Source organism: Artemia sp. Qi Xiang Cuo, chromosome 11, assembly GCF_049724085.1.
Source record: "Artemia sp. Qi Xiang Cuo chromosome 11, ASM4972408v1, whole genome shotgun sequence".
Taxonomy (NCBI): Eukaryota; Metazoa; Arthropoda; class Branchiopoda; order Anostraca; family Artemiidae; genus Artemia; species Artemia sp. Qi Xiang Cuo.
In genome coordinates this window covers 10,488,265-10,560,353 of record NC_142804.1, presented here as the reverse complement: position 1 = coordinate 10,560,353, position 72,089 = coordinate 10,488,265, and the positions used below count along the sequence as shown (strand labels likewise).

The 72,089-nt window shown below is 34.4% G+C and overlaps 2 protein-coding genes and 1 pseudogene across 2 annotated transcripts; all 3 read right to left on the bottom strand.

Moving 5' to 3' along the window:
* Positions 1 to 1,788: 1,788 nt before the first annotated feature.
* On the bottom strand, positions 1,789 to 2,447 carry LOC148946628 (putative inhibitor of apoptosis). Its single transcript, XM_089096373.1, has 2 exons — positions 2,222 to 2,447; positions 1,789 to 2,156 (listed from the first exon to the last, which is right to left on the bottom strand). Exons 1-2 carry the CDS (start codon positions 2,445 to 2,447, stop codon positions 1,789 to 1,791), a joined length of 594 nt encoding a protein of 197 aa, XP_088952499.1.
* Positions 2,448 to 38,719: 36,272 nt separating this feature from the next.
* On the bottom strand, positions 38,720 to 39,482 carry LOC148946627 (6-phosphogluconate dehydrogenase, decarboxylating pseudogene; annotated as a pseudogene).
* A 13,853-nt stretch (positions 39,483 to 53,335) lies between these two features.
* On the bottom strand, positions 53,336 to 68,402 carry LOC148946626 (AMP deaminase 2-like). The gene is made up of 4 exons (XM_089096372.1): positions 68,343 to 68,402; positions 67,359 to 67,407; positions 60,596 to 61,374; positions 53,336 to 53,440 (listed from the first exon to the last, which is right to left on the bottom strand). The coding sequence occupies exons 1-4, from the start codon at positions 68,400 to 68,402 to the stop codon at positions 53,336 to 53,338; spliced, it is 993 nt and encodes a 330-aa protein (XP_088952498.1).
* Positions 68,403 to 72,089: the final 3,687 nt, after the last annotated feature.

Below are 72,089 nucleotides of genomic sequence, written 5' to 3'. Positions count from 1 at the left end.
TGTTAGGAGAAATGGTGGGCGTGGAATGGATGTTAGATGCCTTCCAATCAGTTTCGACTATTAAAAAGGGCATAAACCACTCTAATTTCTAATCGAATGAGCCCTTTTCGTAGTTTCTACGACAACTCCTTCGATACGAAATGCCCTCTTCAAAAGAAGAAAAAATACATTGTGCCAACATCATCGTTCTATGATTTAATAAAAAAACGAATTTTAAAAGCTGTAATTTATTAGAGTAAATCTCAAACTCTTTATAAAAACGAGGTTTTACAATTCGCAAGCTAAAATGCAAACGAAGCTTTAAAATATATGTAAACGATGCCGTAGCGAGAAACCAATGTAAATTATAGCACGGTTGTCCGCTTTTAAACGGAATCGAATTTAGCTTCAGCAGCCGGACTTCCCATCACCTGTTGAACATTGTACTTCGAACGAAAAAGACTAGTTTCTCAAAAAATAACATAGTTTTTAAACAAATAGGCTATAAACAACATATGATATTCATAGCGAAGTAGCGTTCTAGACATCCCAAAATAAGATAATGAGCTTTCCGAAAGAGCACTTTTTAAGCAAATTTGTACTTTTTGGAGACTCACGGAGAGTAAAGAGAGTGATATTCAGTAAGAGAGTAAAATTTCCGTCTTCTGCAATAACACAACTTAAATGAAGGTAAAATAGGAACAGATAGAAAAAAAAACATTGCACTTCGAACGAAAAAGACTAGTTTCTAAAACAAACAATTAAGCTTGGCAGATATTCATATATGGCAGAATAAGCTTGGCTGACATGTTAATTGCAAATTGTTAAACTAGTAATATTTTATCAATCGATCCAAAATTTAAGGCTTGTTCCAGATTCATGTAATAATCGTGCTCGAAGTAGTTTGCAATTTTGTTTACTGGGCGGTTAACATGAATAGCATATAATCCTATAAGTTTATCCTTTTGATTTTGCATCTCTTTTGCTTGTACAACAATGTCTCACACTTTCCCCTGTATTTCTCCAATCCATGGCTGATGAATCATTAAACGGGAATTTCAACATGCGATTCGATGGCCAGGAGTATTCGCAGCTACAGTAAGGCTCGGAGTGCTCAAAGGTTCTCCGTAACATATTGTGTCGAGTAGAAGCTACAGTCAAAACTATATTAATTTTCATCTGCAACCACCAAGCTATACCTCCCAACCTTTACTGTTACAAGAAGAACGTACTGCTCTTAAGCAAGAGGATATTAGACTCAGAACGTTTAATGGAAGGTGGTCAAAGGATTTCATCAATACCAGAGAACTTGCAAAAGCTGGGTTTTTCTTTATTGGCCACAGTGACCAGGTTAAGTGTGCTTTTTGTGCAGGTGTGCTTGAAAACTGGGAAGAGGGTGATGTGCCAATGGAAGAACATAGAAGACTTTTTGAACTGGGAAGAGATTACCCTCTTCCCAGTTTTCAAGCACACCTGCACAAAAAGCACACTGAACCTGGTCACTGTGGCCAACAAAGAAAGACCCAGCTTTTGCAAGTTCTCTGGTATCGATGAAATCCTTTGACCACCTTCCATTAAACGTTCTGAGTTTAATATCCTCTCGCTTAAGAGCAGTACGTTCTTCTTGTAACAGTAAAGGTTGGGAGGTATAGCTTGGTGGTTGCAGATGAAAATTAATATAGTTTTGACTGTCCACGTTTGAGTTCCACCAGATATACTAGGAGGTAAACTTATAAATGGGACTTCCAAGCCTTTTGTAGGTTCAACAGAAATTTTTCCAACATCACATCCCCGCACAAAGGGGCATATTTAAAAAAGTCTTCTATGTTCTTCCATTGGCACATCACCCTCTTCCCAGTTTTCAAGCACACCTGCACAAAAAGCACACTTAACCTGGTCACTGTGGCCAACAAAGAAAAACCCAGCTTTTGCAAGTTCTCTGGTATCGATGAAATCCTTTGACCACCTTCCATTAAACGTTCTGAGTCTAATATCCTCTCGCTTAAGAGCAGTACGTTCTTCTTGTAATAGAAAAGGTTGGGAGGTATAGCTTGGTGGTTGCAGATGAAAATTAATATAGTTTTGACTGTAGCTTCTACATCCCTTGTATCGCTCAAAAATGTCATAGCCTCCAGTTAAAGTAGAAGGTTTCACTGGAATGTTTCCCACATTACCTCCTTGGACAAAAGGACATGTTTGAAAGTGCTTCCTATGTTCATTTATAGGCACTTCACCCTCTTACCAGTTTTCAAGCACACCTGCACAAAAAGCACATTGTACCTGGTCACTGGGGCCAAAAAAATTCCAGCTTTTGCAAGCTCTCTGGTATCGATAAAATTCTTTGACCACCTTCCATTAAATGTCCTTAGTCTGACATCCTCTCGTTTAAGAGCACTGCATTTTTCCTGGCAAAGATTCTTAGGATGATGAAACTTACATATTCTGTATTTATGATGAACCATATCCATCATTTAGGTAATAATTTTCTTATTGAGTTAAGTTCATCTAACCTTTCGTGTTTATCTACCGTATCAAGCATAAAAAAACCTAAAAAAAAAATTAAATTAATTTTTAAATTTTCAGGTATGATTCCAGCATAAATTGCAAAATTTAAATTATGTCTCAGATACCATAAATATTTTCGCAGTTTATAACTTTATCAATTAAGAGCTAAACTAAAATAAAATAAACATTAATTTTTTTCAATTTTAACGTAATATCATAAAAATGTAAAAATTTTGTTTTTTACAGTTTTGGTTACTATTAAGACGAGTCACTCTTACTATACAGTTCTTTAACACGAACTGTTTGATAATAAACCTGATTACAAACAGGAAAAATAGTACGGTTTTTTCTTATTTTGAATAGTATGAGACAAACCTCAAGGAATCAGTCAGCTAACTAAGTCCAATATATGCCATGGTTTGGTATTCTAATGATCGTCTTTTAATATATCTAATCAAGAATGAGAGAATTTTCAGTTTTGACTTTCCTTATATACTAATTATGACGTCAAGGCGTATGACGTCATGGCGCATTGGTATTATTTCATGACGTCTTCAGAAACAACAATATAATTTCGTGTTTTTCTATTCACGTCATAGCTCTAATATAAAACTATGATGACGATCATTATTTATCTAATAGGGTTTCAGACAAGGTATTTCTAATGATGTACTTTTGTTTTGATGTGACTCTATTTTTAGGAGTTTTGGGTTTTTATATTTCTTAGCATTGGACTGATCGTCTCTTAGTAGGTTGCTAGCTACTGCTGCAACCCAAATTCACATATATATTTATTTATGAGAGGCAGTCTGGCCGAGTGGTCTAAGGCACTGGCGTTAGCCACCAGTCTCTTCGGAGGCGTGGGTTCAAATCTTACCGCTGGTATACGATTATGTTTGAAAGACTGCAGTGTGAAAAGACATCAAAAATGGAGTTTTTGGTGGAAAAATTTATTGTCTTTTAGAAATAATTTATTTTAGTTACTATAGATTTTTAACCCAATTAATTTCCTTTAAAATGAGCCATTGAACAACTCTCTACAAAGTTCCAGTGCCAAGCTATCTCTGGATACAAAAGAAAAAAAAAGAAAAAAATATCCCGTTTAGGCAGAATGTTGTGGTAGCTGCCACTTTTCTTGATTTTCAAGCCAATATATTTCCCTTGCTGTTCAAGCCAAGTGACAGAAAGTTTCCTATACAGGGGTTTCGGACAAGGCGGTTCTAATGGTGTACTTTTTGTTTTGATCTGACTCCTCTGTTAGGAACTATGGGTTTTTATATTTCTTAACATTGGACGTGATCGTCTCTTACTAGGTTGCTAGCTACCGCTACAACCCGGATAACTGGTATACGATTATGTTTGAAAGACTGCAGTTTGAAAAGACATCAAAAATGCAGTTTTTGGTGGAAAAATTTATTCTCTTTTAGAAAAAAATTTATTTTAATTACTATAGATTTTTAACCCAATTAATTTCCTTTAAAATGAGCTATTGAACAACCCTCTACGATGTTCCAGTGCCAAGCTATCTGTGGAAAAGAAAAAAAAGAAAAAAATATCCCGTTTGGGGAGAATAACGTGGTTAAAGTCAATTTTCTTGATTTTCAAGCCAATATATTTCCCTTGCTGTTCAAGCCAAGGGACAGAAAGTTTCCTATACAGGGGTTTCGGACAAGGCGATTCTAATGGTGTACTTTTTGTTTTGATCTGACTCCTTTGTTAGGAACTATTGGTTTTTATATTTCTTAACATTGGACGTGATCGTCTCTTACTAGGTTGCTAGCTACCGCTGCAACCCGGATTATATGCAAACCGGAAAGCTAGCTACCGCTGCAACCCAGATTATGAACTGTTTGATTACAAACAGGAAAAAGCCTACGGCTTTTTCTTCTTTTGAGTAGTAAGAGACGATCCTCAAAGAATCAGGCCGCTAATTAAGTCCAATATATGCAATGGTTAGCTCTTTTAATGATCATCTTTTGATACAAGCATAATGAAATTACAGATTCTGTAATGAGAATATTAGAATTGATCGTCTCTTGATAGGCTGCTAGCTACCACTGCACCCAGGATAAATGAAAGCTATTTAACAATATCAGTCATCACTACTAACAATAGTTCGTCCTTTAATGTACTTTGAAAAGACTGCAGTATGAAAAGACATCAAAATTGCAGTTTTTAGTGGAAAAATTTATTCTCTCCTAGAAATAATTTATTTTAGTTACAAAAGTTTTTAGCCCATTTAACGTCCTTTAAAATGAGCCATTGAACAACTTTCTACGATGTTCCAGTGCCAAGCTATCTGTGGAAAAGAAGAAAAAAAGAAAAAATATGCCGTTTGTGGAGAATAACGTGGTTAAAGTCAATTTTCTTGATTTTCAAGCCAATATATTTCCCTTGTTGTTCAAGCCAAATAACAGAAAGTTTCCTATACAGGGGTTTCGGACAAGGCGGTTCTAATGGTGTATGTTTTGTTTATTATCTGACGCCCTTTTTAGGAGCTATGAGTTTTTATATTTCTTAACATTGGACGTACTCGTCTCTTACTAGGTTGCTAGCTACCGCTGCAACCCGGATTTCAGCTATATCCGATGAAACTTACATATTCCCCATTTATAATGAACTGTATGTAATAATTGACAAATAATATTTATGATGAACTATATCGGTCCTTTATATAACTTTAAATTGAGCCATTAAACAACTCTCTATGACGTACCATTGCCAAGCTATCTGTGGAATTACTAACCTATACTATAATTAAGTGGCGTATAAAATTTAGTATAGGCAAGAGGTCGTTCTTTATTATATCACTGTGTTGTCGAACATTTTCCATTGCATCTATAAACTGTTCCGCAGTTGCCAATCCATACCTTGGAAGCTTTTCGTTAAACTGACAACATTTCTTTTGGATATTACTATGAAGCTTTGCCAAAGCATTTCTAGCCGACTTTTCAACAGCATCCCCTCTTTCAAAGAGAATTTTAATCTGTAATTTTGAATACTTTTCGTAATCCCGATAAAACATGCGTAAAATGTTCTCAATTTACAAAGATCAGCCTACATTTTTGCCATCTTCTTGTATTTCTGAATGTAATTTTTCCCTCTGTCCTTATGCATTCTTCGGTACAACCTCGCAGAGAATTTAATTTTTTCATTATAGCTTTTGTCACCCCAGTATCTACCCATTATTCTGGTAGCAACTTTTTTCTTATATTTGTTTCGGTAGTCTGTATCGTTATCATACCGTTCCTTGCTCTTTTTGTTTGGCTGTCTCAATTTTCGCATGTCTATAAACTACATCATTATAATAACGCTGTTTGTCACTATCAATTTTCGCATCTCGATAAGCCTGATCCGTTGAATACCTTTGCTTTTCTCTTTTCAAGATGCTATCTCTGTTTTTTTTGTAGTGCTCTTTTTTTAACTTGCGTGTAGCTTGCTTGATTGAAACCATTATGTAACCATTAGTTGAAATTTTATGTCCCGTATCAAGTATAAAGAACCTAACAAAAAATTAAACTAATTTTTAAGTTTTCAGGTATTTTTCTAGTCTAAATCAAAAGATTAAAACTATTGTTCAGACACTATAAATATTTTTGCAGTTTATAACTTTAGCGATTCTGAACTAAAAAAGAAAATAAAATAAAAATTAATTTTTTCAATTTTTACGTCACGTCACTCATTAAGTCATATATGGTTATTAGTACACAATAGGTTTTAGATATTACGTCATATCACTTATTACGTCATATATGGTTATTAGTAGATAATCGGTAAAATATTCGTTCTTTATTATAAGAAACTCAAACAATCAAGTAGCTAACTAAGTCCAATCTACGGAATGGTTTGTTATTTCAGTGCTCGTCTTTTAATGTATAAATATAAATACTGTAATCTTAACTATAGTGAAGTTGCGATTGCAAGTTAGTATAGGGAAGAGTTCGATCTTTATTATAAGCTCCAACCCAGATAATGTTATTTCAATGATCGTCCTTTAATGTAATCCCGTTTAGTATACTGGAAACAAAGAAAAGAGAAAAAAAATACCCCGTTTAGGCAGAATGTTGTAGTAGCTGCCACTTTTCTTGATTTTTTAGTACTGATTTTTTAACTTGTGTGTAGCTTGCTTTGATCTAACCATTATGTATTCATGAATGAGACCATTTACAGTTTTGACGTTTCTCATATAGTAATTATGACGTCACTGCATTAAAAATACAGTTTTTATTGGAAAAATTTATTCTCTTTTAGAAATAATTTATTTTAGTTACTATAGATTTTTAACCCAATTAATTTCCTTTAAAATGAGCTATTGAACAACCCTCTACGATGTTCCAGTGCCAAGCTATCTCTGGATACAAAAAAGAAAAAAAAAAAAAAATATCCCGTTTGGGGAGAATAACGTGGTTAAAGTCAATTTTCTCGATTTTCAAGCCAATATATTTCCCTTGCTGTTCAAGCCAAGGGACAGAAAGTTTTCTATACAGGGGTTTCGGACAAGGCGGTTCTAATGGTGTACTTTTTGTTTTGATCTGACTCCTGCTTTAGGAGCTATGGGTTTTTATATTTCTTAACATTGGACGTGATCGTCTCTTACTAGGTTGCTAGCTACCGCTGCAACCCGGATTGCTAGCTACCGCTGCAACCCGGATACAAACCAAAAAAAGTTTGGTTCCAGGATACAATAATAACTTTGAACTGAGAAGAAAAAACATTTTCTTCCAGGAGACAAAAAGTAAAACAAATTATAAAATTTTCATGTATTTTTGTTGTTTAAATTAAGAAATTACTATTACTGATTAGGCATCATAGATATTTTTGCAGTTTACATAATAATTTTAGCGATTAAGCCAAAAAAAGAAAATTTTGGTTCCAGGAGTTTCGGTTACTAATGAGACAAGTAGCTATTATTACTATAGAGTTCATTACCATGAACTGTTTGATTGCTTCAAAATTGCTCTACGATGTTCCAGTGCCAAGCTATTTGTGAATTTACTAACCTATACTATAATTAAGTGGCGTATAAAATTTAGTATAGGCAAGAGGTCTTTCTTTACTATAAATGAAAAAGAAAAAAAAGAAAAGAGAAAAAAAATATCCCGTTTGGGGAGAATAACGTGGTTAAAGTCAATTTTCTTGATTTTCAAGCCAATATATTTCCCTTGCTGTTCAGGCCAAGGGACAGAAAGTTTACTATACAGGGGTTTCGGACAAGGCGGTTCTAATGGTGTACTTTTTGTTTTGATCTGACTCCTTTGTTCGGAACTATGGGTTTTTATATTTCTTAACATTGGACGTGATCATCTCTTACTAGGTTGCTAGCTACCGCTGCAACCCAGACTAACAGGCTCGTTTTCGCCATAATTGAAAAACAATGCTTTTCCGTCGCTGTTGATAGGTATGCTTGTATCTATATTTTTATTGCTGCTACATAAACTGCAATTGCTCCTTCCAAAATTAATATACGAATTTTCTAAGAAGTACGCCTCCGTATATTCACTGCGTTGTCGAACATTTTCCCTTGCATCTATAAACTGTTCCGCAGTTGCCAATCCATACCTTGAAAGCTTTTCGTTAAACTGACAACATTTCTTTTGGATATTACTATGAAGCTTTGCTAAAGCATTTCTAGCCGACTTTTCAACAGCATCCGCTCTTTCAAAGAGAATTTTAATCTGTAATTTTGAATACTTTTCGTAATCCCGATAAAACATGCGCAAAATGTTCTCAATTTACAAAGATCAGCCTACATTTTTGCCATCTTCTTGTATTTCTGAATGTAATTTTTCCCTCTGTCCTTATGCATTCTTCGGTACAACCTCGCAGAGAATTTAATTTTTTCATTATAGCTTTTGTCACCCCAGTATCTACCCATTATTCTGGTAGCAACTTTTTTCTTATGTTTGTTTCGGTAGTCTGTATCGTTATCCTACCGTTCCTTGCTCTTTTGTTTGGCTGTCTCAATTTTCGCATGTCTATAAACTACATCATTATAATAACGCTGTTTGTCACTATCAGTTTTCGCATCTCGATAAGCCTGGTCGGTTGAATACCTTTGCTTTTCTCTTTTCAAGATGCTATCTCTGTTTTTTTTTGTAGTGCTCTTTTTTTAAGCTACACTTGCGTGCAAGCAAGCTACACTTGCGTGTAGCTTGCTTGATTGAAACCATTATGTAACCATTAGTTGAAATTTTATGTCCCGTATCAAGTATAAAGAACCTAACAAAAAATTAAACTAATTTTTAAATTTTCAGGTATTTTTCTAGTCTAAATCAAAAGATTAAAACTATTGTTCAGACACTATAAATATTTTTGCAGTTTATAGCTTTAGCGATTCTGAACTAAAAAAGAAAATAAAATAAAAATTAATTTTTTCAATTTTTACGTCACGTCACTCATTAAGTCATATATGGTTATTAGTACACAATAGGTTTTAGATATTACGTCATATCACTTATTACGTCATATATGGTTATTAGTAGATAATCGGTAAAATATTCGTTCTTTATTATAATTACTGTAATCAGTTACCACTTGGGTTTTCTTTTATGCAATATCATTACAAACAGGAAAAAGCCTACGGCTTTTTCTTTTTTTAAATAGTAAGAGACGAACCTCAAGTGTACTACCACTGGAACCACCATTTATATGTTACTATGGATGAGAGATCGTTCTTTACTGTAGCAACCCGGATAACCTATACTATAATTAAGTGGCTTATAATATTTAGCATAGGTAAGAGGTCGTTCTTTATTATAAAAACTAACAAATAAACACGCACCCGTGATCTTTCTTTTGGAAAAAAATACAAAATTCCACATTTTGCAGATAGGAGCTTGAAACCTCTGCAGTAAGGTTTTTTGATACGCAGAACCTAAACATGTGATTTTCATTAGGATTCTATAACTTTTAGGGGATGTTTACCTTTTTTCGAAAACAAGGCAAATTTCCTCAGGCTTGTAACTTTTGACGGGTAAACCTAAACTTGATGAGACCTATATATTTAAAATTAGCATAGACATCCAATTCATTTGATGTATCTAAGGGCATCCAAATTCCGTTTTTTAGAGTTTCGGTTACTATTGAAACGAGTCGATCTTACTATACAGTTCGTTACCGCGAACTGTTTGATACTACATCACCCTCACCGGCTTGACTAATAATACCGCTGCATAATCCTAATAATCCATGATACCAATGAAATTTACATAGACCCTATTCATAATTAACCAGACCGATTCCTTATATAAAATACCGCTGCAACCCGGATTATGATGAACTCTATCGACGCTTTATGTGAACTTTACTAACCTATATTATAGTCAAGTGGCCAATAAAATATAGCATAGGCAAGAGGTCGTTCTTTATTATAATGCTGCAACCCAGATTCACATATATATTATTTATGAGAGGCAGCCTGGCCGAGTGGTCCAAGGCACTGGTGTTAGCCACCAGTCTCTTCGGAGGCGTGGGTTCAAATCTTACCGCTGGTATAATGTTTGAAATACTGCAGTGTGAAAGATATTCTCTTTTAGAAATAATTTATTTTAATTACTATAGATTTTTAACCCAATTAATTTCCTTTAAAATGAGCCATTGAACAACTTTCTACGATGTTCCAGTGCCAAGCTATCTCTGGAAAAGAAGAAAAAAAAATATCCCGTTTAGGCAGAATGTTGTAATAGCTGCCACTTTTCTTGATATTCAAGCCAATATATTTCCCTTGCTGTTTCAAGCCAAGGGACAGAAAGTTTCCTATACAGGGGTTTCGGACAAGGCGGTTCTAATGGTGTACTTTTGAATTTGATCTGACTCTTTTGTTAGGAACTATGGGTTTTTATATTTCTTTACATTGGAGGTGATCGTCTCTTACTAGGTTGCTAGCTACCGCTGCAACCCGGATTATTGTAAAACTACTTTAAAAAGTATTTTATTTTTAATTACAAAAGTGACTAGATGTTGCAATTTCCTTTAAAATGAGCTATTATACAGCTCTCTATGATTTTCCAGTGCCCAGCTAGCCGAGGAGGAAAATCAAACGGAAAGAAAACAATATCCCGTTTGTGGAGAATAACGTGGTTAAAGTCAATTTTCTTGATTTTCAAGCCAATATAGTTTCTTTGTTATTCAAGCCAAAGGGCGGTAAGTTTCCTTTATAAGGGTTTCGGACAAGGCGGTTCTAATGGTGTACTTTTTGTTTTGATCTGACTTTTTTTTTAGGAGTTGGGGGGTTTTATATTTCTTAACATTGGAGGTGATCGTCTCTTACTAGGTTGCTAGCTACCGCTGCAACCCAGATCATGTAAAACTAGCAAAACATTTTTTAAGTCTGATGAAGATTTAACTAATGTGTCAAAAGTAAGGTTGCAAGTCGACGATTTTGTTTTGGCCTTATTATAATTGGTATGGTCAAATAATAATATGCATATGGCTCTTAAATCATACTTCTTTATGGTTCCATATGGTCTAGTGGCTATAATAGTTAAATTTCACTTAACAGGCTCGGGTTCGATTCCCGGTGTGGGAAAATTTTTAACTCTATAATTTTCGAACATTTGAACCTTTTATAATTTATAATGATGTATAATATAAATAGTGTAATCTTAACTATAGTGAAGTTGCGTATGCAAGTTAGTATAGGGAAGAGTTCGATCCTTATTATATTATACATTTGAGCAGGACACTCACCCCACAGTCTTCAGGGCAAAGATTTTAAGTTATGACCTGGGGACATATAAGTTTTATTGAAGTCTTTGTCGTAGAAACTTGAAAAAGGGCTCATTCAAATGGAAATTCAAAGGTCTAGTGCCCTTTTAAATATTCAAAAGTGATTTGAGGGCAACTAATCCCCCTCTCACGCCCACCTTTTCCCCAAACACATCCAATCAAAATTTTTAGATAGCCATTTTGTTCAGCTTAGTTGATTTCCAGATAAAAATTATGTTTTTGAGGAGGAAACTCCCCCACAGCCCTCGTGGCAAGGGTTATAAGTTATGCCTTGGGGGCATATTAGGTTTTAATAGAAAGCGTTGTTGTAGAAACTTCAAATAAGGCTCATTCGATTGGAAATTCAAAGGTCTAGTGCTCTGTTTAACTGTTGAAAGTGATTGGAGGGCAACTAACCCCCTCTCACCCCAACCTTTTCCCCCAACACATCCAATCAAAATTTTAAGATAGCCATTTTTTTCAACGTAGTTGAAAGTTCTGGAAATTAGGTCTTTGAGGATGACAACCTCCCCCCCCACAGCCCTCAGGGCAAGGGTTGTAAGTTATGCCCTTGGGGCATATAAGATTTATATAGAACGCTTTGTCGTAGAAACTTCAAAAATGTCTCATTCGATTGGAAATTGAAATGGCTAGTGTCATTTTTAATAGTTAAAAATGATTTGAAGGCTACTAACACCCCTTCCACGCCCATCATTTTCCCATAAACATCCAATCAAAATTTTGAGACAGCCATTTTGTTCCACGCAGTTTAAAGCTCAGGAAATTATAATATTGGTTAGAAAACTCCCCCCACAGTCTTCATGGCAAGGGTTATACGTTAAGCCCTGGGGGCATATAAGTTTTTATTGAAATCTTTGTCGTAGAAATTTGAAAAGGGCTCATTCGATTGGAAATTCAAATGGCTACTGCCCTTTTTAACAGTCTCGAAAGTGACTTGAGGGCAACTAGCCCCCCTCTCACGCCCACCTTTTCCCCAAACACATTCAATCAAAATTTTTAGATAGCCATTTCATTCAACGTAGTTGAAAGTTCTAGAAATTATGTATTTAAGGAAGGGTTGTAAGTTATGCCCTGGGGGCATATAAGGTTTTTGTTGGTAAGCGCTGTCTTAGAAACTTCAAAAGGGCTCATTTGATTGGAAATTGAAAGGGCTAGTACCTTTCTTAACAGTTGAAAGTGATGGAAGAGCGACTAACTCCCCTCTCACGCCCACCATTTTCTCAAACACATCCAATTAAAATTTTTATATAGCAATTTTGTTTAACGTAGTTGAAAGTTCTGGAAATTAGGTCTTAGAGGATGACAACCACCCTAACAGCCCTTAGAGTAAGGTTTGTAAATTATGCCCTGGGGGCATAAGGTGTTTATAGAAAGCGTTGTGGTAGAAACTCAAAAAGGGCTCATTCGATTGGAATCGAAAGATCTAGTGCCCTGTTTAATAGTCGAAAGTGATTGGAAGGCTTGACATTTTCATAGTAAAGATCGATGTGGGTATAATATATTATTTTGTTGTTGTTGTTATTGTTTAGACCAAGGCACTTCGTATCGAAGGAGTTGTTGTAGGAACTTCGAAAAGGGCTCATTCAATTGAAAATAGGAAAGGCTGATGCCCTTTTTGATAGTCGAAAGTGACTGGAGGGCAACTAACCCCCTCTCACCCCAACCTTTTCCCCAAACACAACCAATCAAAATTTTAATATAGCAATTTTGTTCAACGTAGTTGAAAGTTCTGGAACTTAGGTCGTTGAGGATGACAACCTCCCCCCCCACAGCCCTCAGGGCACGGGTTGTAAGTTATGGCCTTAGGGCATATAAGGTTTTTATAGAACGCTTTGTCGTAGACACTTCAAAAAGGGCTCATTCGATTGGAAATTGAAATGGTTAGTGCCCTTTTTAATAGTCAAAAGTGATTGGAAGGCAATTAACACCTCTGCCACGCCCATCATTTTCCCAAAAACATCCAATCGAAATTTTGAGACAGCCATTTTGTTCCACGCAGTTTAAAGTTCAGGAAATTATAATATTGGTTAGAACACTCCCCCCACAGTCTTCAGGGCAAGGGTTATAAGTTAAGCCCTGGGGGCATATAATTTTTTATTGAAATCTTTGTCGTAGAAATTTGAAAAGGGCTCATTCGATTGGAAATTCAAATGGCTACTGCCCTTTTTAACAGTCTCGAAAGTGACTTGAGGGCAACTAGCCCCCCTCTCACGCCCACCTTGTACCCACACACATTCAATTAAAATTTTTAGATAGTCATTTCATTAAACATAGTTAAAAGTTCCAGAAATTATGTATTTAAGGAAGGGTTTTAAGTTATGCCCTGGGGGCATATAAGGTTTTTGTTGGAAAGCGCTGTCGTAGAAACTTCAAAAGGGCTCATTTGATTGGAAATTGAAAGGTCTAGTGCCTTTATTAATAGTTGAAAGTGATTGGAGAGCGACTAACGCCCCTCTCACGCCCACCATTTTCCCAAACACATCCAATCAAAATTTTTAGATAGCAATTGTGTTTAACGTAGTTGAAAGTTCTGGAAATTAGGTCTTAGAGGATGACAACCACCCTTACAGCCCTTAGAGTAAGGGTTGTAAATTATGCCCTGGGGGCATAAGGTGTTTATAGAAAGCGTTGTCCTGGTTTATAGACCAGGGCATTTCGTATCGAAGGAGTTGTTGTAGGAACTTTGAGAAGGGCTCATTCGATTTAAAATAGGAAGGGCTGATGCCCTTTTTAATAGTGGAAAGTGATTCGAGGGAAACTAATCCCCCTACCCCGCCCCCCCTGCCAATTGGCTTTATGTTTAAAAACTAAATTTTGCCTTAAGATTAAATCAAAATGCACTGTGTTAATTCTAATTCCCAATAAGGCATCTCAGCAGTATCCCAAGAACGACTAAGAGTATTATGTTCAAACTTTCGGGGCTACTTCTGCTCTTAAAATTTAACCAAATCAAAGTAGCGCATCCAAGCTATCAAAGAAAGTAAACAGATTTTTTTGCGAAGGGTATCAAGTTTTCCATTTCAGGTCAACTAGAGGAGGTATGAAACTAAATTAAACACTATTATTTGTGTCCAGATTTTTAAAAGAAAATTTCTGAAAACTTTTCTCCAGCATACAAATAGCAAGCCAAACTATAAATTCTTAAAAAAACGAAAAGACTTGAAGTATTATTTTCTTTTTCCCTGAAAAGACTATGGCAATATAAAACAAACAGAAATGAATTAAAAATACATTTTTCCTCAAAATATGTTTTTCAACCAAAAGTAAAGAACTCTATTATACAAAAAATGAGAAAAAAAAAATCAAATAATCTACCAAGCGTGAAACTATTACAAATCAGCATCGATAAATAAATGAAACCCAAAACAACAGAAATTACAATAAAAAACCCAGTCAAACTCAAAACGAGCGGAAATTAACATAAGTTGGGCTCAAAACCCCTATGCCTTCCCAAGGCCAGAACAAAACTTGCACTTTGCTGAAAAAAATACAAATGAATGTGTATTGTCAGTTTAATATACATATACTGATATTTGGTAATCAAAATGTTAATATTATTTGATTTATTACAGTTATAAAAGTAAAAAAATTTATATTTTTTTCAGTTAAGTGCAAATTATGTTCTGGCCTTGGGAAGGCATAGGGGGTTTTGATCCCAACTTATGTTAATTTCTGCTCGTTTTTAGTTTGACTCGGTTATTTATTGTAATTTTAGCTCGTTTTGGATTCCCTTTATTTATCGATGCTGATTTGTGGTAGTTTCATGCTTGATAGATTATTTTATCTTATTTATGCTAATTTTTATTTAATGGGGCTCTTTACTTTTCTTTGAAAAACTTATTTTGTGGAAAAAGTTTTTTTTATTAATATAAACAATGAACAAAGTTCATAACTAGCAGCCCTTCGCCCGGGGTCTTTTGGGGGATTAAATCGTCCTCAAAGACATAGCTATTATATTTTTCGACCATGCCGAACAAAATGGCTATCAAAATCAAAATTTTGATCCGGTGACTTTGGGAAAAAAAGTGAGCGTGGGAGGGACCTCCAATTTTTTGGGTCCCTTAAAAAGGGCACTAGAACCTTTAATTTCCGTTCAGATGAGCCCTCTTGTAACATTCTAGGACCACTGGGTCGATACGATCATCCCTGGAAAAAAAACAAAAAAAACAACAAACGCGCATCCGTGATCTTTCTTCGAGCAACAAAAAAAAAAAAATACAACATTCCACATTTTTGCAGATAGGAGTTTGAAACCTCTACAGTTTTGTTCTCTGATACGCTGAATCTGATAGTGTGGCTTTTATTAATACCACGATAACTACTTATAGAGTATCTATTTATAAGGGCTGGGGGTACAGAACTCTATTTATTCTACTCTATATATCTTATACTCTAACCCCCTCCCCCCCGCCTTCCACCTCATATTGTCATATTAGTGATTTTTCTTCTGTAATTTTCAGTATTAAATTTACAAAACTTTTAACCGGACAAATTAACTCGTAATTCCAAAATTAAAATATATTGTAATCTACAATCTTATACACTAAGTCTAAGTTTAAAATATTATATTCTGTTGAGTCCCGTTTGATTTTTATAAACGGATAAACCCACAAACTAATTAATATCAGCTAGGAGTATTCAATCCCTCAATTAGTATATAAAATTATTAACAATGTATTTTTGAAGTCTTGTATTTACTCCATCTTCATTATTTTGATGAAATGCTTCGATGATTAAAAATTCACAATAGACAGGAAACATGAGAAATTTTAGATTTTGCATATTAAAGGTTTTTTTAATACTGTAAAACTAAAAAATAAAAATGACTAATGTAGTTAAACAATAACGTATATACAAACTAGGCAATTACTAATAATCGAAGACAGTTGTCACATTTTCAAGAGATATAAACAATTTTTGAAAGGATTTACTGATTGTAAAGTTGTCGAAGAAACATTACTATCAGCCAACCTGAAAGAAACCATCATCTTTTATCGAGTTATTGTGACATTTCTGTTAATCGCGAGAGGTAGTAAAATTGCGTACATCTTGCTTGTAGGGCTGTGTTGCCACAGTCACAGGTTTCCTGTGAAACTTCACAGGTTTTTGTGCTAAAGATTCCTAATATGACTTAATTTATGCTAACGGTTGAATTTTGTTGAGCTCGCGTTTTTGGAATATTTTTAGTGTTTTTGAAACGACATCTATTAATCATAAATCTAAAGCTTCATTGCAGTTTTTAGGCTCTTTTTGTGAAATTTGGAAGATTTGTTTTCGCGACAAAGAAAATGTAATGTTAAATCTGACGTCACCATTCCTGAATCAGTGTAATTCGAATATTTTTTTGCACCAAATTTTTTTCCAAAGCATGTTTTTCAACTTTTGGTAACTATGGGCCGAGGTTCGCTTTTTACTAGATTCCAGCTACATAGTTAACAATCGTATATGTCTGAGTAGAGAAAGAAAAATCAAAAGAAAGGGCTTAATTCCGTTACAAGAGAATATTAAACTCCCATATAGTCCATTGGCACACAAAATTACAGCCGTTTCTGGCTTGGATATTTTTCACTCACTACGAATTGTTAAAACTTTCCATACTTTATCTAGAAAGTATGGATAAGCACAACAGCCATCTGTTATTGAAATCTTCGGCACTTACTACGATTCGGTCGTACTTCCCATATTTTAGCCATAGAACGAGCCATATATTAATGGTTTGCTACACCATCTATTGATTGGATATTTTGAGTTCTGGACGGTTTCCAGGGCCATCCAAAATGGTCAGTGCAATATCTTCCCGTCAAATTATCTTTGATCTATGCTACTAATCTGCAATTAGGCCGTGTTTAGACGTACTGATTGTTCGTCAATAATTTACTATTCTGCGATAAAAAAGAACGTTTTTTCAAAAAAATGGCCGACTTTCCTCTAAAAAAAGTTCCTAGTCGTTCGTCGATTTTGAAGAAGTCGGCCGATTGGAGAGTAAAAATTTTAAATGTCAGATTACGTAAACAAGATTACTGACTTGATCCCCCTTGTTCAAGGGTACAAACTTCTCTATAACCAAGCAGATATTCATTACGAAAAGAAAAAGAAGAAGGATAAAATTTTGAAACATTTTGCTGTGAATTTCTCACTGCCTCTTCCAAATATTTCATGTTCTCTGCCAAAAGTCGGTCGATTTCTTATGGTCACGTTCGAAAGCGATGGCAATGAAAACGGTCGATTTTTCATGCAAAATCGATCCGTCTAAACACGGCATTACTTCCGTTGACTACCTGTTTTTTCTCAATATATCTCTGACTTTCAAGCTACGATCTCGGCACTTTGAAAGCAGAATAAATTGGCAATGGAATACGTTATCTTTTGCGTGACACATAAATGTTCTTTTGGCCTTCCCTTAAACAGATACTAAAACGATAATATTAGAGTTTGTGCATAGCACATCTGGGGACCCCCAATCTTACTACGTTGATAATTTTGTTCAGACGTGGCTAGACCTTTGGGTACTCGTGTACCCCACAACCTTTTTTAGTGCCTGTTCCTTTTAAGGTTCAATCATGTGACTTACCCTCTCTAATTGTTAAAGAAAATTATTTAACATTTAAAGTTTTATACTGATATTGACCAAAAATCCATCACAATCACTAACCGTCACTTCATCGACAAAAACCGTCATTTTATCGACTAAAAGTGTCATTTCATTGATAAAATCCGTCATTTCATCGACACAAATCAGTCACAACGTCGACAGTCATAACATCGACGCGTCAACTCAGCGACAGTCACAATCAATATCCGTCACAATGTCGACAACTATAACATCGACACGTCATTTCATCTAAAAAAAAACTGTCAATGAAATGACGTGTCGATATTATGGTTGTCGACGATGAGACAGGTAGCGATTGTGACTGCCGATGAACTAAGGTGTCAATGTTATGGCTATTGAAGAGTTGACGTGTCGACGAAAAGATGGATTCTCCTTGTCGACGAAATGACGTTTAGTGCTTGTGACTGTTATACGAAATGGTAACACCTCCATTAGGTTCAGGGGAATAAACCTAGTAGTAAATATGTTTGATAGGCTATGTCTTGCTTAAAGAAAAGGAGGTTTTCAGGTCATATCGGATTCAAATTATAATTAAAATACAAACGAAAATTCAACTAAAATTACGAAGTTAAAATTAGAATTAAACAAATTAGAATAAAAATTAAATGAATTGAAATTCAAATTAAAAAATTTCAGATAAACTTAAAAGAAATGGAGCTTAATATGGTAATTTTAATTTTTATTCGATGTGACCCCAAATTATCGCTAAAAAATTGGAATTAAAATTAATCCAAAGTTAGGTTTCCAAAACACAGAAAAAAGTTTCGTCGCCAAAAACTTTGACATGAAGACGAAGAATCAACCAATAGTTAATGTGGCCTCCAGTCATTTCTAAGGCCACATTTTCCCACATGGTCTTTAAGGAAATTCCTTAATGTAACAAACAGGAAAAAGCCTATGGCTTTTTCTTAATTGAAATAGTAAGAGACGACCTGGCTACATCCTACGATTATGACGTCATTAATCAATATTTAACATGATTGATATTAGATTTTGGTTTTTAGAATTTCGGTTACAATTCAGACGAGTCGCTCTTACTATACATATCTTTAAAATATACGAAAAAACAAGCCCTCTTTCAATAATAATACCACAAAAAATTTTCTTGAATCTTAGAGGTATAATGCATAAAAAAAATCTCGTAAGAGAATACCCCCTCCCCCAATTTAAGCTACTGGTATTCATTGATGCAAGAAGTTTTTTTCAAAGCGCGTATTTCAACTTTTGGTTAATATGGATTATGGTTCGCCTCAGAAGTTGAACAATATACTTCTATGTACTTTTCATCCCCAACAAAAAATTGAGATTTTTTGTAATAAATTTAGGGAACCTGCCGGTGTGAATGCGTGAGGAATGTCTAGACACACCATCAAACCTATAATTACTTCTGTACTATTAAGTGCTGTAGCGCATTGGCTAGTGAGCTCTCCCCTTAACAGGGAAGATAGAAGTTCGAGTGGCTCTACAGTAACAATTGAATCCTGATTATAATTTCTATTAAAGATTGGTTTTTCATTATTGCATATGCTACAAGACAGATATTATTATTTTTTTTGTTTGCTTTGACGCTGAAAGAATTTGGAAAATCGAACTCAAAATTGATTTCTCAATTATCCATTATCTTTTTTTCCATATCCAGTAGATTTTTATCGTAGATAATTTTATCTGGTTTTGATAAAATAGGCTTTCTTCTGGAGTCTTCTGTGATTATACAGAAGATATTTCCTTTATATTTTTGTCCTTTGAATATTTGATTTCCTTTCGTCCTTTGCCTAATAAATTACACAATGCACTAGATGTAGCAATTTCCTTTAAAATTAGCCACTAAACATAAACTGCGCCAATAACCATTAATAATAACCTGGTCACAAACAGAAAAAGCCCACGGCTTTTTCTTCTTTGAAATAGTAAGAGACGAACCTCAAACAATCAAGTGGCTAACTAGTTACAATGTATGCAATGGTTTAATATTTCAATGATCGTCTTTTAATGTAATTGGACGTGATCGTCTCTTACTAGGTTGCTAGCTATCGCTGCAACCCGGAAAAAGAAAAGAGAAAAAAATATCCCGTTTGTGGAGAATAACGTGGTAAAAGTCAATTTGCTTGATTTTCAAGCCAATATATTTTCTTTGTTATTCAAGCCAAAGGACGGTAAGTTTCCTTTATAGAGGTTTCGGACAAGGCGGTTCTAATGGTGTACTTTTTGTTTTGATCTGACTCCTCTGTTAGGAACTATGGGCTTTTATATTTCTTAACATTGGACGTGATCGTCTCTTACTAGGTTGCTAGCTACCGCTGCAACCCGGATAACTAAATCAAATGTATGTAATGGGTTTTTATTCCAATGGTCGTCTTTTAATGGAAAATTTTAATATATTGGCCTTAAATATAACTGTACTAGCCTACACTTTACTTAAGTGGCCTATAAAATTTAGAAGAGGCAAGAAGTCGTTGTTTATTATAAAAACTCAAAGAATCAGGCAGCTAACTAAGTCCAATATAAGCAATTGTTTGTTCTTCTAATGATCATCTTTTAATTTGAAGTTTCTTACTAGGTTGCTAGCTACCACTTAAACTCGGATTGTGTAATAGGTTGCTAACTACCGCTGCAACCTAGATATTCTTATTTCTGCTACTATGGGCTAAGGTTCGTTCTTTCATGTAAAACTAGCAAAACATTTTTTAAGTCTGATGAAGATTTAACTAATGTGTCAAAAGTAAGGTTGCAAGTCGACGATTTTGTTTTGGCCTTATTATATCACCCCAGTATCTACCCATTATTCTGGTAGCAACTTTTTTCTTATGTTTGTTTCGGTAATCTTCATCATTATCATACCGTTCCCTGATCTTTTGTCTAGCCTGCTCAATTCTTGCTTCTCTGTAATGTTCATCATTACCATACCGTTCCTTGATCTTTTGTTTGGCTGTCTCAATTTTTGCATGTCTATCATCTTCATCATTGTGATAACGTTCCCTGCTCTTTTGTCTAGCCTGCTCAATTGTTGCTTCTCTATAAAGTTTATCATTGTGATAACGCTCCTTGATCTGTTGTTTAGCTTGCTCAATTCTTGCTTATCTGTATTGTTCATCATTACCATACCGTTCCTTGATCTTTTGTTTGGCTGTCTCAATTTTTGCATGTCTATAATCTTCATCATTGTGATAACACATCTTGCTGTTTTCTTTTGCTCTCTCAATTATTACTTCTCGATACGCCTGGTCGGTTGAATACCTTTGTTTTTCTCTCTCAATTATTACTTCTCGATACACCTGGTCGGTTGAATACCTTTGCTTTTTTATTTTAAATTTAATATCTCTGTTGTTTTTGTAGTACTATTTCTTCAACTTGCGTATAGCCTGCTTTGATCTAACCATTATTCTAATCAAGAATGAAAGAATTTTCAGTTTTGACTTTCCTTATATACTAATTATGACGTCACTCTATTCACGTCATAGCTCTAATATAAAACTATGATGACGTTCATTATTTATCTAGTAGGGTTTCAGACAAGGTATTTCTAATGATGTACTTTTGTTTTGATCTGACTCTATTTTTAGGAGTTTTGGGTTTTTATATTTCTTAGCATTGGACTGATCGTCTATTACTAGGTTGCTAGCTACTGCTGCAACCCAAATTCACATATATATTTATTTATGAGAGGCAGCCTGGCCGAGTGGTCCAAGGCACTGGTGTTAGCCACCAGTCTCTTCAGAGGCGTGGGTTCAATTCTTACCGCTGGTATACGATTATATTTTAAAGACTGCAGTGTGAAAAGACATCAAAATGCAGTTTTTTCTTGAAAAATTTATTATATTTTATAAATATTTTATTTTTGTTACTATATATTTTTAAACCAATTAATTTCCTTTAAAATGAGCTATTGAACAACCCTCTATAATGTTCCAGTGCCAGCTATCTCTGGATACAAAAAAAGAAAAAAAAAAGAAAAAAAGAAAAAAAATATCCCGTTTAGGCAGAATGTTGTAGTAGCTGCCACATTTCTTGATTTTAAAGCCAATATATTTCACTTGCTGTTCAAGCCAAGGGACAGAAATTTTACTATGCAGGGGTTTCGGACAAGGCGGTTCTAATGGTGTACTTTTTTTTTTGATCTGGCTCTTTTTTTAAGAACTATGGGTTTTTATATTTCTTAACATTGGACGTGATCGTCTCTTACTAGGTTGCTAGCTACCGCTGCAACCCGGAAACAAACACCATTTATGATAAATTATATTGGTCCTTTATGTAATTACTAGGTTGCTAGCTACCGCTGCAACCCGGAATAATTGACAAACACCGTTTATGATGAGCTTCATCGGTCCTTTATGTAATACCGCTGCAACCCTGATAATAAACAGGAAAATATTACAAACAGTAAGCTTACTACTCTTTGGAGTAGTAAGAGACGACTCTCAAAGAATCAGGCAGCTAACTAAGTCCAATGTATGCAATGGTTTGTTCTTCTAATGATTATCTTTTGATGTAAAACATGTACAAAGACGTATTAACCAATTTAATATCATGACTTATATATTATTTTATTATAAGTCTCTGATAGTACAGTGGTCACTATCGCTGTTAGTCATGCGGAAGACCTGGGTTCGATTCCCTGTCAGAATTTTTTTTTAATATATTGAATTTAAAGTAGTATCTCTTAAATTTACAATTTAAAAAAGTAACTCAGTTTCCCTACCTCTTAGCTAAATATAACAATTTTAATATAAATTAATAAAGGCAAGAGGTCGTTCTTTATTATAACCGCAAACCTCCAATCATGAGGCACACTTTCATCCATCGTGCTGTAGTAAGGTATTCATTGATTTGATTCTTCCACAAAACTGTGTATATACTTATAAAGTTGCTCCTTTTTTAGGAGCTATGGGTTTTTATATTTCTTAACATTGGACGTGATCGTCTCTTACTAGGTTGCTAGCTACCGCTGCAACCCGGATTTAGTTACTATGGGTTGGAAGTTTGTTCTTTACTGTAAAAAAAGAGAAAGCCTATTGTTTTTTTTAATTGGAGTAGTAAAAGATAACCTGGCTACAAACTACGAAAATGACATCATTGATCAATCTTTACACGAAATTACAATCTTATTTTAGTTACTATGTGTTGAAAGTTTCTTCTTTGCTGTAACTTTACCAGGTTTCAGCCATCTCTACAGCCTTGATACCAATTTAACTTACGTAATTTCCATCTATATAAATGACTAGACCCATCCTTCAAATTAGTCTAATGGTGTTCTTTGTAGTTCAATTACTAAAGGATATAGTTTTTTCGCTAATATAACTCCTAACTAAATTTAACAGCTTTAGCATGAATTAATATAGGCAAGAGGTCGGTCTTTATTATGAAATTCTCTTAGAAATAATTTATTTTAGTTACTAAATATTTTTAACCCAGTTAATAACCTTTGAAATGAGCCACTGAACAACTCTCTACGATGTTCTAGCGCCAAACTATCTGTGGAAAAGAAAGAAAGAAAAACATGCCGTTTAGGCCGAATATTGTAGTAGCTGCCACTTTTTTTTTATTTCAAGCCAATATATTTCCATTGCTGTTCAACCTAAGGGACAGAAATTTTCCTATACAAGGGTTTTGGTCAAGGTGGTTCTAATGGTGTACTTTTTGTTTTGAGCAGAATTGATAGTATTTAGACGATTAGCCTCATTATATCTGTAAAATATAAAAATTCCGTTTCTTAGAATTTCGGTCACTATTGAGACGAGTCGCTCTTACTATACAAAAAAAAAAATTAAGTACACATAGCGCAAGATCTAGAGATTTACTTTAAAATGAGCCATTTAACAACACTCTACGATGTTCCAGTGCCAAGCAATCTGTGGAAAAGAAAGAAAAAAATATCCCGTTTGGGGAGAATAACGTGGTAAAAGTCTATTTTCTTGATTTTCAAGCCAATATATTTTCTTTGTTATTCAAGCCAAAGGGCGGTAAGTTTCCTTTATGGAGGATTTGGACAAGCCGGTTCTAATGGTGTACTTTTTGTTTTGATCTGACTCTTTTTTTAGGAGCTACGGGTTTTTATATTTCTTAACATTGGAGGTGATCGTCTCTTACTAGGTTGCTAGCTACCGCTGCAACCCGGATTACTGTAATTTTTCAAATGATCGTCTTTTAATGTATACCGCTGCAACCCGGATTTTACTATGGGCTAAGGTTCGTTCTTTACTGTAATCTACGATGTTCCAGTGTCAGGCTATATGTGGAACAACTAACCTATACTATAATTAAGTGGCGTATAAAATTTAGTATAGGCAAGAGGTCGTTCTTTATTATATTTTATTATAAAAAACATTTTTGGATTTTTGGGACTTATGGATTTTTATATTTCTTAACATTGAAAGTGATCGTCTCTTACTAGGTTGCTAGCTACCGCTGCAACCCGGGTTTACTATGGGGCGTGATCGTCTCTTACTACGTTGCTAGCTACCGCTGCAACCCGGATAGTGAAATGTTATTCCAATGATCGTATTTTAATGTAGAATCAAATGTAACCTTTTATGACGTAATATATATACCACAGACCTCTTTTCTTTTTCCCGTTGCATTAGTTACTATGAGATAGACTTCGGTCCTTACTGTAAAAAACTTTAGCGATTCTAAACTGAAAAACTAACTCAGTCCAATATATGCAATGTTGGGCTTTTCTAATGATCGTCCTTTAATATAAATTACTATGGGCTGAAGGTCGTCCCTTACTGTAATATATAAAAAATTAAGTTTTTCGTAAAAAATAATTAATTGAAAAAAAAATTAAGTGCAAAAGTTGCTAGATCTAGAGATTTCCTTTAAAATCAGCCATTGAACAACTCTCTACGATGTTCCAGTGCCAAGCTATCTGTGGAAAAGAAGAAAGAAAAAAATATCCCGTTTAGGCAGAATGTTGTAGTAGCTGCCACTTTTCTTGATTTTCAAGCCAATATATTTCCCTTGCTGTTCAAGCCAAGGGACAGAAAGTTTCCTATACAGGGGTTTCGGACAAGGCGGTTCTAATGGTGTACTTTTTGTTTGGATCTGACTCCTTTTTTAAGGAACTATGGGTTTTTATATTTCTTAACATTGGACGTGATTGTCTCTTACTAGGTTGATAGCTACCGCTGCAACCCGGATAAAACTAGCAACACATTTTTTAAGCCTGATGAAGATTTAACTAATGTGTCAAAAGTAAGGTTGCAAGTCGCCGATTTTGTTTTGGCCTTATTATAATTGGTATGGTGAAAAATAATATGCATATGGCTCTTAAATCATACTTTTTTATGGTTCCATATGGTCTAGTGGCTAGGATAGTTAACTTTCACTTAACAGGCTCGGGTTCGATTCCCGGTGTGGGAAAATTTTAACTCTATAATCTTCGAATATTTGAACCTTTTATAATTTACAATGATGTATAATATAAATACTGTAATCTTAACTATAGATAAGTTGCGTATGCAAGTTAGTATAGGGAAGAGTTCGATCTTTATTATAATCTCTGAAAGAATGGATTTTGTTGAAAAGTCAGCTAGAGATGCTTTCGCAAAACTTCATAGTAATATCCAAAAGAAGTGTTGCATGTTTAGTGAAAAGCTTCCAAGGTATGAACCGGCAACTGTGGAACAGTTTACAGATGTAATGGGAAATTTTATACATCACTGTGAATATATGTAGGCATAATTGTTCTTTACTTAGTTTCAGCTTTAATTCGATGATCCAGACTTTATGTACTAACTACATCCAAAGACTATGACGTCATTGATTAATATTGTATATAAAAAATTAAGTTTTTCGTAAAAAAAAATAATTTTAAAAAAAAATTAAGTACACATAGCGCTAGATCTAGAGATTTCCTTTAAAATGAGCCATTGAACAACTCTCTACGATTTTCCAGTGCCAAGCTATCTGTGGAAAAGAAAGAAAAAAATATCCCGTTTGGGGAGAATAACGTGGTAAAAGTCTATTTTCTTGATTTTCAAGCCAATATATTTTCTTTGTTATTCAAGCCAAAGGGCGGTAAGTTTCCTTTATGGAGGATTTGGACAAGGCGGTTCTAATGGTGTACGTTTTGTTTTGATCTGACTCTTTTTTTAGGAGCTACGGGTTTTTATATTTCTTAACATTTGAGGTGATCGTCTCTTACTAGGTTGCTAGCTACCGCTGCAACCCAGATAACTGGTATACGATTATGTTTGAAAGACTGCAGTGTGAAAAGACATCAAAAATGCAGTTTTTGGTGGAAAAATTTATTCTCTTTTAGAAATAATTTATTTTAGTTACTATAGATTTTTAACCCAATTAATTTCCTTTAAAATGAGCTATTGAACAACCCTCTACGATGTTCCAGTGCCAAGCTATCTGTGGAAAAGAAAAAAAAGAAAAAAATATCCCGTTTGGGGAGAATAACGTGGTTAAAGTCAATTTTCTTGATTTTCAAGCCAATATATTTCCCTTGCTGTTCAAGCCAAGGGATCAGAAAGTTTCCTATGCAGGGGTTTCGGACAAGGCGGTTCTAATGGTGTACTTTTTGTTTTGATCTGACTCCTTTGTTAGGAACTATGGGTTTTTATATTTCTTAACATTGGACGTGATCGTCTCTTACTAGGTTGCTAGCTACCGCTGCAACCCGGATGCTAGCTACCGCTGCAACCCGGATTATGACGTCACGGCGTAATGATTTTATTGACGTCAAGGCGCAATGATATTATTTCATGACGTCATCAGAAACAACAATATAATTTCGTGTTTTTCTATTCACGTCATAGCTCTAATATAAAGCTACGACATTCATTATTTATCTAGTAGGGTTTCAGACAAGGTAGTTCTAATGATGTACTTTTGTTTTGATCTTACTCTATTTTTAGGAGTTTTGTTATATTTCTTAGCATGGGACTGATCGTCTCTTACTAGGTTGCTAGCTACTGCTGCAACCCAAATTCACATATATATTTATTTATGAGAGGCAGCCTGGCCGAGTGGTCCAAGACACTGGTGTTAGCCACCAGTCTCTTCGGAGGCGTGGGTTCAAATCTTACCGCTGGTATACGATTATGTTTGAAAGACTGCAGTGTGAAAAGAAATCAAAAATGCAGTTTTTGGTGGAAAAATTTATTCTCTTTTAGAAATAATTTATTTTAGTTACTATAGATTTTTAACCCAATTAATTTCCTTTAAAATGAGCTATTGAAAAACTCTCTACGATGTTCCAGTGCCAAGCTATCTGTGGAAAAGAAAAAAAAAGAAAAGAGAAAAAAATATCCCGTTTGGGGAGAATAACGTGGTTAAAGTCAATTTTCTTGATTTTAAAGCCAATATATTTCCCTTGCTGTTCAAGCCAAGGGACAGAAAGTTTCCTGTACAGGGGTTTCGAACAAGGCGGTTGTAATGGTGTACTTTTTGTTTTGATCTGACTCCATTGTTAGGATCTATGGGTTTTTATATTTCTTAACATTGGACGTGATCGTCTCTTACTAGGTTGCTAGCTATCGCTGCAACCCGAAAAAAAACACATTGTGCCCACATCGTTCTTTACTCAGGCAGTGCTAGCGCGCTGCCTATGATAATAAACTGATTATACACAGGAAAAAGCCTACGGCTTTTTCATCTTACTCTATTTTAGGAGTTTTGTTATATTTCTTAGCATGGGACTGATCGTCTCTTACTAGGTTGCTAGCTACTGCTGCAACCCAAATTCACATATATATTTATGTATGAGAGGCAGCCTGGTCAAGTGGTCCAAGACACTGGTGTTAGCCACCAGTCTCTTCGGAGGCGTGGGTTCAAATCTTACCGCTGGTATACGATTATGTTTGAAAGACTGCAGTGTGAAAAGACATCAAAAATGTAGTTTTTGGTGGAAAAATTTATTCTCTTTTAGAAATAATTTATTTTAGCTACTATAGATTTTTAACCCAATTAATTTCCTTTAAAATGAACTATTGAACAACCCTCTACGATGTTCCAGTGCCAAGCTATCTGTGGAAAAGAAAAAAAAAAGAAAAGAGAAAAAAATATCCCGTTTGGGGAGAATAACGTGGTTAAAGTCAATTTTCTTGATTTTCAAGCCAATATATTTCCCTTGCTGTTCAAGCCAAGGGACAGAAAGTTTCCTATACAGGGGTTTCGGACAAGGCGGTTCTAATGGTGTACTTTTTGTTTTGATCTGACTCCTTTGTTAGGAACTATGGGTTTTTATATTTCTTAACATTGGACGTGATCGTCTCTTACTAGGTTGCTAGCTATCGCTGCAACCCGAAAAAAAAACACATTGTGCCCACATCGTTCTTTACTCAGACAGTGCTAGCGCGCTGCCTATGATAATAAACTGATTACACACAGGAAAAAGCCTACGGCTTTTTCTTCTTTTAAATAGTAAGAGACGAGTCTCAAATAATCAAGTAGCTAGCTAATTCCAAAGGTATGCAATTTTTGTTATTCCAATGATCGTTTTTTATTGTAACTAGGTTTCAGCCATCTCTACAGCCATGATACTATTGGAAATTACATAATCCCTATTTATGTTTTAGTTAACATGGGCAAGGTGTCGTTCTTTATTGTATATGGTAAAAAAGATCAAGGGTTAACTGAGAGTTAAAGATTTTATGAATATTGATATAAGAACCGTTTCTGCTGTTAATTCTCCTCCGTCACAACCCAATTTCAGGTCTTATCCTAGACCATCTCGTATTAATTAAATGTTTTCTTACCTTCCTACACTAATATCTTTATGGAATTAAGGCAATGGCTAGAATTCCATTTTTAAAAGCAGTTTATGCAACTTCAGTGGGGGAGGGGTAGCATATATAAGATCCTTATTTAGCCTTATGTTTAAAAAAGGTTTTACTTTTGTAGAAAGCGGTAAGCACGTGAGAAGTGAAGTTTCATTAATGTTAATGAAATAAAACAAAATAGGATGAAAATAAAATAAGGTTTAGAAACAAATTTTGGCTATATATTTGCACATCAGGGGGAGGGGGGAAAAGCATAACAAATATTAAATATGTAACCTAACCTAATCCAACTTAGGTAGCTTTAGTTTTCCCCCTTAAAACCTCCTTTAACCCCCCCCCCCCAAAATAAAACAAAAAAAACAAAAGTTCAAATACAGTTCCCGGAGTGAGAAGCCCTTTGCAATACCTATCTTTATACAGCGTATTATATAAGTGCCGGGTTTTATCTCTTACCGCTTTCTACAAAAGTATCAAAAAGGTTTATATTTTCGAAGTTGATTTTTGGTCGTGCTACTTCCATCGAAATTTTGTTTTCTCTTTTCTGACGCTATACAACGGGTACCTGCAACTTTTCTACGGAGTGAGTCTTTTCTTATTACGCCGTAAATATGCTCTATTAAAATTGTTGCGTATTTTACGCATAGTTTTGGTGTGTCAACCCTGTTTTGCTTCCTGCTGGAGGATTGAGTAGAAGCTTTCCGAAAAAGCTATTTTGTGGGAGAGGGGGGGGGGAGTGTTGAGTAGATTTCATATTTTTGTGTCAGGGACGTGAGGGATGTTTTTTTCCAGTCCACACAAAAGAGTATGCGCTAAAGGGGCTTTGAATTTGTGTTTTTATAACAACTTTTATCTTCTGTCTGTCAGCCAGTAAGGTTCGTTGCTAATTCCATAAAGATATTAGCGTAGGAAGGTGTCATCAGGAAGGATCTAAAGGAAATTGGAACTTAATGGGAGGGGGTGAAGATTCAATGTTTGAATAGTTCGGGGTGGAGGAGGAGCAAGCGTAGCTGTGTCGGCTTCAGGTGGGTTAGTAGTGCACTGTGTTGTTAGTTTTAGTATCGGTATTAGTAGTAATAGAAATATCACGTGTGTATGGTGTAAATCCAAACATATGAGGACTCATAACGGAACAAGATACAGCGAATTACCAAAACTTGGCAGGTAATAAACTTTTTCCTTAGGCACTATTTTCAGTCTTTGTCAGTCCCTCAGATTCTTGATGGTAAAAAAGATCAAGGGTTAACTGAGAGTTCAAGATTTTGTGAAAATTGATAAAAGAACCGTTTCTACTGTTAATTCTCTTCCGTCACAACCCTATTTCAGGTCTTATCCTAGACCATCTCGTATTAATTAAATGTTTTTTTTTACCTTCCTACACTAATTAATAGGGGACAAGGTGGTTCTAATGGTGTAATTTTGTTTTGATCTGACTCTTTTCTCAGGAGTTAGGGGTTTTTATATTTCATATCATTGGACGTGATCGTCTCTTACCAGGTTGCTAGCTACCGCTGCAACCCGGACTAGCTACCGCTGCAACCCGGATTTAAAGTCTAAATAAAACTTCTATTAATTAGCATTACATTACATCATCTTGACTGACATCGATCCTTTATGTAATTCTAGGTTTCAGCCATCTCTACAGCCATGATACTGATAAATATTACACATTCCCTATTTATGTTGCAGTTATCATGGGCTCGTTCCTTATTGTAAAATTATTATAACCAGATGTAACTACACCTGGAACCACCATATATCAGTTAGTATGGGAGAGAGATAGTTCTTTACTGTAAAGAAAAAAAATATCCCGTTTGTGGAGAATAACGTGGTAAAAGTCAATTTGCTTGATTTTCAAGCCAATATATTTTCTTTGTTATTCAAGCCAAAGGGCGGTAAGTTTCGTTTATAGAGGTTTCGGACAAGGCGGTTCTAATGGTGTACTTTTTGTTTTGATCTGACTCCTCTGTTAGGAACTATGGGTTTTTATATTTCTTAACATTGGACGTGATCGTCTCTTACTAGGTTGCTAGCTACCGCTGCAACCCGGATTACTATGGGCTGGAAGTTCGTTCTTTACTGTAATACACACAGGAAGAAGCCTACGGCTTTTTCTTCTTTTAAATAGTAAGAGACGATTCTCAAATAATCAAGTAGCTAGCTAATTCCAAAGGTATGTAATTTTTTGTTATTCCAATGATCGTTTTTTATTGTAACTATCGCTGCAACCCGGAAAAAAACACATTGTGCCCACATCGCTCTTTACTCAGGCAGTGCTAGCGCACTGCCTATGATAATAAACTGATTACACACAGGAAAAAGCCTACGGCTTTTTCTTCTTTTAAATAGTAAGAGACGAGTCTCAAATAATCAAGTAGCTAGCTAATTCCAAAGGTATTCAATTTTTGTTATTCCAATGATCGTTTTTTATTGTAACTAGGTTTCAGCCATCTCTACAGCCATGATACTATTGCAAATTACATACTCACTATTTATGTTTTATATTACCGTGATTACGAAAAATATTCAAAATTAAATATTAAAATTATCTCTGAAAGAATGGATTTTGTTGAAAAGTCAGCTAGAGATGCTTTCGCAAAACTTCATAGTAATATCCAAAAGAAATGTTGCATGCTTAGTGAAAAGCTTCCAAGGTATGAACCGGCAACTGTGGAACAGTTTATAGATGTAATGGGAAATTTTATAGATCACTGTGAATATATGGAGGCATAATTGTTCTTTACTTAGTTTCAGCTTTAATTCGATGATCCAGACTTTATGTACTAACTACATCCAAAGACTATGACGTCATTGATTAATATTGTATATAAAAAATTAAGTTTTTCGTAAAGAAAATTAATTAAAAAAAATTAAGTACAAATAGCGCTAGATCTAGAGATTTCCTTTAAAATGAGCCATTGAACAACTATCTACGATGTTCCAGTGCCAAGCTATCTGTGGAAAAGAAAGAAAAAAATATCCCGTTTGGGGAGAATAACGTGGTAAAAGTCAATTTTTTTGATTTTCAAGCCAATATATTTTCTTTGTTATTCAAGCCAAAGGGCGGTAAGTTTCCTTTATAGAGGATTCGGACAAGGCGGTTCTAATGGTGTACTTTTTGTTTTGATCTGACTCTTTTTTTAGGAGTTGGGGGGTTTTATATTTCTTAACATTGGAGGTGATCGTCTCTTACTAGGTTGCTAGCTACCGCTGCAACCCGGAACTAAGGTTCGTTCTTTCATGTAAAACTAGCAAAACATTTTTTAAGCCTGATGAAGATTTAACTAATGTGTCAAAAGTAAGGTTGCAAGTCGACGATTTTGTTTTGGCCTTATTATAATTGGTATGGTGAAATAATAATACGCATATGGCTCTTAAATCATACTTCTTTATGGTTCAATATGGTCTAATGGCTAGGATAGTTAACTTTCACTTAACAGGCTCGGGTTCGATTCCCGGGGTGGGAAAATTTTTAACTCTATAATCTTCGAATATTTGAACCTTTTATAATTTATAATGATGCATAATATAAATATTGTAATCTTAACTATAGTGAAGTTGCGTATGCAAGTTAGTATAGGGAAGAGTTCGATCTTTATTATAATAGAAATTTGGATTGCTCTATTTTGATATTGTTTTTGGTTATTCTTTCTTTTTTTTCCACTCGCGTGAGACCATATTTTTTCAAGGTTTAAAATTATTAAGTACACAAAATCCCGTGTCGAGTATCTAAAACCTAGCATAAAACAAAACTAATTTTAAAATTTTCAGGTATTTATCTTGTTTGAATTACAAAATTATTATTATTGGTTAGACACCATAAATATTTTTGCAGTTTACATAATAAGTTTAGCGATTTTGAACTGAAAACTAAAATAATTGCAATTATGAGACAATAATATGGAGATATGTACTTTACGGGTTACAAACCAAAAAAAGTTTGGTTCCAGGATACAATAATAAATTTGAACTGAGATGAAAAAAATTTTTCTTCCAGGAGACAAAAAGCAAAACTAATTTTAGAATTTTCATGTATTTTTGTTGTTTAAATTAAAAAATTACTATTACTGATTAGGCATCATAAATATTTTTGCAGTTTACATAATAATTTTAGCGATTAAGCCAAAAAAGAAAATTTTGGTTCCAGGAGTTTCGGCTACTATTGAGACAAGTAGCTATTATTACTATAGAGTTCATTACCATGAACTGTTTTATTGCTTCAAAATTCAAATATCTTTGAAAAGACTGCAGTATCAAAATACATCAAAAATGCAATTTTTTTTTGACAAAATTGATTCTACTTTAAAAAGTATTTTATTTTTAAATACAAAAGTGACTAGATGTTGCACTTACCTTTAAAATGAGCTATTATACAACTCTCTATGATTTTCCAGTGCTCAGCTAGCTGAGCAGGAAAAAAAAGCAGAAAGAAAAAAATATCCCGTTTGTGGAGAATAACGTGGTAAAAGTCTATTTTCTTGATTTTCAAGCCAATATATTTTCTTTGTTATTCAAGCCAAAGGGCGGTAAGTTTCCTTTATAGAGGATTCGGACAAGGCGGTTCTAATGGTGTACTTTTTGTTTTGATCTGACTCTTTTTTAGGAGTTAGGGGGTTTTATATTTCTTAACATTGGAGGTGATCGTCTCTTACTAGGTTGCTAGCTACCGCTGCAACCCGGAAATATAAATACTGTAATCTTAACTATAGGGAAGTTGCGTATGCAAGTTAGTATAGGGAAGAGTTTGATCTTTATTATATGATTTATTAAGGAATATAATTAAAATTTCTTAATATAATAAAAATAATTTTTTTTTAATTACAAAAGGTTTTTAACCCCATTAATTTTCTTTAAAATGAGCCATTGAACAACTCTCTACGATGTTCCAGTGCCAAGCTATCTGTTGAATTACTAACCTATTTTATAATTAAGTGGCGTATAAAATTTAGTATAGGCAATAGGTCGTTCTTTATTATAAATCAAGTAGCTAGCTAATTCCAAAGGTATGCAATTTTTGTTATTCCAATGATGGTTTTTTATTGTTACTAGGTTTCAGCCATCTCTAAAGCCTTGATACTATTGGAAATTACATAATCCCTATTTATGTTTTAGTTAACATGGGCAAGGTGTCGTTCTTTATTGTATTTTTCTTGAGTCGGTGTTCCAGGAATTTGTTCTGAATCATTAGTCTTACAAACACATTTACTAATAACCCTAACAGGCTCGTTTTCGCCATAATTGAAAAACATTGCTTTTCCTTCGCTGTTGATAGGTATGCTTGTATATATATTTTTATTGCTGCTACATAAACTGCAATTGCTCCTTCCAAAATTAATATACGAATTTTCTAAGAAGTACGCCTCCGTATATTCACTGTGTTGTCGAACATTTTCCATTGCATCTATAAACTGTTCCGCAGTTGCCAATCCATACCTTGGAAGCTTTTCGTTAAACTGACAACATTTCTTTTGGATATTGCTATGAAGCTTTGCCAAAGCATTTCTAGCCGACTTTTCAACAGCATCCGCTCTTTCAAAGAGAATTTTAATCTGTAATTTCGAATACTTTTCGTGATCCCGATAAAACATGCGTAAAATGTTTCTCAATTTACAAAGATCAGCCTGCATTTTTGCCATCTTCTTGTATTTCTGAATGTAATTTTTCCCTTTGTCCTTATGCGTTCTTCGGTACAACCTCGCAGAGAATTTAATTTTTTCATTATAGCTTTTGTCACCCCAGTATCTACCCATTATTCTGGTAGCAACTTTTTTCTTATGTTTGTTTCGGTAATCTATATCGTTATCATACCTTTCCTTGCTCTTTTGTTTCGCTGTCTCAATTTTCCCTTCTCGATACCCCTGATCCGTAAGATACCTCTGTTTTGCTCTGTCATATTTCATTTTCTTAAATCCTGGATCACAAGACATCTTAGTAGCAATCCTTACGCGTGCTCGAGCTTTATTGCGTTTGGTGGCATTTTTATCTCTTTTAAATAAACTTTTCTGATATTTCAGGATGTTAGCTTTATTTTTTGTGTAGTAAAGTTTTCTATTAGTAGAAATTTGGATTGTTCTATTTTGATATTGTTTTTGGTTATTCTTTCTTTTTTTCCACTCGCGTGAGATCATATTTTTTCAAGGTTTAAAATTATTAAGCACACAAAATCCCGTGTCGAGTATCTAAAACCTAGCATAAAACAAAACTAATTTTAAAATTTTCAGGTATTTATCTTGTTTGAATTACAAAATTAGTATTATTGGTTAGACACCATAAATATTTTTGCAGTTTACATAATAAGTTTAGTGATTCTGGACTGAAAACTAAAATAATTGCAATTATGAGACAATAATATGGAGATATGTACTTTACGGGTTACAAACCAAAAAAAGCTTGGTTCCAGGATACAATAATAAATTTGAACTGAGATGAAAAAAAAATTTCTTCCAGGAGACAATAAGCAAAACTAATTTTAGAATTTTCATGTATTTTTGTTGTTTAAATTAAAAAATTACTATTACTGATTAGGTATCATAAATATTTTTGCAGTTTACATAATAATTTTAGCGATTAAGCCAAAAAAGAAAATTTTGGTTCCAGGAGTTTCGGTTACTATTGAGACAAGTAGCTATTATTACTATAGAGTTCATTACATGGACTGTTTTATTTTTGCTTCAAAATTCAAATATCTTTGAAAAGACTGCAGTATGAAAATACATCAAAAATGCAATTTTTTTGACAAAATTGATTCTACTTTAAAAAGTATTTTATTTTTAAATACAAAAGTGACTAGATGTTGCAATTTCCTTTAAAATGAGCTATTATACAGCTCTCTATGATTTTCCAGTGCCCAGCTAGCTGAGCAGAAAAAAAAGCGGAAAGAAAAAAATATCTCGTTTGTGGAGAATAACGTGGTAAAAGTCAATTTTCTTGATTTTCAAGCCAATATATTTTCTTTGTTATTCAAGCCAAAGGGCGGTAAGTTTCCTTTATAGAGGATTCGGACAAGGCGGTTCTAATGGTGTACTTTTTGTTTTGATCTGACTCTTTTTTTAGGAGTTGGGGGGTTTTATATTTCTTGACATTGGAGGTGATCGTCTCTTACTAGGTTGCTAGCTACCGCTGCAACCCGGACTATGGACTAAAGTTCGTTCTTGAATGTAAAAATTCGATGATCGAGCCTTTATGTAACCCGGATTAAAAAATTATTATCATATGTTATATGTAACTTTTATTTTATAAGTCTTCGATAGTCTAATGGTAAGTATGCCCACTTGTTACCTGGGAGAAGGGGGTTCGATTCCCCGTCGGGGAGAACTTTTAATATGTTGAATTAAAAGCACTATCTTTTCAATTTAAAATTTAAAAAAGAAACCTGTTTATTTACATTCTAGCTAAAATAATGAAGATAATATGAATGAACCACAGTGTTCAGTTTCTTTGGACTTGAGTTCGTTTTTTAACTATAAATACAAACAGGAAAAAGCCTACGGCTTTTTCTTCTTTTAAATAGTAAGAGACGAAACTCAAACAATCAAGTAGCTAACTAAGTCCAATGTATGGAATGGTTTGTTATTTCAGTGATCGTCTTTTAATGTAACTATCGCTGCAACCCGGAAAAAAAACACATTGTGCCCACATCGTTCTTTACTCAGGCAGTGCTAGCGCGCTGCCTATGATAATAAACTGATTACACACAGGAAAAAGCCTACGGCTTTTTCTTCTTTTAAATAATAAGAGACGAGTCTCAAATAATCAAGTAGCTAGCTAATTCCAAAGGTATTCAATTTTTGTTATTCCAATGATCGTTTTTTATTGTAACCATTGAACAACTCTCTACGATGTTCCAGTGCCAAGCTATCTCTGGAAACAAAAGAAAGAAAAAAATATCCCGTTTGTGCAGAATAACGTGGGTAAAGTCAATTTTCTTGATTTTCAAGCCAATATATTTTCTTTGTTATTCAAGCCAAAGGGTGGTAAGTTTTCTTTATAGGGGTTTCGGACAAGGCGGTTCTAATGGTGTACTTTTTGTTTTGATCTGACTATTTTTCTAGGAGTTAGGGGTTTTTATATTTCTTAACATTGGACGTGATCGTCTCTTACTAGGTTGCTAGCTACCGCTGCAAACCGGATTCTTTACTGCAAAACTAGCAAAACAGTTTTTAAGTCTGATGAAGATTTAACTGATTTGTCAAAAGTAAGGTTGCAATTCGACGATTTTGTATTGGCCTTATTATAATTGGTATGGTGAAATAATGATATGCATATGGTTCTTAAATCATACTTCTTTATGGTCCCATTTGGTCTATTGGCTAGGATAGTTAACTTTCACTTAGGAGAACCGGGTTCGATTCCTGGTGTGGGAAAATTTTTAACTCTATAATCTTCGAACATTCGAACCTTTTATAATTTATAATGATGTATAATATAAATACTGTAATCTTAACTATAGTGAAGTTGCCTATGCAAGTTAGTATAGGGAAAAGTTCGATCTTTATTATAAACATCAAAAATGCAGTTTTTGATTGAAAAATTTATTCTCTTTTAGAAATAATTTATTTTACTTACTATAGATTTTTAACCCAATTAATGTCCTTTAAAATGCGCTATTGAACAACCCTTTACGATGTTCCAGTGCCAAGCTATCTGTGGAAAAGAAAAAAGAAAAAAAAGAAAAAAAAGAAAAAAATATCCCGTTTAGGCAGAATGTTGTAGTAGCTGCCACTTTTCTTGATTTTCAAGCCAATATATTTCCCTTGCTGTTCAAGCCAAGGGACAGAAATTTTACTATGCAGGGGTTTCGGACAAGGCGGTTCTAATGGTGTACTTTTTGTTTTGATCTGACTCTTTTTTTTAAGAACTAGGGGTTTTTATATTTCTTAACATTGGACGTGATCGTCTCTTACTAGGTTGCTAGCTACCGCTGCAACCCGGATACTGCTGCAACCCAAATTATAAGAGGCAGCCTGGCCGAGTGGTCCAAGGCACTGGTGTTAGCTACCAGTCTCTTCGGAGGCGTGGGTTCAAATCTTACCGCTGGTATACGATTATGTTTGAAAGACTGCAGTGTGAAAAGACATCAAAAATGCAGTTTTTGGTGGAAAAATTCATACTCTTTTAGAAATAATTTATTTTAGTTACTATAGATTTTTAACCCAATTAATTTCCTTTAAAATGAGCTATTGAACAACTCTCTACGATGTTCCAGTGCCAAGCTATCTGTGGAAAAGAAAAAAGAAAAAAAGAAAAAAATATCTCGTTTAGGCAGAATGTTGTAGTAGCTGCCACTTTTCTGGATTTTCAAGCCAATATATTTTGCTTGCTGTTCAAGCCAAGGGACAGAAAGTTTCCTATACAGGGGTTTTGGACAAGGCGGTTCTAACAGTGTACTTTTTGTTTTGATCTGACTCCTTTGTTAGGAACTATGGGTTTTTATATTTCTTAACATTGGACGTGATCGTCTCTTACTAGGTTGCTAGCTACCGCTGCAACCCGGATTTGGTATTAAAATTATGTTTTTAAAGAGTTTCGATTACTATTAAGACGAGTCGCTCATACTATACAGTTCGTTACCACGAACTGTTTGAAAATATAATCGAGTGTTAATATTGTATTCACTTATTACTTACCTACGATTATGTATATATTATGTCTACGATTGAATTATATGGTTACTACCTACGATTATGACGATGCATAACATTGTTAATTTTACAACTTTAATTAATGATGTCATAGTGCAAGTGGCTAGCATGATCGGCCGTTAACCGAAAGATTGGCGGCTCAAAGCCACTCAGGGTCAATTTCTTTTAGTTTGTAATTCAGCTATCAATTAGACCATGATACCGACGATACTTAAAAATTCCGATTGTATTGATCCCTTGTGTATGATCTCCTAATGATCGTCTTTTAACATAATTTCATTTACTATGGACTAAAGTTCGTTCTTTAATGTAAGTAATGCAACCCGGATTGACAACCCAGATTATGTAAACCCTGAACAAAAGAACTAAGCCAAATAATGGCTAGTTGCTGTTTTTCCTCCAGTTGCAGTCTAATTGCTATAAATAAAAACCCCAGGTTTGTCGTTTAGTTCTTAGGTATGATTTCCGAAGTAATCACGTTATGCCTGTATAAGATTGGCAGGGAGGCGAGCCAATTTATACCCATCTTAAAAAGCTAATGCAGTAAAAAAGGTTGGAATAGGAATACCCAAACAAGCAGCTTCAGATACGACTGTCCTCCAGGAACTTTGGCACTTGTGAATAGCACCCCGGAAGAAATCATCTAACAACAAATCAGTCAATTTTGGATTCTTATCAAATTCTTTCTTGATATAACTAAGGAAAACACTTCTAATAATACAGCCGCCACCAAACATGCGTGCAATATTCAAGTTCTAGTTGAATACCTTTGCTGCTTCTCTTAGTAGCATATACCCTTGAGTGTACGAAACAATTTTCGATGCATAAAGAGTCTTGCGGATATGTTCCACGTATGTTTTCTTATTGCCTTCAAATTTACTGTCAGGTCCTTTAAGTAATTTGCATGCAGCAACACGTTCAACTTCCAAGGAAGATAAAGAGCGAGCATAAGCAGATTCTCCTATGAGAGTAACTGGAATTCCGTATTGAACGGATGCAATACTAGTCCATTTTCCCGTTCCTTTCTGACCAGCTGAATCACGAATATTTTCTAACAGTTTATAACCATTCTCCTTGAATTTGAAAATATTTCTTGAAATTTCAATGAGAAAGGAATCCAAATCTCCATGGTTCCAATCTTCGAACGCTTTACTCATTTCCTCTCTATCCAGTCTCAGTGCATCTTTCAAAAATAAATAAGCATCACATGTGACCTGCATATCCCCGTATTCATTACCATTTATGAACCATCTTCACAAAATGACCAGCTCCTCCGTCACCGGATTTAACATAATTTGTTCTTTAACGTAAATTTTATTTGTCATATATTTTAAAATATACTACATGGTCTAGTGGTAGGGATAACCGGCTCTCAGCCATTTCTCCCAAATTTGATTCCCGGCATGCTAAATTTTTACTTATGATGATTTCTGAAGAAATATAATTAAAATAAATTTGTTCTATACTATCATTTATAAGGATACGTATGTGCTTCTCGGACTACAGCTTGTTCCATAATGTAATAACAAATAATTTTTTTTGTTAAAACCCTCCAAAAATTACTGCATTTTACATAATAATGGTAAATTATATAAATTAACCGTATTGACAAGCACCATATATGATGAATTATATTGGTCCTTTATGTAATGAAGAAAAGTGATAAAAGTGATAAAAGTGAAGTTTTTTGTATTAGAAATTATTCTATTTTTCTATTAAAAATTGTACTAGAACTTTTAATGAGTCCTCTTCCAACATTCTAGAACCACTGAGTCGATTCAATGACCCCAAGTAAAGAAAGGCAAATAAACACGCATCCGTGATCTTTCTTGTGCATTTTACATAATATATGATAATTATATAAGAAAAACCTAATTGACGAATACCATTTATGATGAACTATATCGGTCTTTTATGTATCTTTATTGTAAAAATTTTCTTCCAGGAGACAAAAAGCAAAACTAATTTTAGAATTTTCATGTATTTTTGTTGTTTAAATTAAAAAATTACTATTACTGATTAGGCATCATAAATATTTTTGCAGTTTACATAATAATTTTAGCGATTAAGCCAAAAAAGAAAATTTTGGTTCCAGGAGTTTCGGTTACTATTGAGACAAATAGCTATTATTACTATAGAGTTCATTACCATGAACTGTTTTATTGCTTCAAAATTCAAATATCTTTGAAAAGACTGCAGTATGAAAATACATCAAAAATGCAATTTTTTTGACAAAATTGTTTCTACTTTAAAAAGTATTTTATTTTTAATTACAAAAGTGACAAGATGGTGCAAGTGCCTTTAAAATGAGCTATTATACAACTCTCTATGTTTTTCCAGTGCCCAGCTAGCTGAGCAGAAAAAAAAAGCGGAAAGAAAAAAATATCCCGTTTGTGGAGAATAACGTGGTAAAAGTCTATTTTCTTAATATTCAAGCCAATATATTTTCTTTGTTATTCAAGCCAAAGGGCGGTAAGTTTCCTTTATAAAGGATTCGGACAAGGCGGTTCTAATGGTGTACTTTTTGTTTTGATCTGACTCTTTTCTTAGGAGTTGGGGGGTTTTATATTTCTTAACATTGGAGGTGATCGTCTCTTACTAGGTTGCTAGCTACCGCTGCAACTCGGATAAACTCTCTACGATGTTCCAGTGCCAAGCTATCTGTGGAAAAGAAAGAAAAAAATATCCCGTTTGTGGAGAATAACGTGGTAAAAGTCTATTTTCTTGATTTTCAAGCCAATATATTTTCTGTGTTATTCAAGCCAAAGGGCGGTAAGTTTCCTTTATAGAGGATTCGGACAATGCGGTTCTAATGGTGTACTTTTTGTTTTGATCTGACTCTTTTTTTAGGAGTTGGGGGGTTTTATATTTCTTAACATTGGAGGTGATCGTCTCTTACTAGGTTGCTAGCTACCGCTGCAACCCGGATTACTGTAATCAGTTACCACTTGGGTTTTCTTTTATGCAATATCATTACAAACAGGAAAAAGCCTACGGCTTTTTCTTTTTTTAAATAGTAAGAGACGAACCTCAAGTGTACTACCACTGGAACCACCATTTATATGTTACTATGGATGAGAGATCGTTCTTTACTGTAGCAACCCGGATAACCTATACTATAATTAAGTGGCTTATAATATTTAGCATAGGTAAGAGGTCGTTCTTTATTATAAATGCGTAAGATGTTTCTCAATTTACAAAGATCAGCCTGCATTTTTGCCATCTTCTTGTATTTCTGAATGTAATTTTTCCCTTTGTCCTTATGCGTTCTTCGGTACAACCTCGCAGAAAATTTAATTTTTTCATTATAGCTTTTTTCACCCCAGTATCTACCCATTATTTAGGTAGCAACTTTTTCTAATGTTTGTTTCGGTAATCTATATCGTTATCATACCGTTCCTTGCTCTTTTGTTTGGTTGTCTTAATTTTCGCATGTCTAAAAACTACATCATTATAATAACGCTTTTTGTCACTATCAATTTTTGCTTCTCGATACGCCTGGTCGGTTGAATACCTTTGCTTTTCTCTTTTCAAGATGCTATCTCTGTTTTTTTGGTAATACTCTTTTTTTAACTTGCGTGTAGCTTGCTTGATTGAAGCCATTATGTAACCATTAGTTGAATTTTTATGTCCCGTATCACGTATCAAGAACCTAACAAAAAATTAAACTAATTTTTTAATTTTCAGGTATTTTTAGTCCGGGGGGTTGGTCTAAATTAAAAGATTAAAACTATTGTTCAGACACCACAAATATTTTTGCAGTTTATAACTTTAGCGATTCTGAACTAAAAACGAAAATAAAATAAAAATTAATTTTTTCAATTTTTACGTCACGTCTTTTATTAAATCATATATGGTTATTAGTACACAGAAGGTTTTAGATATTACGTCATGTCACTTATTACGTCATATATGGTTATTAGTAGATAATCGGTAAAATATTCGTTCTGTATTATAAAAAAAGAAAAAAATATCCCGTTTGGGGAGAATAACGTGGTTAAAGTCAATTTTCTTGATTTTCAAGCCAATATATTTCCCTCGCTGTTCAAGCCAAGGGACAGAAAGTTTCCTATACAGGGGTTTCGGACAAGGCGGTTCTAATGGTGTACTTTTTGTTTTGATCTGACTCCTCTGTTAGGAACTATGGGTTTTTATTTTTCTTAACATTGGACGTGATCGTCTCTTACTAGGTTGCTAGCTACCGCTGCAACCCGGATGAAGATAATGTGAATGAACCACAGTGTTCAGTTTCTTTGGACTTGAGTTCGTTTTTTAACTATAAATACAAACAGGAAAAAGCCTACGGCTTTTTTTCTTTTAAATAGTAAGAGACGAAACTCAAACAATCAAGTAGCTAACTAAGTCCAATGTATGGAATGGTTTGTTATTTCAGTGATCGTCTTTTAATGTAAAAAAAATATATGTACTGTAATCTTAACTATAGTAAAGTTGCGTATGCAAGTTAGTATAGGGAAGAGTTTGATCTTTATTATACTGGAAACAAAGAAAAGAGAAAAAAATATCCCGTTTAGGCAGAATGTTGTATTAGCTGCCACTTTTCTTGATTTTTTAGTACTGATTTTTAACTTCGTGTAGCTTGCTTTGATCTAACCATTATGTATTCATGAATGAGACCATTTACAGTTTTGATGTTTCTTATATAGTAATTATGACGTCACTGCATCAAAAATGCAGTTTTTGGTGGAAAAATTTATTCTCTTTTAGAAATAATTTATTTTAGTTACTATAGATTTTTAACCCATTTAATTTCCTTTAAAATGAGCTACTGAACAACCCTCTACGAAGTTCCAGTGCCAAGCTATCTGTGGAAAAGAAAAAAGAAAAAAGAAAAAAATATTCCGTTTGGGGAGAATAACGTGGTAAAAGTCTATTTTCTTGATTTTCAAGCCAATATATTTTGTTTGTTATTCAAACCAAAGGGCGGTAAGTTTCCTTTATAGAGGATTCGGACAAGGCGGTTCTAATGGTGTACTTTTTGTTTTGATCTGACTCTTTTTTTAGGAGTTGGGGGGTTTTATATTTCTTAACATTGGAGGTGATCGTCTCTTACTAGGTTGCTAGCTACCGCTGCAACCCGGACTAGCAAAACGTTTTTTAAGTCCGATGAAGGTTTAACTGATGTGTCAAAAGTAAGGTTGCAAGTCAACGATTTTGTTTTGACCTTATTATAATTGGTATGATGAAATAATAATATGCAAATGGTTCTTAAATCAGGCTGTTTTATAGTCCCATATGGTGTAGCGGATAGGATAGCTGGCTTTCATCTAGCAGGTCCGGGTTTGATTCCCGGTACTGGAAAATTTTTAACACTATAATCTTCGAACATTAGAAGCTCTAATTACTGTAAATATAGTGAAGTTGCGTATGCAAGTTAGTATAGTGAAGAGTTCGATCTTTATTATAAAAATTTAGAAAAATTTTACGAATTTTTTAACGGGATTACGAAAAATATTCAAAATTAAAGATTAAAATTATTATCTCTGAAAGAATGGATTTTGTTGAAAAGTCAGCTAGAGATGCTTTCGCAAAACTTCATAGTAATATCCAAAAGAAATGTTGCATGTTTAGTGAAAAGCTTCCAAGGTATGAACCGGCAACTGTGGAACAGTTTATAGATGTAATGGGAAATTTTATAGATCACTGTGAATATATGGAGGCATAATTGTTCTTTACTTAGTTTCAGCTTTAATTCGATGATCCAGACTTTATGTACTAACTACATCCAATGACTATGACGTCATTTATTAATATTATATAAAAAATTAAGTTTTTCGTAAGAAAAATTTATTAAAAAAAAATTAAGTACAAATAGCGCTAGATCTAGAGATTTCCTTTAAAATGAGCCATTGAACAACTCTCTACGATGTTCCAGTGCCAAGCTATCTGTGGAAAAGAAAGAAAGAAAAAAATATCCCGTTTGTGGAGAATAACGTGGTTAAAGTCAATTTTCTTGATTATCAAGCCAATATATTTTCTTTGTTATTCAAGCCGCAGGGCGGTAAGTTTCCTTTATAGGGGTTTCGGACAAGGCGGTTCTAATGGTGTACTTTTTGTTTTGATCTGACTCTGTTTTTAGGAGTTAGGGGTTTTTATATTTCTTAACATTGGACGTGATCGTCTCTTACTAGGTTGCTAGCTACCGCTGCAACCCGGATGCTAGCTACGGCTGTAACCCGGATTCTTGGCCGAGTGGTCCAAGGCGCTGGTGTTAGTCACCAGTCTCTTCGGAGGTGTGGGTTCAAATCCTACCACTGGTATACGATTATGACGTCATTGGTCAATCTTTAATATGAAATATGCAATTTTTCGTACAAAACTGTATCTATTTTAAAAATACATTGTTTTAAGTAAAAAAAGTTTTTAACGCCATTAATTTCCTTTAAAATGAGCCATTGAACAACTCTCTACGATGTTCAAGTGCCAAGCTATCTGTGGAAAAGAAGAAGAAAGAAAAAATATCCCCTTTGTGGAGAATAACGTGGTTAAAGTCAATTTTCTTGATTTTGAAGCCAATATATTTTCTTTGTTATTCAAGCCAAAGGGCGGTAAGTTTCCCTTATAGGAATTTCGGACAAGGCGATTCTAATGGTATACTTTTTGTTTTGATCTGACTTTTTTGTTAGGAGTTATGGGCTTTTATATTTCTTAACATTGGACGTGATCGTCTCTTACTAAGTTGCTAGCTACCGCTGCAACCCGGATATGTAAAATTCTTTCTTATATGAATATTTCTTGGCGTAGTGGTTAGCACTCAGGACTTTGGATCCTGTGATCTGAGTTCAAATCTCGGTGGACGGTTTCTACGAAATGTAGCTTACTTATACTACCATTTAGGTTTCTGCCGTAATTCTTTCTTTTCAAAATTAAATTAGTTACTATGGCCTAGAGTTAGTTCTTTACCATATCGTATCAATTAATTTTATAATAACAATTATTTTTTTATTGTTTGATTTAATACTTCAGTTACTATGGGTTACAGTTCGTTCCTTATTGTAAAATAATAAGAGAAGAACATCAAACAATCAAGTAGCTAACTAAGTCCAATGTTTCAAATGGTTTTTTATTCCAATGATCGTATTTTATTGTAATAATTGACAAATAATATTTATGATGAACTATATCGGTCCTTTATATAACTTTAAAATGAGCCATTAAAAAACTCTCTATGATGTACCATTGCCAAGCTATCTGTGGAATTACTAACCTATACTATAATTAAGTGGGGTATAAAATTTAGTATAGGCAAGAGGTCGTTCTTTATTATAATCTGAATGTAATTTTTCCCTTTGTCCTTATGCGTTCTTCGGTAAAACCTCGCAGAGAATTTAATTTTTTCATTATAGCTTTTGTCACCCCAGTATCTACCCATTATTCTGGTAGCAACTTTTTTCTCATGTTTGTTTCGGTAATCTATATCGTTATCATACCATTCCTTGCTCTTTTGTTTGGCTGTCCCAATTTTTATGTCTATAAACTTCCACATTATAATAATGCTGTTTGTCACTATCAATTTTCGTATCTCGATACGCCTGGTCGGTTGAATACCTTTGCTTTTCTCTTTTCAAGATGCTATCTCTGTTTTTTTGGTAGTACTCTTTTTTTAATTGGCGTGTAGCTTGCTTGATTGAAACCATTATGTAACCATTAGGTGAATTTTTATATCCCGTATCAAGTATCAAGAACCTAACAAAAAATTAAACTAATTTTCAAATTTTCAGGTATTTTTCTAGTCTAAACTAAAAGATTAAAACTATTGTTCAGACACCATAAATATTTTTGCAGTTTATAACTTTAGCGATTCTGCACTAAAAACGAAAATAAAATAAAAATTAATTTTTTCAATTTTTACGTCACGTCGCTCATTAAGCCATAAACCTATTGTGTACTATTATTAGTACACAATAGGTTTTAGATATTACGTTATGTCACTTATTACGTCATATATGGTTATTAGTAGATAATCGGTAAAATATTCGTTCTTTATTATAATATGTACGAGAATAACACTTCTACGGTTAAGGTAGGAAATGAGGTTAGCAGCTGGTTTTGTATTAAATCAGGAGTTAAGCAGGGTTGTGTTCTATCCCCCTTTATAAGGATCATTTTGATAGACTTTGTTTTAAGGAGCACAGGAAAGGCAATGGGAGACCACAAAATCAAATGGAGAGGAAAAAGTCTCCTGGACTTAGATTATGTTGATGATTTAAGCATCCTAGAGGAAAGTGTGAGCAAAATGAATGAAGTTTTAGAGGTTTTGCGAGTTCAGGGTGCTAGTATTGGTTTGAAAATTAGTGTTAGGAAGACTAAGTCACTAAGGCTAGGAATAAGTGAAGATGAAAAGGTGAAGTTGGGTAATGAAAAGATTGATCAGGTGGGCAGCGTCACTTACCTTGGTAGTATTATTAGTAAAGATGGTGGGAGCAGTGAAGATGTTAAAAATAGAATAGCCAAGGCTCAGGGTGTTTTTTCACAGTTAAAAAAAGTCTGGAAGAATAGGAAGATAAGTCTGCAAACCAAGATTAGAATATTAGAAGCTACAGTGATGACAGTGGTCAAATATGGCACTGAAGCATGGACGCTCCGAAAAGCGGATGAAGATTTGCTAGATGTTTTCCAGAGAAATTGCTTAAGGATTGTTCTGGGTACCCGGCTGACTGACCGTATTTCAAACAATAGGCTATGCGAAAAATGTGGTTCAATACCGCTTTCTAGGTCTATAATGAAAGAAAGGTTGAGGTGGTTAGGGCATGTTGTCAGGATGAAGGATGACGGATTGCCGAAGATTGTTCTTTTCGGCCAACCATCTAGGGCTAAACGGAAAGCAGGTCGTCCCTGTCTGGGGTGGAAGGACGTCATAAAGAAAGATTTAAAGGAAATGGGACCTTCGTGGGTGGGTGTAATAGGGAGGCTTTGACTAGATTGGGGTGGAGGAGGAGCGTGTGTAGCTGTGCTGGCCTCAGGCGGCTTGGTGCTGCGATGAGTTGTTAGTAGTAGTAGCAGTAGTAGTATTTGTAACTATTGGCTTAGTTGTTCGTGCATATTGTACTGGCAGCTGTTGGCTTGGTTGTCTGCAGCTGTTTGCTTTATTGCACCTGCAGCTGTTGGTTTAGTTGTTTCCAGCTGTTGGCTTTGTTGTCTACAACTGTTTGCTTTATTATACCTGCGGATATTGGCTTGGTTGTTCGTTCTTGTTGTACTGGCATCGGTTGGCTTAGGCATGTACACCTGTATGCTTGATTGCACCTGCAGCTGTTGGCCTAGTTGTTTGCAGATTTTGGCTTAGTTGTCTGCAGCTGTTTGCTTTACTCTACCTGCAGCTCTTGGCTTAGTTGTCTGCAGCTGTTTATTTTGTTACACCAGCACCTGTTGGCTTTGTTGTTCCTTCAACTGTTGGGTTAGTTGACTAAAGCAGTTTGCAATCTTTAACCTTCAGCTGTTGGCTAAGTTGTTTGCAGGTGATGGTCTAATTACCTAAAACTGCTTGCTTTATTGTACCTGGAGCTATTGGCCTAGTTGTTCCTGTATATCTTAATTACTAATGGCTAGTGTTCGTTCTTTACTATAACACTGAGTCTAATGAATGCAATGGTTTGTTATTCCAAATATCGTGTTTTAATGTAAACAATTAACTAATAATCTATATAACTATTTCTTTTATTATTTCAGTTCGTTCCTTAATGTAATAACAAAAAAACTGATTTCAAACAGGAAAAAGCCTACGGCCTTTTCTTCTTTGAAATAGTAAGAGACAAACATCAAACAATGAAGTAGCTAACTAAGTCCAATGGTTGGTATGCAATGGTTTGTTATTCCAATGATCGTCTTTTAGTGTAAAACAATCAAGTAGATAACTAAGTCCAATGTATGGAATGGTTTGTTATTTCAGTGATCGTCTTTTAATGTAAAACACTGATGGAAATAAAATAATCCCTATTTATGTTTCAGTTAACACGGGCTAGGTATCGTTCTTTATTGTAATTTTGTTAGTTTGAATATGAAAATATTAAAATTATTGCTCAGATATCATAAATATTTTTGCAGTTTACATAATAACTTTAGCGATTCTAAGCTGAAAAATAAAATATATTAAAAAATGGAATTTTTTGGTCTGAAACTACATAGTCAATCCCACATCAGGTAGTTAGAACCTAACCAAAAATAAAACTAATTTTAACATTTTATGGTATTTTCTAGCTTGTATTGAAATATTCAAACTATTGCTCGGATACCATGGATATTTTTGCAGTTTACACAAGCTGCAAAGAACGCACAGGCTGATCTTTGTAAATTGAGAAAAAAATTACGAATGTTTTTACCGGGATTACGAAAAATATTCAAAATTAATGATTAAAATTATCTCTGAAAGAATAGATTTTGTTGAAAAGTCAGCTAGAGATGCTTTCGAAAAACTTCATAGTAATATCCAAAAGAAATGTTGCATGTTTAGTGAAAAGCTTCCAAGGTATGGACCGGCAACTGTGGAACAGTTTACAGATGTAATGGGAAATCTTATACATCACTGTGAATATATGGAGGCATAATTGTCCTTTACTTAGTTTCAGCTTAAATTCGATGATCGAGCCTTTATGTAAAAACTAACTCAGTCCAATATATGCAATGGTGTGCTTTTCTAATGATCGTCCTTTAATATAAACTATGGACTAAAGTTCGTTCTTTAATGTAATTTAAAAAAAATTTGTTTTATAACTACAAAAAGTTTTTAACCCCATTAATTTGCTTTAAAATGGGCCATTAAACAACTCTCTACGATGCTCCAGTGCCAAGCTATCTGTGGAATTACTAACCTGTACTATAATTAAGTGGCGTATAAAATTTAGTACAGGCAAGAGGTCGTTCTTTATTATAAAATACCGCTGCAACCTAGATATTCTTTTTTCTGCTACTATGGGCTAAGGTTTGTTCTTTCATGTAAAAATCTGTGGAAAAGAAAGAAAAAAATATCCCGTTTGTGGAGAATAACGTGGTTAAAGTCAATTTTCTTGATTATCAAGCCAATATATTTTCTTTGTTATTCAAGCCGCAGTGCGGTAAGTTTCCTTTATAGGGGTTTCGGACAAGGCGGTTTTAATGGTGTACTTTTTGTTTTGATCTGACTCTGTTTTTAGGAGTTAGGGGTTTTTATATTTCTTAACATTGGACGTGATCGTCTCTTACTAGGTTACTAGCTACCGCTGCAACCCGGATAAAATAAATACTATAATCTTAACTATAGTGAAGTTGCGTATGCAAGTTAGTATAGGGAAGAGTTCGATCTTTATTATACAAACAGGAAAAAGCCTACGGCTTTTTCTTCTTTTAAATAGTAAGAGACGAAACTCAAACAATCAATTAGTTAACTAAGTCCAATGTATGGAATGGTTTGTTATTTCATATAAATACTGTAATCTTAACTATAGTGAAGTTGCGTATGCAAGTTAGTATAGGGAAGAGTTTGATCTTTATTATATTGCTAGCCCGGATAGGTGGCGTATAAAATTTAGTATAGGCAAGAGGTCGTTCTTTATTATAAAAAAATCCCATTAATTTCCTTTAAAATGAGCCATTGAACAACTCTCTATGATGTTCCAGTGCCAAGCTATCTGTTGAATTACTAATCTATACTATAATTAAGTGGCGTATAAAATTTAGTATAGGCAAGAGGTCGTTCTTTATTATAATAGGTTGCTAGCTACTGCTGCAACCCAAATTCACATATATATTTATTTATGAGAGGCAGCCTGGCCGAGTGGTCCAAGACACTGGTGTTAGCCACCAGTCTCTTCGGAGGAGTGGGTTCAAATCTTACCGCTGGTATACGATTATGTTTGAAAGACTGCAGTGTGAAAAGACATCAAAAATGCAGTTTTTGGTGGAAAAATTTATTCTCTTTTAGAAATAATTTATTTTAGTTACAAAAGGTTTTTAACCCAATTAATTTCCTTTAAAATGAGCTATTGAACAACCCTCTACGATGTTCCAGTGCCAAGCTATCTGTGGAAAAGAAAAAGAAAAAAGAAAAAAGAAAAAAATATCCCGTTTGGGGAGAATAACGTGGTTAAAGTCAATTTTCTTGATTTTCAGGCCAATATATTTCCCTTGCTGTTCAAGCCAAGGGACAGAAAGTTTCTTATACAGGGGTTTCGGACAAGGCGGTTCTAATGGTGTACTTTTTAATTTGATCTGACTCCTCTGTTAGGAACTATGGGTTTTTATATTTCTTAACATTGGACGTGATCGTCTCTTACTAAGTTGCTAGCTACCGCTGCAACCCGGATGAAAAGACTGCAGCATGAAAAGACATCAAAAATGCAGTTTTTGGTGGAAAAATTTATTATCTTTTAGAAATAATTTTTTTTAGTTAGGAAAGGTTTTTAACCCAATTAATGTCCTTTAAAATGAGCCATTGAAAAACTCTCTACGATGTTCCAGTGCCAAGCTATCTCTGGAAACAAAGAAAAAAGAAAAAAATATCCCGTTTAGGCAGAATGTTGTAGTAGCTGCCACTTTTATTGATTTTCAAGCCAATATATTTCCCTTGCTGTCCAAGCCAAGGGACAGAAAGTTTACTATACAGGGGTTTCGGATAAGGCGGTTCTAATGGTGTTCTTTTTGTTTTGATCTGACTCTTTTTTAGGAGCTATAGGTTTTTATATTTCTTAACATTGGACGTGATCGTCTCTTACTAGGTTGCTAGCTACCGCTGCAACCCGAAAATACAGTTAACATGGGCTAGGTGTCGTTCTTTATTGTAAATTTGTTTTGATATGACTCTATGTTTAGGAACCCGAGTCTCTTCGGAGGCGTGGGTTCAAATCTTACCGCTGGTATACGATTATGATTTATGTACAAAAATCAAATATCTTTAAAAAGACTGCAGCATGAAAAGACATCAAAAATGTAGTTTTTGGTGGAAAAATTTATTCTCTTTTAGAAATAATTTATTTTAGTTACTATAGATTTTTAACCCAATTAATTTCCTTTAAAATGAGCTATTGAACAACTATCTACGATGTTCCAGTGCCAAGCTATCTGTGGATAAGAAAGAAAAACGAAAAAAAAAAAACCCGTTTAGGCAGAATGTTGTAGTAGCTGCCACTTTTCTTGATTTTCAAGCCAATATATTTCCCTTGCTGTTCAAGCCAAGGGACAGAAAGTTAACTATACAAGGGTTTTGGACAAGGCGGTTCTAATGGTGTACTTTTTGTTTTGATCTGACTTTTTGTTTTTTTAGGATTTAGGGGTTTTTATATTTCTTAGCATTGGACGTGATCGTCTCTTACTAGGTTGCTAGCTACCGCTGCAACCCGGATTGCTAGCTACCACTGCAACCCGGAGCCATACTAGGTGGCTAGCTACCGCTGCAACCCAGATTATATATTTTTTTAGTGTGTTAACGAATTTATTATCATATCCTATATTTCACATATTTTTCATAAGCCTCAGATAGTACAATGGTAAGCATACTCGCTTGTCACGCGAGTTAATCTGACTCTTTTTCTTAGGAGTTATGGGTTTTTATATTTCTTAACATTGAACGTGATCATCTCTTACTAGGTTGCTAGCTACCGCAGCAAACCGGATGTTACTATGGGCTAAAGTTCGTTCTTTATTGTAATGTAAAAAAAGAGAAAAAATGCCTTTTAGGCAGAATGCTGTAGCAGCTGGCACTTTCCTTGATTTTCAAGCCGATATATTTCCTTTGCTGTTCAAGCCAAGAGACGGAAAGTTTCCTATACAGGTATTTTGAACAAGGCAGATCTACTGGTGTACTTTTTATTTTAATCTGACTCTTTTTCTTAGGAGTTATAGGTTTTTATATTTCTTAACATTGGACGTGATCATCTCTTACTAGGTTGCTAGCTACCGCTGCAACCCAGATTACTTTAGTTTTTACTATGGGGCGTGATCGTCTCTTACTAGGTTGCTAGCTACCGCTGCAACCCGGATTATGTGGATGATCCCTTATATACGTACTCATGTTAAAGGTAGAACACTTTCTAATTAATTACAAACAGGAAAAAGCCTACGGCTTTTTCTTCTTTGAAATAGTAAGAGACTAGCCTCAAACAATTAAGTAGCTAACTAAATCAAATGTATGTAATGGATTTTTATTCCAATGATCGTCTTTCAATATATTGACCTTAACATATTAATATATATATTGACCTTAATATATTGACCTTAAATATAATAACTGTACTAACCTATACTATAATTAAGTGGCGTATAAAATTTAGTATAGGCAAGAGGTCGTTCTTTATTATAATTAGCCACTAGTCTCTTCAGAGGCGTGGGTTCAATTCTTACCGCTGGTATACGATTATGTTTGAAAGACTGCAGTGTGAAAATACATCAAAATGCAGTTTTTGGTGTAAAAATTTATTCTCTTTTAGAAATAATTTATTTTAGTTACTATAGATTTTTAACCCAATTAATTTCCTTTAAAATGAGCTATTGAACAACCCTCTACGATGTTCCAGTGCCAAGCTATCTCTGGATACAAAAAAAGAAAAAAAAAGGAAAAAAGAAAAAAATATCCCGTTTAGGCAGAATGTTGTAGTAGCTGCCACTTTTCTTGATTTTCAAGCCAATATATTTCCCTTGCTGTTCAAGCCAAGGGACAGAAATTTTACTATGCAGGGGTTTCGGACAAGGCGGTTCTAATGGTGTACTTTTTGTTTTGATCTGACTCTTTTTTTAAGAACTATTGGTTTTTATATTTCTTAACATTGGACGTGATCGTCTCTTACTAGGTTGCTAGCTACCGCTGCAACCCGGATTTTGGGCAAGGCGGTTTTGTTCTTCTATTTTGATCTTCGGTTTTGATCTTCACTTCTTATTTTGATCTGAATTTTTTTTGGGGGAGGTATTGGTTTTTATATTTCTTAACATTGGAGGTGATCGTCTCTTACTAGGTTGCTAGCTACCGCTGCAACCTGGATTACTCTATTACAAACAGGAAAAAGCCTATGGCTTTTTCTTAAATTGAATAGTAAGAGACGACCTGGCTACAACCTACGATTATGGCATATTGATCAATCTTTAACATTAATTGTAATCTTATTTTAGTTACTATGGGCTGGAAGTTTGTTCTTTACTGTAATTTGATTTATGTCTAATATTCATGTTAACATCTTTAATTCTCTGTCAATAACAAAGGTTCCTGGCTCAGAAGTAGAGCAATTGACTGCAGATCGATAGGTCACCGGTTCGAATCCGGTCAGACCCTTATTTTTCAGAAAATCATTATGGTTTAAAATCTATTAACTGGTCTTTTACCCTAAACAAGATTTTAATTTATGTCTAATATGAATCATTAAGGAAAATTCATCATCTATATAATGATTTCTTATAATGTTAATGTAATTTTATTTCTAGCTCTCTACAACGAGTTTAACAAGAATTGTATTTACTAAAAAAATCCCTTTGCAAGAATAAGAGAATGAATAAAGATTAAGTAGGGTATTGGGATCGATCTCACGACTCCAGAAAGAGTTAATTCTCTTACAATGCCATACCTAATTTAGTATAGCCAAGAGGTCGTTCTTTATTAAAACCTTGTCAGTTGAATACCTTTGCTTTTCTCTTTTCAAGATGTTGTCTCTGTTTTTTGTATAGTAATGTTTTTTTAAATTACGTATAACTCTATTAGAACGCATCTTATTACAAAACAAGAAATAATATTCTTATCTAATTGAAACTTTTTAAGACTCGTATCATGTACCCATAACCTAACAAAAAATTAAACTAATTTTTAAATTTTCAGGTATTTTGTTAGTTTGAATTAAAAGATTAAAATTATTGCTCATATGTCATAAATATTTTTGCAGTTTACATAATAACTTTAGCGATTCTAAACTGAAAAATGAAATATATTAAAAAATTGAATTTTTTGGTCTGAAAATACATAGTAAATTCCACATCGGGTAGTTAGAACCTAACTAAAAATAAAACTAATTTTAACATTTTCAGGTATTTTTCTAGCTTGAATTGAAATATTCAAACTATTGCTCGGATACCATGGATATTTTGCAGTTTACACAAGCTGCAAAGAAAGCATAAGGGCAAAATTAAAAATTATATTCAGAAGTCCAAAAACATGGCAACAATGCTGGCGGATCTTAGTAAATTTAGAAAAATTTTACGAATTTTTTACCGGGATTACGAAAAATATTCAAAATTAAAGATTAAAATTATCTCTGAAAGAATGGATTTTGTTGAAAAGTCAGCTAGAGATGCTTTCGCAAAACTTCATAGTAATATCCAAAAGAAATGTTGCATGTTTAGTGAAAAGCTTCCAAGGTATGAACCGGAAACTGTGGAACAGTTTATAGATGTAATGGGACATTTTATAGATCACTGTGAATATATGGAGGCATAATTGTTCTTTACTTAGTTTCAGCTTTAATTCGATGATCCAGACTTTATGTACTAACTACATCCAAAGACTATGACGTCATTGTTTAATATTGTATATAAAAAATTAAGTTTTTCGTAAAAAAAATTAATTAAAAAAAAATTAAGCACAAATAGCGCTAGATCTAGAGATTTCCTTTAAAGTGAGTCATTGAACAACTCTCTACGATGTTCCAGTGCCAAGCTATCTGTGGAAAAGAAAGAAAAAAATATCCCGTTTGTGGAGAATAACGTGGTTAAAGTCAATTTTCTTGCTTATCAAGCCAATATATTTTCTTTGTTATTCAAGCCGCAGGGCGGTAAGTTTCCTTTATAAGGGTTTCAGACAAGGCGGTTCTAATGGTGTACTTTTTGTTTTGATCTGACTCTGTTTTTAGGAGTTAGGGGTTTTTATATTTCTTAACATTGGACGTGATCGTCTCTTACTAGGTTGCTAGCTACCGCTGCAACCCGGATCATCACGTCTTCAGAAACCAAAACATAATATCGTGTTTTTCTATTCACGTCATAACTCTAATATAAAGCTATGATGACATTCATTATTTATCTAGTAGGGTTTCAGACAAGGTAATTCTAATGATGTACTTTTGTTTTGATCTGACTATTTTTAGGAGTTTTGTTATATTTATTAGCATTGGATTGATCGTCTCTTACTAGGTTGCTAGCTACTGCTACTACCCAGATTCACATATATATTATTTATGAGAGGCAGCCTGGCCGAGTGGTCCAAGGCACTTGTGTTAGCCACCAGTCTCTTCGGAGGCGTGGGTTCAAATTTTACCGCTGGTATACGATTATGTTTGAAATACTGCAGTGTGAAAAGACATAAAAAATGCAGTTTTTGGTGGAAAAATTTATTCACTTTTAGAAATAATTTATTTTAGTTAGAAAAGGTTTTTAACCCAATTAATTTCCTTTAAAATGAGCCATTGAACAACTCTCTACGATGTTCCAGTGCCAAGCTATCTCTGGATACAAAAGAAAAAAAAAATATCCCGTTTAGGCAGAATGTTGTAGTAGCTGCCACTTTTCTTGATTTTCAAGCCAATACATTCCCCTTGCTGTTCAGGCCAAGGGACAGAAAGTTTCCTATACAGGGGTTTCGGACAAGGCGGTTCTAATGGTGTACTTTTTGTTTTGATCTGACTCCTCTGTTAGGAACTATGGGTTTTTATATTTCTTAACATTGGACGTGATCGTCTCTTACTAGGTTGCTAGCTACCACTGCAACCCGGATAACTAAGTCCAATGTATGCAAAGGTTTGTTATTGTAATGATCTTCTTTTAATGTAATTTCGTAAGAAAAATGATTCTATTTAAAAATAATTTGTATTATAACTACAAAAAGTTTTTAACCCCATTAATTTGCTTTAAAATGAGCTATTAAACAACTCTCTACGATGTTCCAGTGCCAAGCTATCTGTGGAATTACTAACCTATACTATAATTAAGTGGCGTATAAAATTTAGTATAGGCAAGAGGTCGTTCTTTATTATAAAATTTCGTAAGAAAAATGATTCTATTTAAAAATAATTTGTTTTATAACTACAAAAAGTTTTTAACCCCATTAATTTGCTTTAAAATGAGCCATTAAACAACTCTCTACGATGTTCCAGTGCCAAGCTATCTGTGGAATTACTAACCTATACTATAATTAAGTGGCGTATAGAATTTAGTATAGGCAAGAGGTCGTTCTTTATTATAAAATTTGATCTGACTCCTTTTTTTAGGAACTATGGGTTTTTATATTTCTTAACATTGGACGTGATCGTCTCTTACTAGGTTGCTAGCTACCGCTGCAACCCGGATTATAAAAAATACATACAGGAAAAAGCCTACGGCTTTTTCTTTGCTTAATAAATAGTAAGAGACGAAACTCAAACAATCAAGTAGCTAACTAAGTCCAATATATGGAATGGTTTGTTATTCCAGTGATCGTCTTTTAATGTAATTTGAATTAATAACCTATACTATAATTAAGTGGTGTATAAAATTTAGTATAGGTAAGAGGTCGTTGTTTATTATAATAATCTATAATGATGTATAATATAAATACTGTAATCTTAACTATAGTGAAGTTGCCTATGCAAGTTAGTATAGTGAAGAGTTCGATCTTTATTATAAACCCAGATAACAAACAGGAAAAAGCTTATGGCTTTTTCTTATTTGGAATAGTAAGAGACGAACTCTAGAGGGTCAGACAGCTAACTTAGTCTAATATGGTTCGTTCTTTATTAGGTTTCAGCTATCTCTACAGCCATGATACCTATGAAAATTACATAATTCCTATTTGTGTTTCAGTTAACATGGGCTAGATGTCGTTCTTTATTATAAAACTTCTCGATACGCCTGGTCGGTTGAATACCTTTGTTTTGCTCTCTCAATTATTACTTCTCGATACGCCTGGTCGGTTGAATACCTTTGTTTTGCTCTCTCAATTTTTACTTCTCGATGCGCCTGGTCGGTTGAATATTTTTGCTTTTCTCTTTTCAAGATACTATCTCTGTTGTTTGTGTAGTACTGTTTTTTCAAATTGCGTATAGCTTGCTTCGATCTAACCATTATTCTAATCAAGACTGAGAAAATTTACATCTTTGTTGTTCTTAAGTAGTAATAGCTCTATATAGCTCTAATCTAATATAAAGCTATGACGACATTCATTATTTATCTAGTAGGGTTTCAGACAAAGTAGTTTCAATGATGTACTTTCGTTTTGATCTTACTCTATTTTTAGGAGTTTTGTTATATTTCTTAGCATGGGACTGATTGTCTCTTACTAGGTTGCTAGCTACTGCTGCAACCCAAATTCACATATATATTTATTTATGAGAGGCAGCCTGGCCGAGTGGTCCAAGACACTGGTGTTAGCCACCAGTCTCTTCGGAGGCGTGGGTTCAAATCTTACCGCTGGTATACGATTATGTTTGAAAGACTGCAGTGTGAAAAGACATCAAAAATGCAGTTTTTGGTGGAAAAATTTATTCTCTTTTAAAAATAATTTACTTTAGTTACTATAGATTTTTAACCCAATTAATTTCCTTTAAAATGAGCTATTGAACAACCCTCTACGATGTTCCAGTGCCAAGCTATCTGTGGAAAAGAAAAAAAAAAAAGAAAAAAGAAAAAAGAAAAAAATATCCCGTTTGGGGAGAATAACGTGGTTAAAGTCAATTTTCTTGATTTTCAAGCCAATATATTTCCCTTGCTGTTCAAGCCAAGGGACAGAAAGTTTCCTATACAGGGTTTTCGGACAAGGCGGTTCTAATGGTGTACTTTTTGTTTTGATCTGACTCCTCTGTTAGGAACTAAGGGTTTTTATATTTCTTAACATTGGACGTGATCGTCTCTTACTAGGTTGCTAGCTACCGCTGCAACCCGGATTGTTTTTCAATTCAACAGATTTTCTTTGCTGTTCAAAACAAGAGACTTTTATTTTCTTTTATAGAGGTTTCGAACAAGCTAATAGCAAGAGAGGAGCCTCAGAGAATAAGGCAGCTAAGCAAGTCAAATATGGCCCGATACTATAGAAAAGTAACTTTTCACTCTGCACTCTTGATTACGACAAATCATGACAAAGCCTTGATTATGATTCGATTCCCCGTCGGGGAGAACTTTTAATATGTTGAATTAAAAGCACTATCTTTTCAATTTAAAATTTAAAAAAGAAACTTGTTTATTTACATTCTAGCTAAAATAATGAAGATAATATGAATGAACCACAGTGTTCAGTTTCTTTGAACTTGAGTTCGTTTTTTAACTATAAATACAAACAGGAAAAAGCTTACGGCTTTTTCTTCTTTTAAATAGTAAGAGACGAAACTCAAACAATCAAGTAGCTAACTAAGTCCAATCTACGGAATGGTTTGTTATTTCAGTGCTCGTCTTTTAATGTATAAATATAAATACTGTAATCTTAACTATAGTGAAGTTGCGATTGCAAGTTAGTATAGGGAAGAGTTCGATCTTTATTATAAGCTCCAACCCAGATAATGTTATTTCAATGATCGTCCTTTAATGTAATCCCGTTTAGTATACTGGAAACAAAGAAAAGAGAAAAAAATACCCCGTTTAGGCAGAATGTTGTAGTAGCTGCCACTTTTCTTGATTTTTTAGTACTGATTTTTTAACTTGTGTGTAGCTTGCTTTGATCTAACCATTATGTATTCATGAATGAGACCATTTACAGTTTTGACGTTTCTTATATAGTAATTATGACGTCACTGCATTAAAAATACAGTTTTTATTGGAAAAATTTATTCTCTTTTAGAAATAATTTATTTTAGTTACTATAGATTTTTAACCCAATTAATTTCCTTTAAAATGAGCTATTTAACAACCCTCTACGATGTTCCAGTGCCAAGCTATCTCTGTATAAAAAAAATAAAAAAAAAAAAAAAAAAATATCTCGTTTGGGGAGAATAACGTGGTTAAAGTCAATTTTCTCGATTTTCAAGCCAATATATTTCCCTTGCTGTTCAAGCCAAGGGACAGAAAGTTTCCTATACAGGGGTTTCAGACAAGGCGGTTCTAATGGTGTACTTTTTGTTTTGATCTGACTCCTGCTTTAGGAGCTATGGGTTTTTATATTTCTTAACATTGGACGTGATCGTCTCTTACTAGGTTGCTAGCTACCGCTGCAACCCGGATAACTTATGATGATTTCTTAAGGAACATAATTAAAATTTTTTAATGTAATAAAAATAATTTATTTTAATTAAAAGAAGTTTTTAACCCCATTAATTTTCTTTAAAATGATCCATTGAACAACTCTCTGCGATGTTCCAGTGCCAATCTATTTGTTGAATTACTAACCTGTACTATAAATAAGTGGCGTATAAAATTTAGCATAGGCAAGAGGTCGTTCTTTATTATAAAACAGGAAAAAGCCTATGGCTTTTTCTTAATTGGAATAGTAAGACACGACCTGGCTACAACCAATGAATATTACGTCATTGATAAATCTTTAACATACAATTAAGTAAATTATAAATTCATTCAAAAATTGGGTCCTTGATAGCCTGCCTGGCGCAGTGGATAGCGTGTTGGAATTCTTCTCCGAAGGCTGCAGGTTCAAATCGTGCCAGGGGCAATTTTTACACATTTATCTATTTAAAGGCTAATTAAAACTTTTATTAATTAGTACTACATTAGATCCTCTTGACTGACATCGATCCCTTATGTAAATTCCAGTGCAAAGCTATCTGTTGAATTACTAACCTATACCATAATTAAGTGGCGTAAAAAATTTAGTATAGGCAAGATGTCGTTCTTTATTATAATAATATAAACTATGGATTTAAAGTTCGTTCTTTAATGTAAACCAAGGGACAGAAAGTTTTATAAACAGGGGTTTCGGACAAGGCGGTTCTAATGGTGTACTTTTTGTTTTGATATGACTCGTCTTTTAGGAACTATCGGTTTTTATATTTCATAACATTGGAAGTGATCGTCTCTTACTAGGTTGCTAGCTACCGCTGCATCCCGGAAAATTTTCAGGAATTATTCCAGTTTCAGTTAACAAATAAATTTTATTAAAATGAAACCGCATTGACAAACACCATTTATGATAAACTATATTGGTCCTTTATGTAAACTTTACTAACCTATACTACAGTTAAGTGGCCTATAAAATTTAGTATTGGCAAGAGGTCGTTCTTTATTATAAAAACCCTGATTACAAACAGGAAAAAGCCTAAGGTTTTTCTTCTTTGGAGTAGTAAGAGACGACTCTCAAAGAATAAGGGAGCTAACTAAGTCCAATGTATGCAATGGTTTGTTCTTCTAATGATCGTCTTTTAATATAATATTTTTAACCTCATTAATTTCCTTTAAAATGAGCCATTGAACAACTCTCTACAATGTTCCAGTGCCAAGCTATCTGTGGAATTACTAACCTATACTATAATTGAGTGGCGTATAAAATTTAGTATAGGCATGAGGTCGTTCTTTATTATACAACGAGCGACCTTGTCCCATTCTTCAACTGATTTCCCAGCTACAAATATCCGCATCTCAGTGCTCTGATATTGAGATTCTTTAAAGTCATTCATCACTTCCTTTATAATGCTCCCAAAATATTCGCCCTCTATGTAGTTGTCTGTTTTTAGAAAAATTTCTCGTAGCCTGCTATTACCAGCGGGGTTATACTTTTTATTAAATTTGTCGAAACGGTGGAAAGTATTTCTATCACAGTGCATATCCAAGGAATCTACAGTCAAATCTGGGTGTGTTAACTTCAAATCGTCAAACACTTCTTTCAATGCCTTGAGATTACCATCTTCATCGACCTCCACTACCCGATTGCCTTCTTCACGCAATTTCTTTTGTATAAAACTAAGCAAACACTTGTGATTCATGCATGCAGCTGCGTGAACATGTGTATCAACATGTTGTGTTTTATAGAAGTCTGTGTATGTTATAGTTATCTGTTCATAAAGTTGTTGCTGCTCGTTCAGAATTTCTTGCTTTTTATACTTTTTATTAAAGATTTTTACACAACGATAGCTGAAGGTCTTCAAAGGTTCATTAGCAATCATGGTGTAAAGAAGCTGCAGATTCTTCCTAAAGGTTTCAACGCCAACATAGTCATATCTCACTGTTCTGTTGCCAGTTATGTCTTTTTCACTAGTGTAAACATGGAAGACACCATTTTGATAACTATTGGCTGCTGAAAAGTCAGATGTTTTGCAATATTCTTTCAAGTTGAAAGGGCTACTAATAGGGTAGCCTTCTTCACTCGTTAGTTCTTGACGAATTTTTCATTTTAGATACAATTAAAAAATGTTCCAGTCCTGATGTTTTGTTTTCTTCGTGATTATCTATACGTATCATTTTCCAATTCTATAGCTTTATTTTCACATTTGTGTTTAAGTAAACGTATCAAGTATCAAAAACCTAACAAAAAATAAAGATAATTTAAAATATTTCTGGTATGTTTTCAGTTTAAACTACAAGATTAAAATTATTGCTCAGATAAAATAAATATTTATGCAGTTTATAACTTTTTCGATTCTGAACTACAACTAAAATAAAATAAAAATTGATTTACTCATTACGTAATCACTCATTACGTCATATATTTTTATTACATATTTAAAATCATCATAAAAATGTAAAAAATCCATTTTTTAAAATTTCGGTTACTATTGAGAAGAGGCTCTTACTATACAGTTATTTACCATGAACTGTTTGACAATAACTCTGATTACAAACAAAATAAATCCTATGTTTTTTTCTTATTTGAATAGTATGAGACGAACCTCGAAGAATCAGGCAGCTAACTAAGTCCAATATATACAATGGTTTGGTATCCTGGTAATGATCGTCTTTTACTATAATCCCGTTTGTGGAGAATAACGTGGTTAAAGTCAATTTTCTTGATTTTCAAGCCAATATATTTCCCTTGCTGTTCAAGCCAAATGACAGAAAGTTTCCTATACAGGGGTTTCGGACAAGGCGGTTCTACTGGTGTACTTTTTGTTTTGATCTGACTGCTTTTTTAGGAGGTATGGGTCTTTTATTTCTTAACATTGGACGTGATCGTCTCTTACTAGGTTGCTAGCTACCGCTGCAACCCGTATATTTTTAAAATTATCTTTTTATAACTACAAAAAGTTTTCAACCCCATTAATTTCCTTTAAAAGGAGCCATTAAACAACTCTCTACAATGTTCCAGTGCCCAGCTATCTGTGGAATTACTATCCTATACTATATTTAAGTGGCGTATAAAATTTAGTATAGGCAAGAGGTAGTTCTTTATTATACACGGAAAAAAAAAACATTGTGCCCACATCGTTCTTTACTCAGGCAGTGCTAGCGCGCTGCCTATGATAATAAACTGATTACACACAGGAAAATGCCTACGGCTTTTTCTTCTTTTAAATAGTAAGAGACGAGTCTCAAATAATCAAGTAGCTAGCTAATTCCAAAGGTATTCAATTTTTGTTATTCCAATGATCTTTTTTTATTGTAACTAGGTTTCAGCCATCTCTACAGCCATGATACTATTGGAAATTACATAATCCCTATTTATGTTTTAGTTAACATGGGCAAGGTGTCGTTCTTTATTGTATCTCTTTTAGAAATTATTTATTTTAGTTACTATAGATTTTTAACCCAATTAATTTCCTTTAAAATGAGCTATTTAACAACCCTCTACGATGTTCCAGTGCCAAGCTATCTGTGGAAAAGAAAAAAAAAGAAAAGAGAAAAAAATATCCCGTTTGGGGAGAATAACGTGGTTAAAGTCAATTTTCTGGATTTTCAAGCCAATATATTTCCCTTGCTGTTCAAGCCAGGGGACAGAAAGTTTCCTATACAGGGGTTTCGGACAAGGCGGTTCTAATGGTGTACTTTTTGTTTTGATCTGACTCCTTTGTTAGGAACTATGGGTTTTTATATTTCTTAACATTGGACGTGATCGTCTCTTACTAGGTTGCTAGCTATCGCTGCAACCTGGAAAAAAACACATTGTGCCCACATCGTTCTTTACTCAGGCAGTGCTAGCGCGCTGCCTATGATAATAAACTGATTACACACAGGAAAAAGCCTACGGCTTTTTCTTCTTTTAAATAGTAAGAGACGAGTCTCAAATAAACAAGTAGGTAGCTAATTCCAAAGGTATGCAATTTTTGTTATTCCAATGATCGTTTTTTATTGTAACTAGGTTTCAGCCATCTCTACAGCCATGATACTATTGGAAATTACATAATCCCTATTTATGTTTTAGTTAACATGGGCAAGGTGTCGTTCTTTATTGTATATGGACTAAGGTTCGTTCTTTCATGTAAAACTAGCAAAACATTTTTTAAGCCTGATGAAGATTTAACTAATGTGTCAAAAGTAAGGTTGCAAGTCGACGATTTTGTTTTGGCCGTATTATAATTGGTATGGTGAAATAATAATACGCATATAGCTCTTAAATCATACTTCTTTATGGTTCAATATGGTCTAGTGGCAAGGATAGTTAACTTTCACTTAACAGGCTCGGGTTCGATTCCCGGGGTGGGAAAATTTTTAACTCTATAATCTTCGAACATTTGAACCTTTTATAATTTATAATGATGCTTAATATAAATACTGTAATCTTAACTATAGTGAAGTTGCGTATGCAAGTTAGTATAGGGAAGAGTTCGATCTTTATTATAACTACACCTGGAACCACCATATATCAGTTAGTATGGGAGAGAGATCGTTCTTTACTGTAAATCTTTACTGTAAAATAATTTGTACTGTAAAACGGATTTTTTGGAAAATTTCATTTCCTCGGAAATTTTTCAGGCTTTTTGCTTTAGCTGTTCGGGTTTATTTCAAATCAAATTTAACCTCGTATGACGTCACATACACCACAGACCTCTTTTTCTTTTCCCTGCTGCAACAGTTACTATGAGATAGACTTCGGTCCTTATTCTAATCCTTTATGTAACCTATGAGCTAATGTTCGTTCTTTATTATATTATTACGACAGAGTCTACTTGACACTTCTTCTATGTAATGACTTAGTTCCTTGTACGAGCCCTCGACTTTTAGTACATTAATATGTTGTATAATCTTACATTTTGATACTGCCTTATATACGCTATTAATGAAACAGTTCAAGACAGGAAAATGTGGAACTAGTGCCCTTAGAGAATGCAAATAGCTCTGACATCCCTCATTTGGGCTACAGTATAACGAATGCCCATGCTTTCTTGTGTCCCTGTAATTGATTTCACAATAATCCAAGCCGCCAAGGTAGAAATTAACCACTTTGTCAGTTGAAAATTTTAATGCTATATTATTTTCAAGGATATCAAAAAGAATTTGACATAATTCAATATCCGTCGGATAGAGCTTGCAGATATCAGGGTGACATTGCCAAGTAACCTGCTGCCCAATTTTTGGTTTTGAATGTTTACTCAGATTGTTATAGGTGACTTCAGCCATCATAATTTCCTTGTCAGATCTAGATTCAGAGCATTCTTCAATAGTTGTCTCGTACTTTTCAGGACAGTTTGTTCTACTACACAGAGAATTTTTTGCCAAATATTCAGTAGAACTAAAAGGACTGTTTAAAACACAGTTAGAAATGCTTTTTTCTTGAGTCGGTGTTGCAGGAATTTGTTCTAAATCATTAGTCTTACAAACACATTTACTAATAACCCTAACAGGCTCGTTTTCGCCATAATTGAAAAACATTGCTTTTCCTTCGCTGTTGATAGGTATGCTTGTATATATGTTTTTATTGCTGCTACATAAACTGCAATTGCTCCTTCCAAAATTAATATACGAATTTTCAAAGAAGTACGCCTCCGTATATTCACTGTGTTGTCGAACATTTTCCATTGCATCTGTAAACTGTTCCGCAGTTGCCAATCCAAACCTTGGAAGCTTTTCATTAAACTGACAACATTTCTTTTGGATATTACTATGAAGCTTTGCCAAGGAATTTCTAGCCGACTTTTCAACAGCATCCGCTCTTTCAAAGAGAATTTTAATCTGTAATTTTGAATACTTTTCGTGATCCTGGTAAAACATGCGTAAAATGTTTCTCAATTTACGAAGATCAGCCTGCATTTTTGCCATCTTCTTATATTTCTGAATGTAATTTTTCCCTTTGTCCTTATGCGTTCTTCGGTACAACCTCGCAGAGAATTTAATTTTTTCATTATAGCTTTTGTCACCCCAGTATCTACCCATTATTCTGGTAGCAACTTTTTTCTTATGTTTGTTTCGGTAATCTTCATCATTATCATACCGTTCCCTGCTCTTTTGTCTAGCCTGCTCAATTGTTGCTTCTCTATAAAGTTTATCATTGTGATAACGCTCCTTGATCTTTTGTTTAGCCTGCTCAATTCCTGCTTCTCTGTAATGTTCATCATTACCATACCGTTCCTTGATCTTTTGTTTGGCTGTCTGAATTTTTGCATGTCTATAATCTTCATCATTGTGATAACACATCTTGCTGTTTTGTTTGATTACTTCTCGATACGCCTGGTCGGTTGAATACCTTTGTTTTGCTCTCTCAATTATTACTTCTCGATACACCTGGTCGGTTGAATACCTTTGCTTTTTTCTTTTCAAGTTACTATCTCTGTTGTTTGTGTAGTACTCTTTCTTCAACTTGCGTATAGCCTGCTTTGATCTAACCATTATTCTAATCAAGAATGAGAGAATTTTCAGTTTTTTCTTTCCTTATATACTAATTATGACGTCACTCTATTCACGTCATAGCTCTAATATAAAACTATGATGACGTTCATTATTTATCTAGTAGGGTTTCAGACAAGGTATTTCTAATGATGTACTTTTGTTTTGATCTGACTCTATTTTTAGGAGTTTTGGGTTTTTATATTTCTTAGCATTGGACTGATCGTCTATTACTAGGTTGCTAGCTACTGCTGCAACCCAAATTCACATATATATTTATTTATGAGAGGCAGCCTGGCTGAGTGGTCCAAGGCACTGGTGTTAGCCACCAGTCTCTTCAGAGGCGTGGGTTCAATTCTTACCGCTGGTATACGATTATGTTTGAAAGACTGCAGTGTGAAAAGACATCAAAATGCAGTTTTTGGTGGAAAAATCCCGTTTAGTATACTGGAAACAAAGAAAAGAGAAAAAAAATACCCCGTTTAGGCAGAATGTTGTAGTAGCTGCCACTTTTCTTGATTTTTTAGTACTGATTTTTTAACTTGTGTGTAGCTTGCTTTGATCTAACCATTATGTATTCATGAATGAGACCATTTACAGTTTTGACGTTTCTTATATAGTAATTATGACGTCACTGCATCAAAAATACAGTTTTTATTGAAAAATTTATTCTCTTTTAGAAATAATTTATTTTAGTTACTATAGATTTTTAACCCAATTAATTTCCTTTAAAATGAGCTATTGAACAACCTTCTACGATGTTCCAGTGCCAAGCTATCTCTGGATACAAAAAAGAAAAAAAAAAGAAAAAAATATCTCGTTTGGGGAGAATAACGTGGTTAAAGTCAATTTTCTCGATTTTCAAGCCAATATATTTCCCTTGCTGTTCAAGCCAAGGGACAGAAAGTTTCCTATACAGGGGTTTCGGACAAGGCGGTTCTAATGGTGTACTTTTTGTTTTGATCTGACTCCTGCTTTAGGAGCTATGGGTTTTTATATTTCTTAACATTGGACGTGATCGTCTCTTACTAGGTTGCTAGCTACCGCTGCAACCCGGATAATTGAATAGCATTTGATTTCTGAGTTTAGTAGAGAAAATAGGAAAGATTAAAAAAGAGCGGCTTCTTTGACAGGTAAAAAAAATTACACTATATTTAGATATCTCTGAGGGAGGGGGAGCAGAGAAATTTAAAACAAGGGGTGTGGGATTATAGCGAAAATAACATTTTTAATATCTCTGACACACTTTTACAGTGTTGAAAAATAGTGAAAAGAAAAGAAAAAAAAAAGTTGGAAGAAATAGATAGATATTTCTATAACCAGGTGAAAAAGCTTTACTTTTTTATATCCCGGCTGTAGTTGAATGTCAGATGGACCAGGTAAAGCATGATGGAGGGCGGATGGGCCGGCGACGTTGTGTTCTTGCGCAGATTGGGCTGCGGCTTGTTCAGTAGGGCCAGTGACGGTAAGGACTTGTGCAGTCGAGCCAGCGATGTCATGGGCTTGCACAGAGGAGGTAGCAGGGTTCTCCATCCTTATGGCATTCTCTTTTTGGCTTTTGCCCAGACTGCATAAGGGCTGGCACTGATGGGGCTGCCTCACCCTCCCTTGCTCTCTTTTCAGGTGGAGGTGCACATTCTTCATAAATGTCCTTAAAAAGAAGAAAAATTTAGTATTGAAATAATTTTTCACTTTTTTACTGAAGAAAATTTAGTACCCCCCAACCCCTAACCATAATTTTGTCTAGAAAGCATTTATCATAAAGAAGCCCCCTCAGAAATCAAAGCATTTATCACATACTAAACTCAGAAATCAAATGCTATTCAATTTACGCATAATAAAGTTATGTATTTTCTTTCTTAGAAATTCCGGCCCCTGACTTTTTACAAAGAAACACTTTGTTTTCACTTTACAATGAAGGTGTTAGAAGCGAGGCATTGCAACCCTAACCCCCCCCATATAAACCCTGAGTACTCAAAATGGAAAATGAATATTACAAGAAACTGACATTCATCCCCCTCTTAACACCCCCCCCCCTCTTTTTACAGAAGAAAACCCCTCTCCCCTTTTCAGTAAGGCAAAAGTCAAATTTGCGATGAAGAAGCTATGATTTTAATTTGATCAAAGTATCCTTTATGATCTGTGAAACCTTTTGGTTAAGGCGCTAACATAAGGATTGAGAGACCGGATGTACTTTAAAAGGGTGACAGTAATTATCAGCTATTTAAAACTTCACGGAAATGCTTATGTCAAACCATTGACAGAATGGTTTGGGATTGACAGAATGACAGAACAGCTAAGGGATTGACAGAATGTTAGCTGTCAAAAGGAGAGTTCAAAAACATAGTTATTTCTATTGGAAGAATTAGTCATAAACTGAGAGGGATGTGGAGGAGGGAGGTTAGGTTTACGTGGTAAAAAAGAACATATTTTACACTTTCTAGCGAGCATAAACATTAAATAGTGGAGTTTATATTGTGTGTGGGGGGGGGGGGGTGTTACCTGAATTTGAATATATTGTGGGCTGACTATGTAAAATGATTTTATTTGAAAATATAGAATGCAAATTTACTAAACAGAACTAACATTGTGAATCGCTGTAGCCAAGGCTTCCAGCTCATCAATATATTCCAATGTTATATCCATAGTGTCTTGGAACTTTTTGAATGCTTAATCACAACGCATGTCCGTTATATACGAAATCTCAAGGGCGAATTGTGATGTAATGGGAAACCATATGTAAACGACTCTCTGATTGGCATTGAATGTGATGTAACCGACTCCCTGATTGGCTTAGAAGAATACACGTGATCCTGTTTCCCGTTATCGGATCAATACATTATCCCCAGCGATTATGTAAATGAATCTCTCGGAAATTAACTTGTCCTAGTCGAGTACTGGATCAATACATTCCCCACCGATTATGTAAATCAAGTTCTCGGAAATTCACTTCCCCCTCGAATCCCAGATCAATACAGTCCCCAGGAGTCATTACACATGGAAACAACAAATAAATCGACATTGACACCATTCATTAGACTCGATCGATAATCCTTGAATAAATTATGTCCCGTCGGCGTTAGACTAAATTGTAGATGGCAGCACATGTGCCCCGTCAGTATTCTATGGCCATATATGCTGCCCCGTCACGAGTACTAAGGGCATATCTATCTATTTCGTCCAAAAATCACTTGTTCTATTCAAGTCATTGTAGAGAGGATAAGAAACATTGGACATGAAAGTCACATAGAAATCATTGGGCATTGTTAATATCTCGAGCACTGACCCAAGACTCAAAATCAGAGTTGTATCATAGCAAGCAAACAAGCAACTGTCTATGGCCCCTGTGAGTACGACTCTTTAATATCTTTTCAATTTGATAAATTTTGCTAGTGTTTCTAACTTTTTGCAGTTAATATTCATAAAAACCACCGAGAATCTGATCATCTTTAGTGTCTCGCAGTTGATATGTCGTGGGTTCGGTGTCTAGGATTTTGGACACTTTAAAAAGTTCAGTGCTTCATAAATAATTCCCCTTTTCAAAAATATTGGTGGTTCTATTAATTCGAACATTATCACCAACATTAAATTTCTTCTTCACATTTTTTTCTTTTTCACTGGAATATTGCTTAAGAAAAGCATCAAATGTATTTTCACTGCAATGAACTTCCCGAGGGCTTGAGTAGGACAATGATCCGTGGGGTCGATGGTTTTATATCTGCATGATTTTATCTAAATCATGAATAAAGACAGATGTATTTTTCAGTGCACAATATCTTGAAATTCATAGACGAATCGTTCTTATCAATCGTTCAGCCAATGCAGCCTTTATCAGGCTGTGACTATGATAAAGTGTTGTATTATATTTCAATAGAACCTTTTGCACATGGGGATTAACAAATTCGCTACCACGATCCGATTGAATTTTTCTATAGCAATCCTGTTTAAGAATACTATCTAAAGCTTTAGCAACTTCAACACCTCTCTTTGACCGTAATGGAATGGCATAGGCATAGCAACTAAAGGCACTGATTGCCACCAGAATATATTTATAGGATGCATTGTGACACCGTTGAATCGCATCTAAAGTTAAAAGATCCGTTTGAATTATATGCAGAGGGAAGAAGGCTTTAGTTTGTCGATATTGTTTGCCACGAAGCCTGCGATTCCAATGCAGTGTGTAACTCGGTTCATTCTGTAGATACTTTTTTGCTTTTTTTAATGTGCTGCCACCTTCTATGTCAGAAGCAACTTTAGAAAGCTTTTTAGGGGAACTTAAACTTCCTGCTTCACCAATATTTTCATAGACATGTTTCAGAACTTCAACCATTTTTAACGCAAACACGTAGTGTAATGTCCACTCCCCTTTTGCACACTGGAGGGTGAATCAATCCGTCTTCGCTTTTGACTAGCAGCCACAGGTGTTATAAAATCATTGCTGCTGCTGCTGCTAGTATTTGCAAATATTGAATCTTCTTCTTTTTTAAATGGTGGTGTTGGCGTTGTTGGAGGACTATATTCTCTTAGTTTCTTTAGAATTTGTTTATTGCCAATAAGACTTTTGGGGAAATTTGATGCATTTAGAAAGGTGTATAGATTATTGTCAAATGATAAAAGTCCTTTACGATTCGTCACCACATCACAAATTAAATCAACTAGATTACAACTTTTTCCCTGAATTATAATTCGTTTCCCTGCGCTGTCGACTTGAACTTGAAGATCACCACCAGAAAGGTGCATAGATTATTGCCAAATGATAAAAGTCCTTTACGATTTGTAACCATATCGCAAATTAAATCAAGTAGAATATAACTTTTTCCCTGAATTATAATTAGTTTCCCAGTGATATCGACTTGAACTTGATCATTACCACCACTTTCCAACATGAGATATGCTAATACTCTTTAACTCTGTTCTCGATAGGTCAATGGCAATAGGTTTCCAATTGTTGTCACTATAGAATTCACTTTCTCTCCCTGTGATTGCACAGAATCTTGAGGAGATGTTCACAGTTTAGGGGGATCTGGAGTGATGATGGTGGGTTTCTCGCGATAAGGTCCCAGTTTGTCCATCTGTTGCAATGCATCTTGTATTAAATGCAGTTTTTTGTCATCGGCACTATTCTCATCATTAATGAATTGGCTTAGATTGTCATCAAAATGTTCGACGGGCGAGAGGAAAAGTTCAAATGGTGTCGATTTATAGGGTTTAGCCATTCTCTATAGAAAACTGATTACAAGTCCTGCAATTATTGGCAGTAAAACTGTAAAAAAGCTACTGCCCGCTTGAAGGAGACGTTTTCTTTTAAACATTTTTGCCTTCCTTTTGCGATCCAAGGCGCGAAGAATGGAACAATGTTACTTTGTCTGTTGTCTAGCAATGTCTGGCAAGTGTACATTACTCTCAGTTAAATTTAAACAAAGTTCAGATATTAGATTAATGAAATCATTGTCAACATCATGTTTGAGTATGGCCTTCCTGAGTGGAGGTTTTGAAGTGCCTAAAACGAAAAATAAATGCCGTTGTTCGTGTAGCTTCTTCAGTGTCATAATGGCAACTAATAGCTTTTTCTACTGTTCACTGGAAAATATACTGTAATTTCATTGTCAAAAATGTCGGTGACTACAAGTAGATCCTCGGGTTTGCTCTGGTTAACATCAAGAAAAATGTACCTGATGGACCTATTAGTCGCCTTAGCGTATGATTACGATATAAATTTGGATGTACCTGGGTATATTTGCTTATTGAGTGATGTTAGTGAGCTAAAATCCCAAATAACTCGATAGATAATATAGATGGTGCAATTCAAAGCAAGGGTTCTCATACATTTGCTCTGATGAAACAGATTGTGTAGAACTAGGGTTGTAGAAATATTTTCATGATGAGAGCGAACGGTGAAAAGCTGTAGCATTTCCTGTGAGAACTTTTCAATGGATTCAGCCAAATCATCAATAATCAGCCACGAGTTTGGTTCAATACTATTGAAAACATCAAGTCCCCGTATGAATTGTAATGGTATAGGTGTGGCAATGACTTTTATTTGATCTTAGGACTCCTGCCAAATACTAGAGCAAAAATACATTTTGTTTGGCTTTTCCAAAATCATTTTATTATAATTTTGAACTATTTTAGCTAAAAGTGTTGTTTTCCCAGACATTGATGGACCACACAAAAACGATCTAAAGGGTGTTTTAAATTGATACATGCTGCTGCTGTTGACAACAGTCGGACTACAACTAATTGTAAATCATACTTATCCAATGAATAAGTAGTAATAATTTTTCCATAGATCCATCTACGTTAACAAGAACAACAAAAACAATATTTCATTCA

Coding starts and splice junctions, on each gene's coding strand:
- LOC148946628 (XM_089096373.1), bottom strand. CDS start 2,447: ATGGATATGGTTCATCATAAATACAGAATATGTAAGTTTCATCATCCT. Junction 2,157..2,221: donor GCAGGTGTGCTTGAAAACTG/GTAAGAGGGTGA, acceptor CTTTTGTCCAAG/GAGGTAATGTGGGAAACATT.
- LOC148946626 (XM_089096372.1), bottom strand. CDS start 68,402: ATGGATATAACATTGGAATATATTGATGAGCTGGAAGCCTTGGCTACA. Junction 67,408..68,342: donor TGGCTACAGCGATTCACAAT/GTTAGTTCTGTT, acceptor CTTCTTTTTAAG/GACATTTATGAAGAATGTGC. Junction 53,441..60,595: donor CAGTTGAAGAATGGGACAAG/GTCGCTCGTTGT, acceptor CTGAAAAATAAG/GGTCTGACCGGATTCGAACC.